Genomic DNA, 72,089 nt, shown 5'->3' on the forward strand with positions numbered 1-72,089 from the left:
TTCAGAAGGCCTTTGACAAGGTGCCACACATGAGGCTACTTAACAAGATAAGAGCCCATGGAATTATGGGAAAGTTATATATGTGGATAGAGCATTGGCTGATTGGCAGGAAACAGAGAGTGGGAATAAAGGGATCCTATTCTGGTTGGCTGCCGGTTAACAGTGGTGTTCCACAGGGATCAGTGTTGGGGCCGCTTTTTTTTACATTGTACATCAACGATTTGGATTATGGAATAGATGGCTTTGAGGCTAAGTTTGCTGACGATACAAAGATAAGTGGAGGGGCCGGTAGTGCTGAGGAAACGGAGGGTCTGCAGAGAGACTTGGATAGATTGGAAGAATGGACAAAGAAGTGGCAAATGAAATACAATGTTGGAAAGTGTATGGTTATGCACTTTGGCAGAAGAAATAAACGGGCAGACTATTATTTAAATAGGGAAAGAATTCAAAGTTCTGAGATGCAATGGGACTTGGGAGTCCTCGTACAGGATACCCTTAAGGTTAACCTTCAGGTTGAGTCGGTAGTGAAGAAGGCGAATGCAATGTTGGCATTCATTTCTAGAGGAATAGAGTATAGGAGCAGGGATGTGATGTTGAGGCTTTATAAGGTGCTAGTGAGACCTCACTTGGATTACTGTGGGCAGTTTTGGTCTCCTTAGTTAAGAAAGGATGTGCTGACGCTGGAGAGGGTACAGAGAAGATTCACTAGAATGATTCCGGGAATGAGAGGGTTAACATATGAGGAACCTTTGTCCACTCTTGGACTGTATTCCTTGGAGTTTAGAAAATTGAGGGGAAACCTCATAGAAACATTTCGAATGTTGAAAGGCATGGACAGAGTGGATGTGGCAAAGTTGTTTCCCATGATGGGGGAAGTCTAGTACGAGTGGGCATGACTTAAGGATTGAAGGGCGCCCATTCAGAACAGAAATGCGAAGAAATTTTTTTAGTCAGAGGGTGGTGAATCTATGGAATTTGTTGCCATGGGCAGCAGTGGAGGCCAAGTCATTGGGTGTATTTAAGGCAGAGATTGATAGGTATCTGAGTAGCCAGGGCATCAAAGGTTATGGTGAGAAGGCGGGGGAATGGGACTAAATGGGAGAATGGATCAGCTCATGATAAAATGGTGGAGCAGACTCGATGGGCCTAATGGCCAACTTCTGCTCCTTTGTCTTATGGTCTTATGGTCTTATGGAGTAAAGGAAATTTCAGTGCTATGAAAGGAGATGGTCAGAGTAAATTGGTAGGAGCTGCTGGCAGGGATGACAGCAGAGCAGCAATGGCATCCGTTTCTGCGAAAATGAGGGAAGTTGAGGATAGATGTATTCCAAAAACAAAGAAATACTCAAATGGCAAAATAAAACAACTGTGGTTGACAATGGAAGTCAAAGTTAATGTAAAAGAAAAAGAGAGGGCACGCAACAAAGCAAAAATTAGTGGGAAGACAGAGGATTTGGAAGCTTTTAAAACCCTTCAGAGAGCAACTAAAAGAGTCATAGGAGGGAAAAGGTGAAATATGAAAGCAAGCCAGCAAACAATATCAAAGTGGATTGTAAAGGCTTTTTCAAGTATGTAAAAAATAAAAGAGACATGAGAGTGGATATAGGACTGCTAGAAAATGAGGCCGGAGAAATAATAATGGGGGACAAAGAGATGGCAAATGAACTAAGTGAGTATTCTGCATCAGTTTTCACTATGGAAGACACTAGCAATTTGCCAGGTGTTGTAGTGTGTGAGGAAAGAGAAGTGGGTACAGTTACTATCTCAAAAAGCTGGAAGACCTAAGTCACCCAGGCCAGATGAACTGCACCCTAGGGTTCTGAAAGAGATAGCGGTAGCGATTGTGGAAGCATTAGTAATGATCTTTCAAAAATGATTGGCATGGTGCCAGAGGACTGGAAAATCGCAAGTATCACTCTGCTCTTTAAGAAAGGATGAAGGCAACAGAAAGGAAATTATAGACCAGTTAGCCTGACCGCAGTGGTTGGTATGATGTTAGAGTCAATTGTTAAGGATGAGGTTATGGAGTACTTGGTGACACAGGACAAGATAGGACAAAGTCAGCATAGTTCCCTTAAGGGAAATTCTTGCCTGACGAACCTGTTGGAATTCTTTGAGGAGATTACAAGTAGGATAGATAAAGGGGATGCAGTAGATGTTGTATATTTCAACTTTCATAAGGCCTTTGACAAGGTGCCACACATGAGGCTGCTTACCAAGTTAAAAGCCCATTGTATCACAAGAAAGTTATTGGCATGGTTAGAGCATTGGCTGATTGGTAGGAGGCAGCAAGTGGGAATAAAATGATCCTTTTCAGGTTGGCCGCCAGTGACAAGTGGTGTTCCGCAGGGGTCAGTGTTGGGCCACCTCTTTTTATGCTGTATATCAATGATTTAGATAATGGAATCGATGGCTTTGTTGCCAAGTTTGCAGATGATATGAAGATTGGTGGAGGGGCAGGTAGTGTTGAGGAAACAAGTAGGATGCAGAAGAATTTAGACAGATTAGGAGAATGGGCAAAAAAGTTGCAAATGAAATACAATGTTGAAAAATGCATGGTCATGCACTTTGGTAGTAGAGATGAATGTGCAGACTATTTTCTAAATGGGGAGAAAATCCAAAAATCTGAGATGCAAAGGAACCTGGGAGTCCTTGTGCAGAAACCCTAAAGGGCATCTTGCAGGTGGAATCAGTGGTGAGGAAGGCAAATGTAATGTTAGCATTCATTTCAAGAGGTCTAGAATACAAGAGCAGGGATGTGATGCTGAGGCTTCACCTTGAGCATTGTGAACAGTTTTCAGCTCATCATCTAAGAAAAGATGTGCTGGCATTGAAGAGGGTCCATAGGAGGTTCACAAGGATGATTCTGGGAATGAAAAGGTTAACATATGGGGAGTGTTTGATGGCTTTGGGTCTGTACTCACTGGAATTTAGAAGAATGAGGGGTGGTCTCATTGAAACCTTTTGAATGTTGAAAGGCCTAGACAGAATAGATGTGGAAAGGATGTTCTCCCTGGTGGGGGAGTCTAGAACAAGAGGGCACAGCCTCAGGAGAGAGGGGCGTCCATTTAAAACAGAGATGCAGAGAAATTTCTTTGGTCAGAGGGTGGCGAATTTGTGGAACTTATTACCACAGGCAGCTGTGGGGGCCAGGTCATTGGCTGTATTTAAGGCGGAGCTTGATATGTTCTTGATTGGACAGGGCATCAAAGGTTACGGGCATAAGGCTGAGGAGTGGGGCTGAGGAGGAGGAGAAAGGATCAGCCATGATTGAATGGTGGAGCAGACTCGATGGGCCAAGTGGCCTAATTCTGCTCCAATGTCTTATAGTCTTATGGTTTGAGAAATCGATGCTCATGCCCTCAGGTTGGAGGCTACCCAAACGGAATATAAGGTATTGTTCCTTCAACCTGACTATGGCCTCATCACGACAGTAGAGGAGGCCATGGATTGAAATATCGAAATGGGAATGGGAAGTATAATTAAAATGGGTGGCCATTGAAGATCCCACTTCTTCTGGCGTACGGAGCGTAGGTGCTTGGTGAAGTGTTCTCCCAATCTACACCAGGTCTCACCGGTATACAGGAGGCCACACTGGGAGCACCAGACACAGTATATCTGTATGACCCCAACAGACTCACAGGTAAAGTATTGCCTCACCTGGAAGGACTGTTTGAGGCCCTGAATGGTAGTGAGGGAGGAGGTGTAGGGGCAAGTGTAGCACCTGTTCCACTTGCCAGGAGGAAGATTAGTGGGAGGGACAAATGGATAAGGGAGTCGTGTAGGAAGTGATCCCTGTGGAAAGTAGAAAGTTGGGGTGGGGGGGGGAAAGACGTGCTTGGTGGTGGGATCCTGTTGGAGGTGACGGAAGTTTCAGAGAATTATGCGTTGGATGCGGAGGCTGATGGGGTGGTAGGTGAAGACAAGAGGTACTTTATCCCTGGCAGATTGGTGGGAGGATGGGATGAGAGCAGACGTGCATGAAATTGACGTAATTGGGGCAGCATTGTTGGTGGAGGAAGAGAAACCCCTTTCTTTGAAGAAGGAGGATATCCCCTTCATTCTGGAATGAAAATCCCAGTTTGGCAAAAGAATAAACCAGGGAAGGTAGTGCACCCGTGACAAGGAAATAAGTGACAAGGGAAATTAGGGATAGTATCAATTCCAAAGAAGAAGCATACAAATTAAAAGTGGCTCGCCTGAGGACTGGGAGAAATTCAGAGTCCAGCAGAGGAGGACAAGGGGCTTAATTAGGAAAGGGAAAAAAGATTATGAGAGAAAAAAGGCAGGGAACATAAAAACTGACTGTAAAAGCTTTTATAGGTATGTGAAAAGAAAAAGATTGGTTAAGACAAATGTAGGTCCCCTACAGACAGAAACAGGTGAATTGATTATGGGGAACAAGGACATGGCAGACCAATTGAATAACTACTTTGGTTCTGTCTTCACTAAGGAGGACATAAATAATCTTCCGGAAATAGTATGGGACAGAGGGTCCAGTGAGATGGAGGAACTGAGGGAAATACATGTTAGTAGGGAAGTGGTGTTAGGTAAATTGAAGGGATTAAAGGCAGATAAATCCCCAGGGCCAGATGGTCTGCATCCCAGAGTGCTTAAGGAAGTAGCCCAAGAAATAGTGGATGCATTAGTGATAACTTTTCAAAACTCGTTAGATTCTGGACTAGTTCCTGAGGATTGGAGGGTGGCTAATGTAACCCCACTTTTTAAAAAAGGAGGGAGAGAGAAACCAGGGAATTATAAACCGGTTAGCCTAACATCAGGTGGTGGGGAAAATGCTGGAGTCAGTTATCAAAGATGTGATAACAGCACATTTGGAAAGTGGTGAAATCATCGGACAAAGTCAGCATGGATTTGTGAAAGGAAAATCATGTCTGACGAATCTCATAGAATTTTTTGAGGATGTAACTAGTAGAGTGGATAGGGGAGAACCAGTGGATGTGGTATATTTGGATTTTCAAAAGGCTTTTGACAAGGTCCCACACAGGAGATTAGTGTGCAAACTTAAAGCACACGGTATTGGGGGTAAGGTATTGATGTGGATAGAGAATTGGTTAGCAGACAGGAAGCAAAGAGTGCGAATAAACGGGACCTTTTCTGAATGGCAGGCAGTGACTAGTGGGGTACCGCAAGGCTCAGTGCTGGGACCCCAGTTGTTTACAATATATATTAATGACTTAGACGAGGGAATTAAAAGCAGCATCTCCAAGTTTGCGGATGACACGAAGCTGGGTGGCAGTGTTACCTGTGAGGAGGATGCTAAGAGGATGCAGGGTGACTTGGATAGGTTGGGTGAGTGGGCAAATTCATGGCAGATGCAATTTAATGTGGATAAATGTGAGGTTATCCACTTTGGTGGCAAAAACAGGAAAACAGATTATTATCTGAATGGTGGCTGATTAGGAAAAGGGAGGGTGGGTGCAACGAGACCTGGGTGTCATTATGCACCAGTCATTGAAAGTGGGCATGCAGGTACAGCAGGCAGTGAAAAAGGCGAATGGTATGCTGGCATTCATAGCAAGAGGATTCAAATACAGGAGTAGGGAGGTACTACTGCAGTTGTACAAGGCCTTGGTGAGACCACACCTGGATATTGTGTGCAGTTTTGGTCCCCTAATCTGAGGAAAGACATCCTTGCCATAGCGGGAGTACAAAGAAGGTTCACCAGATTGATTCCTGGGGTGGCAGGACTTTCATATGATGAAAGACTGGATCGACTAGGCTTATACTCATTGGAATTTAGAAGATTGAGGGGGGATCTGATTGAAACGTATAAAATCCTAAAGGGATTGGACAGGCTAGATGCAGGAAGATTGTTCCCGATGTTGGGGAAGTCCAGAACGAGGGGTTACAGTTTGAGGGTAAAGGGGAAGCCTTTTAGAACCGAGATTAGGAAAAACTTCTTCACACAGAGAGTGGCGAATCTGTGGAATTCTCTGCCACAGTAAACAGTTGAGGCCAGTTCATTGGCTATATTTAAGAGGGAGTTAGATATGGCCCTTGTGGCTAAAGGGATCAGGGGGTATGGAGGGAAGGCTGGTACAGGGTTCTGAGTTGGATGATCAGCTATGATCATACTGAATGGCGGTGCAGGTTCGAAGGGCCAAATGGCCTAATCCTGCACCTATTTTCTATGTTTCTATGAAAAGCCTCATCCTGAGAGCAGATGCAGTGTAGGCTGTTACGTACCCCGTAACTGGGTTGCCAAACCAGCAGAAATGGAATGCTCGTTGGAGTCTGGATTACTAGGAACTCATAAAGTTTTATTAAAGAAATAAGTAATACAGTTCTCTAATCGTAAGGATATAAATGTAACAGGTTAGCAATGATAATACACACATATACACAGAACTAGGGTAATAGGAATCAACCAAGCTCTATCGCAGTCTGGAGGTAAAATGATCAGTCTTAAGTGAAGCAGAGTTCTGTTCAGTTTAGTGCAGTTCGAAGTAATCGCTGTTGTCGTACCGTTGGAGAGAGAGAGTGGGAGATGCAATTGGTTTCAGGCAGACCTATTGATGTCTTCGCAGTTGGTTTCGGGCCGGCCTTTTGATGTCTTCTAATCCCGCTGTGGTCTCTGACTGTGACCCCTCCGTTCCGGATACGATCGTTCTTCCATGGTGAACCCAGCACCCAGGCAAGGGCGGACACATACTCCAGGTTCCCACCAATTGTACCTTTACACACTGTGAGCCTCTGACCAATTCCCACGAACTGGTCCTCCAAACGCCCACCACTTGTGGGGACACACTGCTCTTTCCAAGGTCTCGTGGCATGTGTGTCGTGCCTTAGCAAACCTGCTCTTTTTATCCCCCTGCTGGGGTATCACCTGTCCCTCAAACTTCAAACAGTTCAGGTTCAAAACAACCGGTCTGTCAATATCTGAATTGTGTTTCTTTCTCGTTAATCTCTCCCTTCTCTCTTATTAGCATTTTGAATGTTTCTCCATTGTCTTCCGTTATCTCTCTCATTAGCATCATCCATCCGGTAACTCGGCTTGGCGTCACACATGACAAGGCGAAAGAATTTAGAGAAGGGGGTGGCATTTTTACAAGTAACAGGGTCGGAAGAGTTATAGTCCAGGTAGCTGTGAGAGTTTTTGCGTTTGTAATAGACATCAATAGACAAGCTGTCTCAGAGATAGGGACAGTGATATTGAGAAAAGGGAGGGAGGTGTCAGAAATGGACCAGGTAAATTTGAGGGCAGAGTGGAAGCTGGAGGCAAAGTTGATGAAGTTGACGAGTTACTTTACTTTACTTTGATACTAGAGCGAACGATCATCATAGTGATATTTGGTTCTGCGCCTTGCTCTCTCTGGAGTACAAATCAATAGTAAATATTAAAAATTTAAATTCTAAATCATAAATAGAAAATAGAAAAGGGAAAGTAAGGTAGTGCAAAAAAACCAAGAGGCAGGTCCGGATATTTGGAAGGTACGGCCCAGATCCGGGTCAGGATCCGTTCAGCAGACTTATCTCAGTTGGAAAGAAGCTGTTCCCAAATCTGGCCGTGTGAGTCTTCAAGCTCCTGAGCCTTCTCCTGGAGGGAAGAGGGACAAAAAGTGTGTTGGCTGGGTGGGTCGTGTCCTTGATTACCCTGGCAGCACTGCTCCGACAGCGTGCAGTTTAAAGTGAGTCCAAGGATGGAAGATTGGTTTGTGTGATGTGCTGCGCTGTGTTCACGATCTTCTGCAGCTTCTTTCGGTCTTGGACAGGACAACTTTCATACCAGGTTGTGATGCGCCCTAGAAGAATGCTTTCTACGGTGCATCTATAAAAATTAGTGAGGGTTTTAGGGGACAGTTCAAATTTCTTTAGTTTTCTCAGGAAATAAAGGTGCTGGTGGGCCTTCTTGGCAGTGAACTCTGCTTGGCTTCAGCATGGGTGGAGGATTTAGCAACAATGCAGTCGTCGATGTAGCCTAGGAAAAGGTGGGAGACAGACTTCAAACATAAATTGTTCCATGTAGCTGACAAAAAGGCCTTTTCTATTTCCCTTTGAAATTTATATCCCACATCATGGCTACTGTTCGGAGGCCTGCGTATAACTCCCATCAGGATCTTTTAACCTTTACAGTTTCTTAACTGTACCCACAGGTATTCTCATCATCCAATCCTGTCACCTCTTTCTAAAGATTTGATTTAATTTTTTTTATCTACAGAGCCACCTCACCCTCTCTGCTCTCCTACCTGTCCTTTTGATAGTGTATCCTTGGATGTTGAGCTGCTAATTATGATCTTCTTTCAGCCACGGCCCAGTGATGCCCACAACATCATACCTGCCAATCTCTAACTGTGCTACAAGATCATCTACTTTATTCCATGTACTGTATGCATTCAAATATCACACCTTCAGTCTTGTATTCATCATCCTTTTAAATTTTGCCCCCATGTTACACCTACTGACTGCAATTTTTCCGTCTTTCCTCACAGTCTCACTACACACTGCATCTACTTGTATATCAACTGCCCCATCCTCAGCTATATCACTCCGATTCCCATCCCCCTGCCAACGTAGTTCAAACCCTCCCTAACAGCTCAAGCAAACCTGCCCACAAGGATATTGGTCCTCCTCAGGTTCAGATGCAACCTATCCCTTTTCTACAGGTCATACCTTCCCCAGAAGAGATCCTAATGATGCAGAAATCTGATACACTGCCCCCTGCCCGATTCTTCAGCCACTCATTCATCTATTCCTGCCCTGACTATCATGTGGCACTGGGAGAAATCCAAAGTCCTGCTTTTCAGCCTCTTCGTTAACTCTCTATACTCACTGTGCAGAACCTCTTCCCCTTTTCTATCTATGTCATTTTTGCAATGTGCACCATGATATCTGGCTGCTCACTCTCCATCTTGAGAATCTTCTGCAGCCACTCTGAGAATTCCTGGATCCCAGCACTTGGAAGGCAACACACCAATCTGGAGTCTGCTATCCCTAACTATCACACTTCCTTTTACTATCGCTCTGCCTGACTTTACCCTTCCCAGCTGTGCCTCAGAGCTGGCCATGGTGCCACTGGACTGGCTACTGCTGCTGTGCTCTGATAGGTCATCAACCACCCCCCCAACCCCCTACTCAGTAGTATCCAAAAGGATATACTCGTTGCTGAGGGGAATGGCACAGGGAAACCCTGCACTGACTGCTTACTCTTCATGGTGGTCACCCATCTTCTCTCTGAAGCCTGCACTCTGAGATCAATCACCTCAGTAACTGTCTCATTAATGAAGCTTTTAGCCTTCTGGTTGGTCCTAAGTATCGATGTCCAGCTCCACTTCCTTGACCTTTTCAGGCAGGAGCTGAAGTTGAATGCACTTCCTGTAGATGTAGTCATCAAGGCCACAGGTACTCTGAAATCCCACATCTCACAGGTGGAGCATTCTGCTGCCTGTACTACCATCCTGCCTACACTTATTATACGGCTAACTTCTCAAAATCAAGTTCTAGTCTGCTCCCATTTTTGTCCAAGCCTGCTGAGTCAAAGGCTGACCATTTAACATTGGCCCACTCCAACTATGGCCACTCCACTTAAACTTCTTAAACTCAGACTTCCTGTTTAAGATGGCACTGGTGAAGCACAATGACCACTTTCTGGTAGCAAACAAAGCTGTAAATTACTGTATTAATCACACTTTTTCTTTGGATACGATCACTGCAATCAATAGCTTTAAACTTCACTTACGAAGTTGAGCTTTTGAACCGCCTGTACAACCTGGCATTTTTACAATGTGGACTGAAGTCTGGAACATGCAGGACTATTGCAGCGTAGTGTGTTTGGGCTGAATCGAAGCGGCAGGACCCAGGCCCAAGAGTAGAGAATGAGCCATGATGGAATGGCGGAGCAGACTCAAAGGGCAGAGTGGCCAAATTCAACTCCTATGTCTCATGGTCTAAAATTATTGACCTTGTGAATCTATGTTATACCTTACCTATACCTCTATAAATGTTAAACACTTCTATAAGGTCACCCTTCATTCCCCTACATTCCAAGCAATAAAGATCAAGCCTAGCCAGCCTCTCTCTAGAACTCAGGCCTTCTAGTCCTGCCAATATCCTTGTAAATTTTCTCTGCATTCTTACCAGTTTAACCATGTCTTTTCTATAAAAAGGCAAACAAAATTGTCCTTAGTACTCTAACAGTTTATACAACTGGAATATAATTTCCCAACATTCAACTCAATGACCTGTTGCTGTATACTCAGTGTTGAAGGCTAGCATGTTAAGTGCCTTTTTCACCACCCTGTCTGCTTGCAAAAATGCCAAGAGAAGGTGGGAACATGTACTCCTAGGTACCTCTGTTCTATTACACTCAACAGTGCCTTAGCATTCATATTACAAGTCCTAACCCTACACTGGTTTGACTTTCCAAAATGCATCACCTTACACAAATGAATCAAAATCCATTTGCCACCCCTTGGCTCAGTTCCCAAACTGACCAATGTTCCCCTATAGTCTATAATAACATTCTTCACTATTAACAACACCATCTAATTTCATGTCATCCACAAACTTTATGATTAAGCCTTGTGCATTCACATCCAAATCATTTATACAAATAACAAAGGTCCCAACATCAACCCCCGTGGCACACCACCAGTCATTAGTCTCTATTCCAAGAAACAATGTAATAAACATAAGTGATAACAAATTAGAGATCCAATCATGCACCAGTAAAGCTAGGTGGATATGGCTACCATACTTTGATGAGGCAGACTTAGATCTATCATATTGAAAAGGGACCCCTTTGTGGAACTTCAAGCAATCTATGGGATTGAAGCTAAATTAGAAAATGTGACAGTCTGGATTTAAGTCAGTGACAATTTATGTTGACAGTAGACTCCCTGCAGGCATAGCATGGGTGAACTCCAAATGTCAACTTGTCAACTCAGGCACTAGAGGAACTCAATAAAAGACTCAAGCACAAGGTTGTGATTGTGGGAGATTTTAGGTTTCCACACATAGACTGGGAAGCCCATTCTGTAAAAGGGCTGGATGGTTTGGAGTTTGTCAAATGTGTGCAGGATAGTTTTTTGCAGCAATACGTAGAGGTACCAACTAGAGAAGGGGCAGTGTTGGATCTCCTGTTAGGGAATGAGATAGGGCAGGTGACGGAGGTATGTGTTGGGAAGCACTTCGGGTCCAGTGATCATAATACCAGTACTCCCGATGCAGCCTCCTCTACATTGGTGGTAAATTGGGGGGCCGCTTTGTCGAACACTTCCACTTCATCTGCCAAAAGTGCAACTTCCTGTTGGCCATTCCCGTTCCAACGCGTCAGTCCATGGCCTCCTTGTGCCATGAGGACACCCTCAGGGTGCAGGAGCAACACCTTATATTCCACCTGGGTAGCCTCCAACCTGATGGCATGAACACTGATTTCGCCCTCCAGTAAAAAAAAGTGCCCTCCCCCCCACTCTTCCCTTTCTCCTCTCCTCTCCTATTGGATTCCTTTCTCCCCTGCCCTTTTACTTTTCCTACCCACCTGGCTTCACCCGTCACCTTCTAGCTATCCTGCTTCCAGCTTTTAATTCTAGCATCTTGTCCCTTCCCTTCCAATCCTGTAGAATGGTCTTGGCCTGAAAGGTTGACTGCGTGTTGCTTCATTGGCTTGTTGGGAAGCTTATTCTTCCATAAGTGTTACTACTGACAAGGCAGTGTAGACATCCTAAAAGTGGTAACCCTGTACTCAGTCATGTTTAAGCATTAAACATTAGACACATGGAAGATCATAGGAGTGAAAAATAATTGCAGATTTTAACTGGTAGCATGGTACATCTTAATATTTAAGGAAAGTGGCTCATATGGAGCACATAAAACACAGGCCAATGCAATCCATATTTTAAGACAGTTAAGATACAGACTTCACCCAAAGAGATGGATGCTTTAGATCTTCTGGGGTGGGAAATCTTTAATTTTAGAGAAAGATCATAGCAATAAATGTCAGAATCCAGTTTACACTCGTCAGCCTTCTTCTGCATCTAAATAACATTGCCATTTGTTTTTCCAAATGTCTGAAACAGAAATGCTTCTAGGTATAATTTGTTTTATATTGATGAGCCTGTATTATTGCCATCTACAGATATTACCCTTAGACAATAAGAGGCAGACAAGTGAAATGGAGGACATCAGTTTATTTGCATTCGGTATATACAGACAAATTAGGTTCAGTAGTATATCTGGCTACTGAATACTCCATTAAGACTGATGAACACGAAACGTAATAAGACATTTTGCAGTAAGTTTTACAGAGCAGCAAAGCCACCTGGACAATCAACCCATTTGTCAGCATTTAGAAGTCTGGTCGCTCCTTCTTCAGTTTACTGTAGTCCATGTTCACTGCAAAGAACTATTAACAGAGAAAAAGATTAGTCAAGATGTTTGACTAAAATGTCTATTAATATGAAACACTTCTATTAATTAACATTCAATATCTGAATTGGAACAAAAGCTCCATTTCAATCCTACTGTACCCAAGCCATTATGACATGCCAATGAAACCTGAAAACTGACTATACCAGTAAATCTCTAGAGAATTTTACATTTCATCATTTGGAAAACATTCCCATTTATCGTTACGATCCAAACTAGACTTCTCCCATTTGTTTAGATTAAACTCTATTCGCCAGTTTTGCCCTCTTTTGTTATGATTTTAATTGTTCAATAATACTATTGTTTTGTCTTTATGTACCTGTACATACCTGCACATCTAACATTAACCTCACCACGTGGAGGAAGTGGTGAGGAAGGGGTGGAGAAGGAAATTATTACGAGATGTTATTTCAGCATGCTCAAGTTCTTTTCATATCCAAAACATTGTACAAATATGCCTTGGGAAATAATTGAGCAAATGATTCAAAGTGGCCTTTGGTCCAATTTTATACCTTAACATTTCAAAAATTAAATTATACATACATATTGTACAGGTAACAAGGCAAGAAATTAAAGCATGCTTAATAATCAAATCAGCTCTTCTACGATGAATTAAAAAAATGTTACCTTGTACTGCTCATTAGGTGCAATTTTATTCCATGGTTCAGGGTTGCTCTTGCGATTCCAGCTATGGTAGAAGTGGATTGCATAGTTAGCAATAAATGTTGTATCTCAAAGTTTTTCATTGCACCTGTGTATACTTGCACATATGACAATAAACTTGACTGACTTTTGAAAAATTTGCCTTTAACCAACTCAAATAAAAGCCATTTTTGCAAATTCTTGTTGAAACCTTTCTGTTATAGCCACACACCTGTTTCTCAACATTTCTTTGCACATATTTAAAACAATACTTACTTGATACATCCCTTCCTAAAGCCCAAGTACTGTTCAAGTACAATGTTACATTCCTGAAATCAAAACACTTCAATCTCATTCTAATCAATACATTCTTGACTGAAGTTAAATTAACAACTATTGTCTATGTTAATCTAGACCTTACACCAGGAAATCTGGATTCAGCTATCAATTTATAAATGGTTCAATATGCAATCTTGTCATTAAAAATTATGACATGCAATTTACTGTAAAAACATTCAACAGAAAACTGTACTGTAATAGACAGCGAGTCCTATGTGCAACTGTTTTCACTGTCACAAGATAGTATTTAGAAAGTGAATAACTACAGAGATCAGTGACTTACACACAACCTCAACAAGACAAGTGTTACATTCTCAATCACCTACCTAACATCAGGGTTGCGGAAGGCAAGCCGCATAAGGTAACAGCTTGCTCCAAGACTCCCGGACCCAATGATAACAAACAGTGGAATTAGCTATCAAAGAATGGGGGGGGGGGGGGGAGGGAGGGAGGGAAAGAAAAGTAATTAATGTACAGCAATAAATTCACAACTAGTTCAAATGGAAGATATCAGAAAACTAAGAACTGTGAAATTAATTTGTTCAAGAGTTATAAACATTCACTCTAAAGCAAATCATGATCAGTTATCTGAACTTTCAATTTCACATATTGTCACTTCTATCAGCAGCTACCAGTTTCCACAAGCCTATTTTTTCCAGGGATCCAGCAAAAACAGATTCACAAAAATATCAAAAACAATGTTCAAATATTTAACCTATCATAAGTCATAAAACGACCACCACTCAATAGTTTACCAGTGGAACACTACTAAATAAATAGAAATGCTAAACCTGACTACTTTGCAATTATGAATTTTCTACACTGCTTATCTACTCCTGTGTCAAAAACTATTTCTAAACTGTTGGTTAGGATCTAATTTATCGTGTAACCTCCTTATATTACTTTTAATTAAAAAAATACTATTCTACAATCATTCCTAATATCTGAAGCAAATTAGTGTCAAGGGGAAAGGCTAGTTTACAATTTGAAAAGTAATTTTGAAAAAGTATTAACATTGGTCTAAATGGTCAAATCCCACAGAAGCTGAAAATCACAGATGTCACTCCACGCAACACACATCAAAGTTGCTGGTGAACGCAGCAGGCCAGGCAGCATCTCTAAGAAGAGGTACAGTCGACGTTTCAGGCTGAGACCCTTTGTCAGGACTAACTGAAGGAAGAGTGAGTTAAGGGATTTGAAAGTTGGAGGGGGAGGGGGAGATCCAAACTGATAGGAGAAGACAGGAGGGGGAGGGATGGAGCCAAGAGCTGGACAGGTGATTAGCAAACGGGATATGAGAGGATCATGGGACAGGAGGCCTAGGGAGAAGGAAAAGGGGGAGGGGGAGAAACCAGAGGATGGGCAAGGGCTATAGTGAGAGGAACAGAGGGAGAAAAAGGAGAGAGAAAAAGAATGTGTATATAAATAAATAACAGATGGGGTACGAGGGGGAGGTGGGGCGTTAGTGGAAGTTTGAGAAGTCAATGTTCATGCCATCAGGTTGGAGGATACCCAGACGGAATATAAGGTGTTGTTCCTCCAACCTGAGTGTGGCTTCATCTTTACAGTAGAGGAGGCCATGCTTAATGGGACGTGGAATTAAAATGTGTGGCCACTGGGAGATCCTGCTTTCTCTGGCAGACAGAGCGTAGGTGTTCAGCGAAATGATCTTCAAGTCTGCGTCGGGTCTCGCCAATATATAGAAGACCACATCGGGAGCACCAGACGCAGTGTATCACCCCAGCCGACTCACAGGTGAAGTGTCGCCTCACCTGGAAGGACTGTCTGGGGCCCTGAATGGTGGTAAGGGAGGAAGTGTAAGGGCATGTGTAGCACTTGTTCCGCTTACAAGGATAAGTGCCAGGAGGGAGATCAGTGGGGAGGGATGGGAGGAACGAATGGACAAGGGAGTCGCGTAGGGAGCGATCCCTGCAGAAGGGGGGGGGGAATGTGCTTAGTGGTGGGATCCCATTGGAGGTGGCAAAAGTTACAGAGAATTATATGTTGGACCTGGAGGCTGGTGGGGTGGTAGGTGAGGACAAGGGGAACCCTATTTCTAGTGGGGTGGCGGGAGGATGGAGTGAGAGCAGATGTGCGTGAAATGGGGGAGATGCGTTTGAGAGCAGAGTTGATGGTGGAGGAAGGGAAGCCCCTTTCTTTAAAAAAGGAGGACATCTCCTTCGTCCTGGAATGAAAAGCCTCATCCTGATAGCAGATGTGGCGGAGACGGAGGAATTGCGAGAAGGGGATGGCATTTTTGCAAGAGACAGGGTGAGATGAGGAATAGTCCAGATAGCTGTGAGGGTCAGTAGGCTTATAGTAGACATCAGTAGATAAGCTGTCTCCAGAGATAGAGACAGAAAGATCCAGAAAGGGGAGGGAGGTGTCGGAAATGGACCAGGTAAACTTGAGGGCAGGGTGAAAGTTGGAGGCAAAGTTAATAAAGTCAACGAGTTCTGCATGCGTGCAGGAAGCAGCGCCAATGCAGTCACCGATGTAGCGAAGGAAAAGTGGGGGACAGATACCAGAATAGGTTTGAAACACAGAATGTCACTCCACTCGGGAGGGGAAGAATGGAAAAGACAGGAAATAAAAGGTTCAGCCTGAGTTCAGTGGTTGGCAAGATGTTAAGAGTCCATTATTAAGAACAAGGCATTGGGGTACTTGGAAGCACGTGACAAAGTAGGCATATGATAAAATAGAAAGAAAGATATGTGAAGGGGCAGGTGGTGTTGAGGAAGCAGGGAGTCTGTGGAAGGACTTGGGCAGATTTGGAGAATGGGGGGAAAAGTGGCAGATGGAATAGAGTGTAGGGAAATGTAAAGTCAAGCACTTTGATAAAAGGAATAAAGATGTAGACCTGAAGTTTAACTTGCAGGTTGAACTTTAGTGAATCCTGCACAAGGACTCCCAACTTCCCTTGTATCTAAAATTTCTGAATTGGCTCCCCATTTAGAAAATGGTCTACATCTTTATTCCTTCTATCAACTGGCATTGGGAGAGGGTCCAGAAAAGGTTTACGGTGGCAGTGGAGGTCAAGTCATTTGGTATATTTAAAATGGAGGTTGATAGGTCCTTGATTAGCAAGGGCATCAAAGGTTACAGGGAGATGGCAGGGAATGGACTTGAGAGGAAAAATAAATCAGTCATGATGGAACAGCAGAGTAGACTCAATGGGCCGAATGGCCTAATTCGGCTCCTTTCTCTTATGAACACTTAAGCCAACTTTTTAAGTCAACATGGATTGTAAGAAACTTTATTCTCTGCCCTTCTTTAAAGTACATTTGTATTTGTAATTGTAGTTTATTCCAAGAGTATTGCATCCATTTTACCAAAAAGTCTTAAAAATATACTTAATTGCTCACGTGCAACAGAAATATATCAAAGCAGATAACAGACAGCGTGGCAAGAGGGAAATAATTTGAATTCAGCCCCATCTTCCAACTTTTTTTTAAATATTCAGGTGGATTAAAGCCATCTTTACAAACTGGCCTTGGTAATAATTTAGAAATTTAGCACAGATTGTACCAATTTGGATACATTGCAGAACTCTTGTCCAACTGAGGAAAAATAAACTAACATCACTACTGATGTCAGCATCTTGTCAGTTCATGAAAACATAACCAAATGGGATAATGCTGTCCTGTATAAATATCTAGAAATCAAATGATATTTTAATCTCAACTCAATTACAACCATTATATCATCCACTAAATTGTAATGAATCCAATGGAGTATCTGTATTAATAAGAGAAATCATGCCAATATAATTGACTGAAAACAGCAGCTGTCATCACCAGAGTACTCAGCACGGATAGCATGCTTTTTTTCGTGGATTGAAAACTCTTAAAATCTCCATAATCCAAATCTGCAGTCCCAATTGAAATCAATGTCACCTCATCACAATTCAGATTATCCATATTTTAAACTGGCAAGTCAACAATCAGAAAATCTGGAATTAATAAAAACCAGAGGAAATTTAAAAACATAACTAAATGAGCATTCGAGGGGAAGGAAATTCAAGAGACATAAAATAAAACATTATGCAGTTTAAAAGACAGAAGTACAAAATGGCTGTTGTCAGCATACACATGCTGATCAGCCCTCATGTGCAGCCAGACCTGGCTAAAGTGGGAGCTTATCCTGATATTTTTGATGCATTAAATCGAGAAAATTTTCAACTCAAAGGGGGGAATTACATGGGGCATGCCTGCACCACACTGCATTTCACTTTCACCTCATCTCCCCTGCAAACTACCCAATTTCCCCAACCCTGCCCGCCAATACAACCATCCGACCACATCTCCCCATCCGTCAACCCACACCTTCATCTCCCCGTCCCGTTCCTGCATCCACATTTCTCCTCAACTACCGACCTGCACTCCTACCAAATGAATCCACAGTCCCACCCATGCCTCCACCCTACCACCGCCCTCTCTCTCCCTACCACTAAACCCCTTATTTCTCTCCCGCGCACACCACCCCCAAGCGCTCTTCCAATGCCCTGTTTCCACCTCCCTCCCATCCACCCCAGACATAATGGCCTCCTCACACCGCTCGGAGGGGATAAGAGCACGACCCCCACTCTGCTGCTGGTTCTTACACTAGGGTGGCTCCTAGCCTGACGGAACATCAATCCGAGCATGGTGCTGCTTTCTCCTGCGTCTGCCGCCCGCGCAATGTCACCTTTGGGGCTTGGAACCCTGTGGGCCACACAAATTCCTGAGCGAAAATTCCCTCACGTCAATCCACACTCACAAATATTCCTATCGTTTTTTAAATTTTTTAAAAACCTGATGCATGACAGTGTTTCAATAAAATAAAATTCTTCATTATAAAGCTGAAAATCTGGCAAAAATTGTAGCTACCTAATCAATGCAGGCGATTAAACCCTAGTCTCCGAGGGCCTGCCGCAGTCACTATCACGTGACCTGAGCATTCCGAAGCTGCTTCAACGGTAAGCTGTCACGTGTCAGTCCAACCAGGGAAACTGCATGTGGGCGGGGCTGGGTAAGGATGCGTGTCAACTTAGCTGGACTTGTCCAAACGTTGGTGCGACTGTTTATTTTAATATAAAAGTTACCGATTATTTTACCCCTCCTTTCATAGTCTTTCCAGTAGTGTTTTTAGGCAAAAGATTTACAAGAAACTATTTATTTACAAGAAACCTGAATACCCTTGTGATTGTGATCTGAGGCACCAGAGAAACACTGGAGTTGATGTTGCCAAAGTGTCTATTTATCACACCAAACAGTTTGGAGACCCTCGCGGTAGTCTCCCAAAGTCAAAGTACATCATATTTTATACACTTAAGATCAAGTGTAACTCTAGGTGATTAAATATAATTTCAATAGCAAAATATTTACTTCAATATTTTGATCCTGACAATGATTCATTTGGGTTTTATTTCTACAATGGGTGATTGTTCAGACACCTTTGATGGAACAAAGTAATTCACACAGATCGTCAAAAAGCTACTGAAGATAGAGATCCCAGACACCCAAAATTAATGCTGTATTCTCTTGAATACACAAACTGTTGATTGATCATACCTGTGACCATGGTTGATGGTGACAAGTGCCAAAATGTCTGGTCTGCAAGCTTCCTTGAACTCAGTCACAGTGGTGCAAAATAACTTAGCCATTGTTGCCAGGCCAATTAATATAACCCCGTTGTCTTACATCCATATGAAAACATCTCACGGTCACTATACTCCGCAAATCTTATCTCTTAGCAGCCACCATCCTGCTGTGGGCTAGTAGCCTGTGCTCTGTAGATAGTGCTGTTCGTTGTAAACCTGTCCTTTTAACTTAAAACAGATTATGCTTGCAACTTACACTAAGAACTGAAGTCTGGTTCCTTTTGAATTAATAATAACAATAACTTTATTTTAGAGCACTTTTCATACTGCTAATGTAGTTCAAAGTGCTTTACAGTGGGGTGAAAGTGCAAACAAGGAAACAAAACAAAAAATAAAAGTAAACATGAAAATAAAAGACAAAAGTTGAAAAAATAGATTTTCAACTGGTGTTTAAAAGGGTCAACTGAGTGTGCATCCCTTATAATTTTAGGTATTGAATTCCACAGTTTAGGGGTGTAGTTTAAAAAAGCTGACCTGTCAATTATCTTTTGAAGGGGATTGTTTAAATTTAAGACACTGGCGAAAGAAGACCCGAGAGCTCGAGCAGAATTATAAAATGAAAATGATCCTTCGATGCACTCCAGTCTCGGAACATTGAGAGTTTTAAAAACAAGAGAACGTTAACATCAATTCAGGAAGTGAATGCAGAGTAGCTATTACAAGAATTATATGTTCCCTAAACCTGGTTTGGTTTAAAGGCCAGCAGTGACATTCTGAATGAGTTGTAGTTTTGTCAATAGATTGTGTTGGAAAGCCAGTAAAAAGTGTATTGTAATAATCTAGTCTATTTGATATAAAGGCACAAATTAATTTTTCAGCATCATTATGTGACAGAAACAGGCGTGCCTTTGCATTATTTCTGTAAGTGTAGAAATGCTGCTCTGGTCACGTATTTATATGGGATTTAAAGTTCAAATCTGAATCGAGGATAACACTCAGGCTAGTTAGTGCTGATTTTACAAGAGGAACCAAGTTCCCACATTTATCTCTTTCTTTGGCTTTTTGGACCAACCAAAAAGTTTTCAGTTTTACCTTCATGTAGTTTTCAGAAATTATTGCTCATCCATTTGTTTATTGCAGCCAGACCAGAAGTTAGAGAAGATAGGGTGTTATCATCATCAGGCTCAACTTGGGTATATAATTGTGTGTTACCTGCATAACTGTGAAAATCAAGTTCATACTCTGTTGAGGGAGCATGTATATGGAGAAGAGTAGGGGACCAAGACAGCTTCCCTGGGCAACACTAAAAGGTACATCATATCCCTCAGAAAATTGATCTCCAAGACAGACAAAAATGTCTCCAAAATCTCCAAACTCCAAAATCCTTCACACCCTTATGTCAAGGCTGATATGAAACTCTGTCCTGTAAATTATCCCCCACATACTTGTGTTCCCATACATTCACACTTTCTCTAAAATTGGAGACACAACTGCTTCATTTGAGCTTACCTCAAATGAGACTTTGCAGTGGAGTACAACAGTGAAGACACAAGAGACTGCAGATGCTGGAATACAACACAACACAAGGAGCATTCGTAACAAGGTGGATGAATTGAAAGTGCAGATGGTTATTAATGATTATGATATAGTTGGGATCACAGAGACATGGCTCCAGGGTGACCAAGGATGGGAGCTCAACGTTCAGGGATATTCAATATTCAGGAGGGATAGACATGAAAGAAAAGGAGGTGGGGTGGCGTTGCTGGTTAAAGAGGAGATTAACACAATAGAAAGGAAGGACATAAGCCGGGAAGATGTGGAATCGATATGGGTAGAGCTGCGTAACACTAAGGGGCAGAAAACGCTGGTGGGAGTTGTGTACAGGCCACCTAACAGTAGTAGTGAGGTCGGGGATGGTATTAAACAGGAAATTAGAAATGTGTGCAATAAAGGAACAGCAGTTATAATGGGTGACTTCAATCTACATGTAGATTGGGTGAACCAAATTGGTAAAGGTGCTGAGGAAGAGGATTTCTTGGAACGTATGTGGGATGGTTTTTTGAACCAACATGTCGAGGAACCAACTAGAGAGCAGGCTATTCTAGACTGGGTTTTGTGCAATGAGGAAGGGTTAATTAGCAATCTTGTCGTGAGAGGCCCCTTGGGTAAGAGTGACCATAATATGGTGGAATTCTTCATTAAGATGGAGAGTGACATAGTTAATTCAGAAACAAAGGTTCTGAACTTAAAGAGGGGTAACTTTGAAGGTATGAGACATGAATTAGCTAAGATAGACTGGCAAATGACACTTAAAGGATTGACGGTGGATATGCAATGGCAAGCATTTAAAGATTGCATGGATGAACTACAACAATTGTTCATCCCAGTTTGGCAAAAGAATAAATCAAGGAAGGTAGTGCACCCGTGGCTGACAAGAGAAATTAGGGATAGTATCAATTCCAAAGAAGAAACATACAAATTAGCCAGAAAAAGTGCCTCACCTGAGGACTGGGAGAAATTCAGGGTCCAGCACAGGAGAACAAAGAGCTTAATTAGGAAGGGGAAAAAAGATTATGAGAGAAAACTGGCAAGGAACGTAAAAACTGACTGTAAAAGCTTTTATAGATATGTAAAAAGGAAAAGACTGGTAAAGACAAATGTAGGTCCCCTACAGACAGAAACAGGTGAATTGATTATGGGGAGCAAGGACATGGCAGACCAATTGAATAATTACTTTGGTTCTGGCTTCACTAAGGAGGACATAAATAATCTTCCAGAAATAGTAGGGGACAGAAGGTCCAGTGAGATGGAGGAACTGAGCGAAATACATGTTAGTAGGGAAGTGGTGTTAGGTAAATTGAAGGGGTTAAAGGCAGATAAATCCCCAGGGCCAGATGGTCTGCATCCCAGAGTGCTTAAGGAAGTAGCCCAAGAAATAGTGGATGCATTAGTGATAACTTTTCAAAACTCGTTAGATTCTGGACTAGTTCCTGAGGATTGGAGGGTGGCTAATGTAACCCCACTTTTTAAAAAAGGAGGGAGAGAGAAACCAGGGAATTATAGACCGGTTAGCCTAACATCGGTGGTGGGGAAACAGCTGGAGTCAGTTATCAAAGATGTGATAACAGCACATTTGGAAAGCGGTGAAATCATCGGACAAAGTCAGCATGGATTTGTGAAAGGAAAATCATGTCTGACGAATCTCATAGAATTTTTTGAGGATGTAACTAGTAGAGTGGATAGGGGAGAACCAGTGGATGTGGTATATTTGGATTTTCAAAAGGCTTTTGACAAGGTCCCACACAGGAGATTAGTGTGCAAACTTAAAGCACACGGTATTGGGGGTAAGGTATTGATGTGGATAGAGAATTGGTTAGCAGACAGGAAGCAAAGAGTGGGAATAAACGGGACCTTTTCAGAATGGCAGGCAGTGACTAGTGGGGTACCGCAAGGCTCAGTGCTGGGACCCCAGTTGTTTACAATATATATTAATGACTAGGATGAGGGAATTAAATGCAGCATCTCCAAGTTTGCGGATGACACGAAGCTGGGCGGCAGTGTTAGCTGTGAGGAGGATGCTAAGAGGATGCAGGGTGACTTGGATAGGTTGGGTGAGTGGGCAAATTCATGGCAGATGCAATTTATTGGATAAATGTGAAGTTATCCACTTTGGTGGCAAAAATAGGAAAACAGATTATTATCTGAATGGTGGCCGATTAGGAAAAGGGGAGGTGCAACGAGACCTAGGTGTCATTATACACCAGTCATTGAAAGTGGGCATGCAGGTACAGCAGGCGGTGAAAAAGGCGAATGGTATGCTGGCATTTATAGCGAGAGGATTTGAGTACAGGAGCAGGGAGGTACTACTGCAGTTGTACAAGGCCTTGGTGAGACCACACCTGGAGCATTGTGTGCAGTTTTGGTCCCCTAATCTGAGGAAAGACATCCTTGCCATAGAGGGAGTACAAAGAAGGTTCACCAGATTGATTCCTGGGATGGCAAGACTTTCATATGAAGAAAGACTGGATGAACTAGGCTTGTACTCATTGGAATTTAGAAGATTGAGGGGGGATCTGATTGAAACGTATAAAATCCTAAAGGGATTGGACAGCCTAGATGCAGGAAAATTGTTCCCAATGTTGGGGAAGTCCAGAACGAGGGGTCACGGTTTGAGGATAAAGACGAAGCCTTTTAGGACTGAGATTAGGAAAAACTTCTTCACACAGAGAGTGGTGAATCTGTGGAATTCTCTGCCACAGGATACAGTTGAGGCCGGTTCATTGGCTATATTTAAGAGGGAGTTAGATATGGCTCTTGTGGCTAGGGGGATCAGAGCATATGGAGGGAAGGCTGGTGCAGGGTTCTGAGTTGGATGATCAGCCATGAGTATAATAAATGGCGGTGCAGGCTCGAAGGGCCGAATGGCCTACTCCTGCACCTATTTTCTATGTTTCTATGTTACAACAGTCAATCTGCTGGAGGAACCTAGCAGTAAAGTAGCATCTGTAGGAGGAAAGGAATTGTCGGCACTTAGAGTTGAAAACCTTCATCAGGATTCATGCATGTTTTTGACCCAAAATTTCAATAATTCCTTTCCTTTCATCACCCTAAGGGGATAGTCCTCCATGTGACATCCTGGTCCTGCCTTAATTTCTCTCAACACTCTCCCTACAGTTCCCTGTCGTGAGAGGTGTAGATAGGTTGGATAGTAAACATCTTTTGCAGTGTTGTTGGAGTGGCCAGGCTTTGGCTCAACAGGCTTGGGCGAGAACAGGCACAGGCTAGAACTTAAGCTTGAGAAGTTAGAGATATAATAAGCGTAGGCAGGTTGGTAGTTCAGGCAGTGGAATGCTCCTCCTGTGAGATGCAAGATTTCAGGGTACCTATTGTCTCCCTGATGAATACATCTGGAGGAAGTGCACTCAACTTCAGCTCCTGACTGACGAGGTCAAGGAACTGGACCTAGAATTTGATGTACTCAGGACCATCAGGAAATCCGAACATCTCATAGATGAGACTTTACAGAAGTGGTTGCATGCAGACTTTAGGCTTCTGATAGTAGAAAGATGATCACCAGGAGAAGTAAGGGGAGTAAGCAGTTAGTGCAACAAATATACGCCTTTGGATACAGCTGGGGGTGGTGGGGGGGGGAGGAATGGTCTATCAGGACACAGCAGCAGCAGCCAGGCTGGTGGCACTGTGGTCAGCTCTGAGGCTCAGCAAGGAAAAGTAATGTCAGGCAGAGTGATAGTGACAGGAGACTCAGTAGTTAGGAGGACCGACAGGAGATTCTGTGGCTCCGATAGAGAAGCCAGGATGATGTGCTGCCTCTCAGGTGCTAGGGTCTAGGATGTCTCAGAGCAGCTGCAGAAGATTCTCAAGAAGGAGGGTGAGCAGACAAATTTCATGGTGCACATTGGCACCAATGACATGGGTAGAAAGGGGGATAAAAGCCCTGTGCAGTCAGTATAGGGAGTTAGGGAAGAGGTGGAAGAGAAAGGCTTCTAAGATAGTAATCTTTGGATTACTCCCACTACCGCCAGTTAGGGCAGGAATAGGATGATAGTACAGATGAATGAGTATCTGAAGCAGAGGTGCAGGGAACAACATTTGGGATCTCTTCTGGAGAAGGTACAACCTGTTAAAAAAGGGCAGGTTACATCTCAACCTGAGATGGACCAATATCGTTGTGGACAGGTTTGCTAGAGCTGCTGAAGATGGTTTGAAGTAATTTGGCAGGGGATGAGAACTGGAGTGATAGGGCTGAAGATGGGGCAGTTGGTATACAATAAGATGCAGTGTGTAGTGAAACTGTGAGGAAGGACAGGCAGATTACAGGGCAATATTGCAGTCAGTGAGATGAGTTGAAGTGTAACATGGCAAAATTAAAAAGGGTGATGAATACAGAACTGTAGGTGTTTTATTTGAATGCACACAGTATACTGAATAAAGTAGATAAACTTATAGCACAGTTAGAGATTGGCAGATATGAGGTTGTGGATCACTGATTCTTGAAACTTCAGCGAAAACATGTCCCACTAAGAAAAGTGCTAATTCCGTTGAAAATGAATAATATTTTCTTATTTAAAATAATCAGGGTTGATCATCTGAGGGTCTTTTGCACAAATGCAGCATTTTTTCATATGTTTGTTTTTAATTTTATAAATTATATGATTATATGATAGCCCAGAACCCACAAAATCAGTTGTCCTCAGACAAGAGATTATCATTTCAATTTGATAAAAGAACTGTGAACAAATCATTTAAAATGTACAATATATATGCTAGATGAAAGAGTAGAGTGAAAAACCTCTAAAACTAAAAGCAGTGAATTTTCTACAATATTTATCTTATTTTGTGGTTGCTCAAAATGTGTCCCAAGTTTTTGTCGGCACCGTCAGATATTTATTTAAAAAAAACAATAAAATCAGGCAACCACATGGTCAACTATATTCCTGAGGACCCCCTTTACACCCTCCACATCTGTTAAATGCAACAAGGTCAAACAAGTTTCTGTAAGTTTGCTATTTTTTTCAATAATTTTTACATATTTATTGATGTTGCTACTGTCACAATCATGATGTGTCAACACTTCCTCTTTTGTATAGAAAGAACTATTTTAAATTATGACATAAATGTATGCATTTTCAGTAGAGGCCAGAGACAGCTAGCAACAGAGGGAAAGCAAGATGGCTCCTGTATACAACTCATATATGTCATGTAAAAAAAAAGTGTGTTTTCGTCACTACTGTCGGGCGTCAACGCCGTCAGGTAACACATGGTTTGACGGTGTTGACAAAAACATCCAAATCATCCTCAATGGAGGCTTGAATATAATTTATGATCACAATAAATAGTAATATAGCTTGTAATGTTTCATTAACCCTTTTATTTATAATATATACACACATAGGTCTACAATATTTCCTTACTATATGTATCCCCAGTGACTAAAACCATAAATGAATTCAGTTGCACCATTTCATAATCATTTTATAAAATTTCACCAAATTAAACATAATTAAATTCATAGTAATTTTGCACAATTTCATAGTAATTCCATTAAATTCTGACCTTCCTTTTATGTATTTTAGGAAGTTATAGCTAGGCAGCAGCTATCAGTGGAGGAGCAAAGGCGAAGAAACAGGGAATACCAAAGAAAGCGGAGAGAGAAAATATATAGTGAGCCAGAATTAAAGGAGGAATACCTGAGAAAGGAAAGGCAAAGATGGAAGAAGAGAGTAGAGGATGGGAAGATAAAAACTATCAGTGATTTGAATGAAAGGGAAAAGAGGAGGAAGAGAAAGGCGTGGAGACTCAGACAGCAAGAGTCAAGAGAGCGTAAGAGAAAGGGCTCAGCACACCCAGAAAGTCCACCAGGTAGTGCATTGGATCAGACTATACAGAAGCCAGCTCACAGAAGGCAGTCTAGCAGGGGAAAGGGAAAGAAAGAAAACAAGAGCAAGATACTTGACAGGGATGAAGGCTTTGAAAAATAAACTTCAAGAGATAATAAAAGATAGGAACAAACTGTAAAAGGTTTGGCGACAAGAGCAAACTATAACCATATAACAATTACAGCATGGAAACAGGCCATCTCGGCCCTTCTGGTCCGTGCTGAACTCCTCTCACCTAGTCCCACCGACCTGCACTCAGTCCATAACCCTCCATTCCTTTCCTGTCCATATATCTATCCAATTTCACTTTAAACGACAACATGGAACCTGCCCCAACCACTTCTGCTGGAAGCTCGTTCCACACAGCTACCACTCTGAGTAAAGAAATTCCCCCTCATGTTACCCCTAAACTTTTGTGCTTTAACTCTCAACTCATGTCCTCTTGTTTGAATCTCCCCCACTCTCAATGGAAAAAGCCTATCTACATCAACTCTATCAATCCCCCCCATTATTTTAAATACCTCTATCAAGTCCCCCCTCAACCTTCTACGCTCCAAAGAATAAAGACCTAACTTGTTCAACCTTTCTCTGTAACTTAGGAGATGAAACCCAGGAAACATTTTAGTAATCTCCTCTGTACTCTCTCAATTTTATTGACACCTTCCCTATAATTCGGTGACCAGAACTGTACACAATACTCCAAATTTGGCCTTACCAATGCCTTATACAATTTCAACATTACATCCCAACTCCTATACTCAATGCTCTGATTTATGAAGGCCAGCATACCAAAAGCTTTCTTCGCCACCCTATCCACATGAGATTCCACCTTCAGGGAACTATGCACCATTATTCCTAGATCCCTCTGTTCTACTGCATTCTTCAATGCCCTACCATTTATCATGTATGTCCTATTTTGATTTGTCGTACCAAAATGTAGCACCTCAAACTAGAAATAAAAAAACACAAATCACTAAGAGAAAGAAGAGCAGATGCAACAGGGAAGCAAAATCTTCCATGAGATGGTTGGGAGAAGCCTTTGCAGTACTCATCTCTATCATATTGCTGAAGGTGACATGCAGACATATGATGCACTCCTTTCTCAACCACTAAAACCTGTACCAGCAACGAGGAAAATCCATCAGGTCATACCTTACGGAAACAGCAACCATTGCAGATCATTGTCATGTATCTGCAGTGAGCCACAGATGTGCCAGTGTTACAGCCCAACAACATTTCAGTTGACTGAAAATACACATGCCAGGGTACAGGCTGAGGAGAATGATGACCCTACCACAATGGGAAAGAACAGAGGCTCTTTGGCAATGCTGATGGAGGAAATGGAGCAGGAACCCCAGAGTGGTCCTGAGGAGACTACGACAGATATATCTGCTGGTGTCATTAATTGTGGAGATTAGCTTGCAGTCACTTATGACCAAATTTGGTGGTTAGCAAAGGCTGTCACTGTGGATGCTCATCATCAAGATGTTGAAGTGGAGTTTTTCCACCCTCGTGGGCCCAACACGCGCTTCCATCCAAAACCAGGTGGAAAGGATATGTGCTTCGTACCAGTTGAAGATATTCTGGTCAAACTGATGGAGCCATCATCACCGGGTCGTGCAAGCAGGACGAGGGAGATTACCACCTGTTTGCTGAAGTCATGAACTTCATAGATGGGGAGCATATTAATTGTCTACTTCCTGATAAAGCTGACTGAACGTTTTCGAAGATTTTCAAGCCCAGAAATGGATAGAATTTTTTTTAAGTTCCTGGTGTGTTTTCTGATGTTTATGCTTAAACATTGCAGTTGTACTGTAGTTTTCATTTTGCTGTTTACAGTTGTTGTTAATATTTACAGCAGGATAAAATGTACATGACAAATTGTTATTTGTTGTACCAGATTGTTAAATAAAGTTGTTAAGCAAGGAAGCATTGACTTGAGTGGTGGAAAGGTTGGAATTGTTTGTTGTAATTAGGCCACTGCCACCACATTTGTTTTAAATTAATATGCTTACAATCTGTTCCTCCAAAACAGTTGATTTATTAAAGTAATTGTCTCTTTAAAATTAAAAGTGTGTTTTTATGTCCAAAATTGTTATTTTGTATACTTAATGCTAATGTTAAAGTTGCATGATGTAAGAGTTTTTAAAGGAGTACACGTGAAATAGCATAAAAAATGAACAAAAGTGAATATTCAACATTTAACAGCATATATGTGTACCTATGGTGTAGACACAATGATTTAAAAGCTCTAAATCTATATAAGACTAAATAAATAGGAATAATTAGCTTTTTATTGTGTCTGGCTGTGTTGACAAAAACTAAGTAATGACAGGAAAAACACATATTTTATGAAAAAATTACAAAATCAGGAGGTTGCATCAAAATATTGCTTGATTGCCGAGACCTTGTTCTATAAACATATACGTTTAGATTTTTTAACATTTAAAAATTTTTCTTTTCAAAATTAAAACCTGTTTGATCCAAATTCTCAAGAATCAGTGGGATATCACTGAGTCATGACTGAAAGTAGATCATAGTTGGGAGCTTAACATCCAAGGATACACCTTGTTTTGAAAGGAGAGGCAGGTAGGCAGAGGGGGTGGTGTGGCTTTGTTGGTCAAAAATGAAATCAAATCCTAACAAAAAAGTGGCATAGGATCAAAAGATGTAGAATCCTTGTGGATTTTAGATTTTATTATTGGGCAATTAATATTCGATACTTAAAATTTTGGTTACGAGATTTGGATGCAACTTCAAGTCCACATTAGGTAAATCTTGAATGTAATTCAGATTGATTCCTGGGATGGCAGGACTTTCATATGATGAAAGACTGGATTGGCTAGGCTTATACTCTCTGGAATTTAGAAGATTGAGGGGGGATCTGATTGAAACGTATAAAATTCTAAAGGGATTGGACAGGCTAGATGTAGAAAGATTGTTCCCGATGTTGGGGAAGTCCAGAACGAGGGGTCATAGTTTGAGGATAAAGGGGAAGCCTTTTAGGATCGAGATGAGGAAAAACTTCTTCACACAGAGAGTGGTAAATCTGTGGAATTCCCTGCTATATTTAAGAGGGAGTTAGATATGGCCCTTGTGGCTAAAGGGATCGGGGGTATGGAGGGAAAGCATGATCATACTGAATGGCGGTGCAGGCTCGAAGGGCCAAATGGCCTACTCCTGCACCTATTTTCTATGTTTCTATTACAAGGGTTTTCTTTGGGTTCGGTTTTAGGAACTTCGTTTCCTTTCACTTTTTCTAAACTGTATAAACAAATGAATAATCCAATAGTTAAGCATACTTTACGCATATGGTTTCAATTCCGAAAATGTTTTGGGTTGAATCAATTTATTTTAGCAAGTCCTATTATATCTAATTTCCTTTTTCAACCTTCCACTATGGATCAAGCTTACTTTGATTGGAAAATCAAAGGTATAGTACAATTTCATGATTTATTTTTGGATAACTGTTTTATGTCTTTTGATCAACTTTCTAATAAATATAATTTACCCAGATCTCACTTTTTTAGATACCTACAGGTTAGAAACTTTTTAATTACTGTTTCTCCTAATTTTCCACACTTATATCCAATGGATATTTTGGAAAAAAATTTAGATTTAAATCTCTCTCAGAAAAATGTTATAGCAATTATTTATAATATAATTATGAATTTATGTCCTGATGTATCTAATAAAATTAAAACTGATTGGGAAAGAGAACTTAAGATTATTATACTGATTGAAAAATGAGAAAAAATTCTTCAATTAGTTAATTTATCCTCTATATGTGCTAAACATGTGTTGAGACAGTTTAAAGTAGTGCACAGGGCTCATATGTCCAAAGATAAACTATCTCGTTATTACTCTTATATAAATCCTATATGTGATAGATGTCACTCCGAGATAGCTTCTTTGACTCACATGTTTTGATCATGTCCTTTGTTGGAAAAATATTGGGAAGATATTTTTCATATTATTTCAACGGTTTTGAATATAGACTTACAACCTCACCCAATTACTGCTATTTTTGGGCTACCAATGATAGAATCAAATTATTTAACCTCTTCAGCTCGTCGGATGATTGCATTTCTTACTTTAATGGCTAGAAGATCCATTTTGCTGAATTGGAAAGAGATTAACCCTCCTACTATATTTCACTGGTTTTCACAAACTATGTTGTGTTTAAATTTGGAAAAAATTAGAAGTGTTGTTTATGACCCCTCCATTAAATTCGAAAAGACTTGGAGACCATTTATTCAGCATTTTCATATGATGTAATTTGACCATTTCCAAACTTGTTTTACTTTTCTGTAGTGTTGGTTGAGAGGAACAGAGTCGTCAACACTAAGGTTTTCTTCTCTCCCATTTCTTATGATGTTAAAACAACCCAGGTCTTTTTTTAGTTTTGTTGATTAATTCTGTTTAGATTAGTTTTTTTTTGAGGGTTTTTTTTGTTTTTTTTTCTTTTTTCATGATTTTTGTCCAGATTTTTTTTGTTCTGTATTATTCATCGGTATCCTATATGATTGGGAGTTTTGTTAATTAAGTACTATTTGGTTCAATAATTACTCATGTTAAGTACAACAATGTATTTCCAATAACTTTGTACTATTATTATGTTATGTTTATATTTTATGAAACTAATAAAAAGATTGAAAATGAAAAAGACAGGGAAGTCAAAGGTAACATAAAAGCAAAAGAGAGTATATAATATAGCAAATATGAGTGTGAAGTTAGTGGATTGGGAAGCTTTTGAAAACAAACAGAAGGCAATTTAAAAAAACCATTAGGAGAGAAAAGGTGAAATATGAAGGTAAGCTAGCCAATAATATAAAGGAGGATACTAAATTTTTTTTAGATATATAACGAGTAAAAGAGAGAGAAAGTAGATATTGGACCACTGGAAAATGTCTTTGGAGAAGTAGTAATGGGGGATAAGGAATTGGCAGGCAAGCTCAAAAACTATTTTGCATTAGTCTTCACTTTGAAAGGTACTAGCAGTATGCCAGAATGCTGAGAGTGTCAGGGTGTAGAAGTGAGTGTACTGTAGTTGTTATTACTAAGGAGAAGATGCTTGGGAAGCTGAAAGTTCTGAAGGTAGGTAAGTCACCTGGACCAAATGGACTATACCCCAGGGATCTGAAAAAGGTTGTTGAGCAGATTATGGAGACATTAGTAATGATCTTTCAAGTATCAGTAGATTCTGGAATGGTTCTGGAAGACTGGAAAATTGTAAATGTCATTCCACTCTTCAAGAAGAGGGGGAGGCAGGAAAAAAGGAAATTATAGGATAGTTTTCAGTGTTTAGGAAGATGGTCGAGCCCATTATTAAGGATGAGATTTCGGGATACTTGGAGGTGTATAATAAAATAGGCCAAAATCAGCATGACTTCCTTAAGGGGAAATCTAGCCTGACAAATCTATGGAATTATTTGAGGAAATATCTGGCAAGAAAGACAAAGGAGAGTCAGTGGATGTTGTTTACTTGGATTTTCATAAGGCCCTTGACAAGGTGCCATACATGAGGCTGCATTACAAGATAAGAGCCCATGGTATTACAGAAATGATACCAGCATGGATAGAAGATTGGCTGTCTGGCAGGAAGAAAAGAGTGGTAATAAAGGGGGCCCTGCCTTATGTAGCTAGATCCTGGACTTCCTGTCAGATCGCCAGCAGGTGGTAAGAGTGAGCTCCCTCACCTCCACCCCTCTGACTCTCAATACAGGAGCCCCTCAGGGCTGTGTACTGAGTCCCCTCCTTTACTTCCTGTATACCCATGACTGTATCGCCACCCACAGCTCCAATCTACTAATTAAGTTTACCGACGACACTCCATTGATTGGCCTTATCTCAAACAATAACGAAGTGCCTACAAGGAAGAAGTCATCTCTCTGACACAGTGGTGTCAAGAAAACAACTTCTCCCTCAATGTTGCAAAAACAAAGGAGCTGGTTGTGGATTACAGGAGGAATGGAGACGGGCCCCCTATTGACATCAATGGATCTGGGGTTGAGAGGGCAAACAGCTTTAAGTTCCTTGGCATCCACATCACCAAGAACCTCACGTGGTCTGTGCACACCAGCTGTGTGGTGAAAAAGGCACAACAGCACCTCTTTCACCTCAGACAGTTGAGGAAGTTTGGTTTGGGCCCCCAAATCCTAAGAACTTTTTACAGGGGCACAACTGAGAGCATCCTGACTGGCTGTATCACTGCCTGGTATGGGAACTGTACTTCCCTCAATCGCAGGATTCTGCAGAGAGTGGTGCAGACAGCCTAGCGCATCTATAGATGTGAACTTCCCATGATTCAGGACATTTACAAGGACAGGTGAGTGAAAAGGGCCCATAGGATCATTGGGAACCCAAGCCATCCCAACCACAATCTGTTCCAGCTGCTACCATCCGAGAAGTGGTACCACAGCATAAAAGCCAGGAGCAACAGGCTCTGGGACAGCTTTTTCCACCAGGCCATCAGACTGATTAATTCACACTGACTTGAGTGTACTCTATATTACATTGACTGTTCTATTTATTATAAATTATTATAAATCACTATGTCTACACATTTCACATTTTGATGGAGACAGAACATAACGATTTTTACTCCTCATGTATGTGAAGGATGTAAGAAATAAAGTCAATTCAATTCAATACTAGAAAACCAAGATTGCACTGTTCACTCATTTGTAGCCTCTCTCTATTTAGATAATAATCTACCTTTTGATTCCTTTTATTGAAGGGCAGGACTTTGCACTTCCCCACAGTAAACACCATTTGTCAGGTTTTCACCATGTTCCATGGCAGGATCTCACAACACTTAGGAGACATCTGGACAGAATAACCAATGCACGGTAGGCCATAGATCTAATGCAGGTACATGGGATTAGTGTAGCCGGGAAGAATAGGTAGCAAGGACATAGTAGACTGAAAGGCCTGTTACTAGGCTGTCTGACTCTATGACTCTATAAATTTACTTCTTAAATTTAGTTTACTGAAGTTCTGTATTTCTCTACATTGAGGAGTTCACTTCAAATTGTGACCACTTTGAAGGTCGTCTCTGTTCAGTGTGATCCTGAGATTCTGATTGCCTGCTCTTCCACTTCTGCCCTGACTTCCTCTACTGCTCTAATGAAGCTCAATAGTAACCCAAACATCTTGAAAATTTCTGTTCAGCAATTTACAGCTTTCTGCAATCAACACTGAGTTTAACCCCAACATAATAACCGCCACTGTTTTTTTATTCAAACAATTGCTGTTTTATGAGGATTCACACTCACATCTGTTCTTCCTCTAGATGCATTTAGTATGGGGTGTAGTGTGCAGTTGCTAGTGCAGCTGCCTCACATCTCCAGCAATCTCGGCTCAATCCTGAATGTGTGGAGTTTGCATGTTTTCCCTCAGACCACATGGGCTTTCCCCAGGTGTTTTACTTTTCCTCCCACATCCCATCTTAAACAGTTATTGTAAATTATCTCTAACGTGGGTGGATGACAAGTGAGAGAGAGAATGGGTTCTAGGGAAATCGGGGAGAATGGAATTGATTAATATGCCCAGAGAGCCAGCACAGACAATGGGCTGAAAGGCTTTCTTCCATAACATGTGATGGTATCGGGTTTGCTGACCACAAAATTCTAAATTCAAATGAAGATCTTAAGCACTATCCGTTATAGATAGTTACGGGTCTCCTCACTGAAGGGAAGTTATGCTGTAACTACCTACTTTTCAAAGACTAGCTCACTTCCCTGTTTATCCTCCACGATGAGTTTAGCTTCCAATACCCACTATTTGAGTGGGGGGTCCCCCTTCTCTACCAAGGAGGAGATACTTCCTGCTAACAAATGTAGTTTTAAACATAGTTCATCTATTTTAGTGATACACATTTATAATCCAGACAACATTCTTAACACACGTCTAAAACTCACAGAGGATTTCTATCTTCCAAATTACAAAAGATTTCTAAAACACAAAGGATTTCCAAAACACAGGCGCAATTCCTATAAGCTAAAAAGGCATACAGTACCAACAAGTTTCAGACAAATGAGGAATATACTCTAATCATCCTGTCTTTCTGTCATACTTCTTGCTGTTCTTTACTATTCTTAACAAGCCTGAATGCTCTCTACATTTATACTGCTTTTTTTCTGCCACTTGAGCGACTTCACACGCATGTGATATTTTTTCAGATACCTCTTTACACAAACAATTTAAAACCTTCTGGAGACGGAGTTCCCAGATTCCCACAATTAATGCTGTGAAGTTGACACTTTCAGCACACAAACCTTCCAACTATCAACAGATCAGCTATTGATGTGCTAAGTGATAGTATCAAACTGGTCTGCAAGCTTCCTTGAATCAGAATCAGGTTTATTATCACCAGCATGTGACGTGAAATTTGTTAACTTAGCAGCAGCAGTTCAATGCAGTATATAATCTAGCAGAGAGAGAGAAAAAAATAAATAAAATACAACATAATAAATAAACAGGTTAATCAGTTACATATATTGAATAGATTTTTTAAAAATGTGCAAAAACAGAAATACTGTATATTTTTAAAAAATGAGGTTGTGTCCAAAGCTTCAATGTCCATTTAGGAATCGGATAGCAGAGGGGAAGAAGCTGTTCCTGAATCGCTGAGTGTGTGCCTTCAGGCTTCTGTATCTCCTACCTGATGGTAACAGTGAGAAAAGGGCATGCCCTGGGTACTGGAGGTCCTTAATAATGGGCGCTGCCTTTCTGAGACACTGCTCTCTAAAGATGTCCTGGGTACTTTGTAAGCTAGTGCCCAGGATGGAGCTGATTAGATTTACAACCTTCTGCAGCTTCTTTCGGTCCTGTGCAGTAGCCCCTCCATACCAGACAGTGATGCAGCCTGTCAGAATGCTCTCCACGGTACAACTATAGAAGTTTTTGAGTGTATTTGTTGACATGCAAAGTCTCTATAAAATCCTAATAAAGTATAGTTATTGTCTTGCCTTCTTTATAACTACATCAATATCTTGGGACCAGGTTAGATCCTCAGAGATCTTGACGCCCAGAAACTTGAAGCTGCTCACTCTCTCCACTTCTGATCCCTCTATGAGGATTGGTATGTGTTCCTTCATCTTACCCTTCCTGAAGTCCACAATCAGCTCCTTTGTCGTACTGATGTTGAGTGCTAGGTTGTTGCTGTGACACCACTCCACTAGTTGGCATATCTCACTCCTGTATGCCCTCTCACCACCTGAGATTCTACCAACAATAGTTGTATCGTCAGCAAATTTATAGATGGTATTTGAGCTATGCCTAGCCACGCAGTCATGTGTATATAGAGAGTAGAGCAGTGGGCTAAGCACACACCCCTGAGGTGCACCAGTGTTGATCGTCAGCGAGGAGGATATGTTATCACCAATCTGCACAGACCATGGTCTGGTTAGGAAGTCGAGGATCCAATTACAGAGGGAGGTACAGAGGCCCAGGTCCTGCAACTTCTCAATCAGGATTGTGGAAATGATGGTATTAAATGCTGAGCAGCATCTTGACGTAGGTGTTTGTGTTGTCTAGGTGGTCTAAAGCCGTGTGGAGAGCTATTGAGTTTGTGGCAATAGGCAAACTCCAGTGGGTCCAGGTCCTCGCTGAGGCAGGAGTTCAGTCTAGTCATAACCAACTTCTCATGGCATTTTATCAATGTTGATGTGAGTGCTACCGAGCGATAGTTCACATGATTGAACCAAATAACTTAGCCGGCTTCTCTAATTCAAAACAGGCCAATTAACATAACCCTATTGTCTTACACTGCACTTGAGCAGTCAGCTCAGGTACTGTGGGCCAACATCCTGTGTTCTATGGGCAGTGCTGTTTGTTTGCAAAGCTGCTCTTTTAACTTCAGAATGATTATTGCTTTCTATTTGCATTAAGAACTGAAGACCGGCTCCCATTTATGAGAATAAAGTACAGTGCCTCTAAAAAGTATTCAAACCCCCCTCCCCTTGGAAATTTTCATGTTTTATTGAAAATTTTTTATTGAAAAGTTTATTTACAATATTGAATCACAGTGGATTTAATATTTTTTTACACTGATCAATCGAAAAAGACTCTTTCATGTCAAAGACCTCTACAAAGTGATCTAAATTAATTACAAATATAAAACACTAAATAATTGATTGCATAAGTATTCACCCCCTTCAAGTCAGTATTTAGTAGATGCACCTTTGGCAGCAATTACAGTCTTTAGTCTGTATGAATAGGTCTCTGTCAGCTTTGCACATCTGGACACTGCAATTTTTCCCTATTCTTCTTTACAAATTGCTCAAACTCTGTCAGATTGCATGGGGATCGTGAGTGAACAGCCCTTTTCAAGTACAGCCACAAATTCTCCCTACTCCAAGGGAAATTAACCCTATTCCAAGTGATATTCAGTAATTTGGAAATTTTCTTATATCCATCTCCTGATTTGTGCTTTTCAATAACCTTTTTGTGAAGTTCCTTGAGTGTTCTTTTGTCTTCATAGTGTAGATTTTGCCAGGATACTAACTCATCAGCAGTTGGACCTTCCAGATACATCAACACGAGGAATTCTGCAGATACAGAGGTATTTTTACTACAATCAATTGAAACACTTTGACTGCACATGGTGATCTCCATTTAACTAATTATGTGACTTCTAATATCAGTTGGCTGCACCAGTGATGATTTGGTGCGTCATATTAAAGGGGGTGACTACCATTTCTCTGTGATTTAACTTCTGTCTTCTGCAATGTAATGTGTGTAATATTGGTGTTCTAAATGGGAAATTATTGCTTTTATGCTACCACTTTAAATACAACATTAGAGTCATAGAGAGAGATATAGCACAGAAAGAGGCCTTTCAGCCCATAAATTCAGTACCTATCATCAACATTCATTTACATGAATTCTACATTTATTCTCGTCACATTCTCATCAACTCTTACTAGATTCCACCACTTAGTCATACACTGGGGGCAATTTACAGGGAGCAACTAACCCAGCAACCTGCACCTTTGTGAGAAACCCAGAGCACAATGTGGAAAAGCACATTGTTACAGGAAGAATATGCAAACGCCACACAGCCAGCACCCAAGGTAAGGATTGAACACCATTAGGTGTTTGACTATTCTTTGGATTGCAACATTATTTATAGTAGCTACCAGGGTCCGGCTGGAGGTGCTGTGAGAATAAAGAAATATGCTTGTTGAAGATCCTGAGATTTTGTGAGTATGTTCAACATTTCACACCATATTCAAACAGGGAACCCAAGTACAAAATTCCAGAGAACCTAGGTTCTAGATATTCAGCACATTTTTCTTGCAGACAGTATTGAATCTCTAGAATTCTCTAAACAAAGCATTGTGGATGCTGGACCATTGTTTTTTTTTAAAAGGAGAGGAGACGAGCCTTAGGCAAATCATCCCTGATCATATTGAACGGTGAGACAGGTTTGAAGGGCTAAGTGGCCAATTGCTGTTTCTGTTTTTTCATTTTTTTGTTTTGTCACTACATGCATAAACATTGAGTTCAATTTGTCTTCTCCTATTTCCCTGTAGTTGCTTATAGATTGTAATATCTCTAATTTTTTCCAATCTTGATGTAAGGTTACTATTACTATTGGGATGTAGTAAATAGTGAATTTGCATATATACATACATCACCAGGTGATTTATTTTCTTGGTATTGACAAAGAGATAAAGGTTGACCAAGACATGAGCTTGCTCCTTTTCTTTGTAGTGTAATCCTTTATGTCCAACTGGGAGAACAGATGAGGTCTTGATTTAACAACTCTTTCAAAGGACAGTGCTTCTGACAGTATGGTATTACCCTGGAGTACCAACCCCAGTTTGCGTCTTTGAGTGGAACTTAAACTCATGACTTTCTGACCCACAATGTAACAGTGTGACCAACTAAACATCAGCTGAGGCAGCCCTGTAAAAAAGAATATATTACCTACTGGTGGTATTAATTGCAGGTGGACAGGTGAGCTATGGTTTGTTACAGAGACAGTGAACACATACCAGCATAATACCTGGCCTATTCAACACATAACATCTTGTACTTTATGTGTTTGTTTTAATGAGCAGCAGATTGTTGCATTAAGACATTAATGGCTCTCATTATCGAGATCATTTTGTTTGAGTTATTATTTGTGAGATTTATATGGAAAATCTCAGTTCAAATGAATTCTACAAACCTCTACAAAATGCAAATTCTACATATCATGTGCACCTTCTAAGGCAACCAATAATTACAATAATACATTTTACATAATCATTAATGAACTAAAATATTCCAAAATTCTTTACAAGATTATTATTAAATCAAATTTTCACACCTGTACATTAAAAGGGCGTAATAGGACTGGTGACTGAAGGATGTAGACTTTAATAGCACCTTAGACAGACAGAGAGGGGTTTGCAGAACTTTGGGTTGATAGCTTTCGGCATTAACCTGTATGGTGGGGTGATGAGAGTAAGAAATACACATGTGATATGTGATGCAGAGTTTTGTATATATACACACAAGGTGGAAAGATAGGAAGCTAACCAGTAGGTTATTGGAGCAGTCCATAAGACCATAAGATATAGAAGCTGAATTAGGCCATTCAACCCATCAAATCTGCTCTGCATTCCATCATGGCTGATCCCGAATCCCACTCAACCCCATACACCTGCCTTCTCGCCATATCCTTTGATGCCCTGACCAATCAGGAACCAATCAACCTCCACCATCTTAAATATACCCACGGTTTTGGACTCTACCACAGTCTGTGGCAGAACATTCCACAGATTAACTACTCTTTGGCTAAAAAAATTCCTCCTTGCCTCTGTTCTAAATGGTTGCCCTCTAGTTCTGGATAGGCCCACCATAGGAAACATCCCCTGCACATCGACCCTATCTAGTCCTTTCAACATTCAGTAGGTTTCAATGAGATCCCACTCCCCCCCCCCCGCATTCTTCTAAATTCTAGTGAGTACAGGCCCGAAGCTGCCAAACTCTACTCACATTTTAGCCCCTTTACAGAAACCATGCTGACTTTGACTTATTTTATCATTAGTCTCCGAGTACCCTGAAACCTCCTCCTTAATAATAGATTTCAACACTTTCGCAACCACCGAGGTCAGGCTAAGTGGCCTATAATTTCCTTTTTTTTTTGCCTTCCTTCCTTCTTAAAGAGTGGAGTGACATTTGCAATTTTCCAGTCCTCAGGGATCATGCTAAAATCAAGTGTTTCTTGAAAGATCATGACCAATGTATCTGTTATCTCTACAGTAATCTCTCTCAGGACTCTGAGATGTAGTCCACCTGGTCCAGGTGACTTATGTACCTTAAGATCTTTCAGTTTGCCTAGCACTTTTTCCTTTGTAATAGCAATAGCACTCACTCTTGCTCCTGGACACTCACAGACCTCTGGTACACTGCCAGTGTCTTCCACAGTGAAGACTGATGCAAAGTACACATTCAGTTCATCTGCCATTTCTTTGCTCCCCCCCCCTCCTAATTACTACCTCACCAGTGTTATTTTCCAGTGGTTCAATGTCAACTCTCAACTCCCTTTTGCTCTTTATATAACTGAAAAAAACTTTTAGTATCCTGCTTTATATTATTGCCCTCATATTTAATCTTTTCCCTTCTTATAGTTTTTCAGTTGCCTTTTTTCAGATTTTAAAAGCTTCCCAACTATCCAACTTACCACTCACTTTTGCTACCTTATATGACCCTCCCTTGTCTCTTATGACGTCCTTAACTTCCCCTGTCATTGGAGAACTTCTTCTGTGGGACATATCTATCCTGCACCTTGTGAACAATTCCCAGAAACTTCAGCCACCTCTGCTCTGCCGTCATCCCAGCAAGAACATATTGAATAATACCATGAATGCGACTGTTGACAAGAGATAAACTGTGGCAGAGCCCAAGTTAGTCACTGAAATAGATCAAGTGGAAAAAAGAAATGGAGTGAATGCAATGAAAAATGGAATGAAATCAAACAAGTTAAAAGGAGATATTTAAGACAAGTTCTTCACACAGAGAGTGGTAGGTGGCTGAAATGGGTTGCTTGGGGCAGGTGGTAGAAGCAGTTATGATACTGGCAATTATGAGGCTTTTAGATAGACACATGAATATGCATGGAATGGAGAAGTATGAACAGAAGAAATTTACTTTAATTTAAGATAATGTTTGCACAGATATCATGGGCCAGAGGGCCTGTTCTTATATTGCATTAATCTATTTTCAAAAGAAATCTCAGACTTTTATTCCATAGGACCATAAGACAAAGGAGCAGAAGTTGGCCATTCGGCCCATCGAGTCTGCTCCGCCATTTTATCATGAGCTGATCCATTCTCCCATTTAGTTCCACTCCCCCGCCTTCTCACCATAACCTTTGATGCCCTGGCTACTCAGATACCTATCAATCTCTGCCTTAAATACACCCAGTGACTTGGCCTCCACTACCGCCCACGGCAACAAACTCCATAGATTCACCACCCTCTGGCTAAAAACATTTCTTCGCATCTCTGTTCTGAATGGGCGCCATTTAATCCTTAAGTCATGCCCTCTCGTACTAGACTCCCCCATCATGGGAAACAACTTTGCCACATCCACTCTGTCCATGCCTTTCAACTTTCGAAATGTTTCTATGAGGTCTCCCCTCATTCTTCTAAACTCCAAGGAATACAGTCCAAGAGTGGACAAACGTTCCTCATATGTTAACCCTCTCATTCCTGGAATCATTCTAGTGAATCTTCTCTGTACCCTCTCCAACGTCAGCACATCCTTTCTTAAATAAGGAGACCAAAACTGCCCACAGTACTCCAAGTGAGGTCTCACCAGCGCCTTATAGAGCCTCAACATCACATCCCTGCTCCTATACTCTATTCCTCTAGAAATGAATGCCAACATTGCATTCGCCTTCTTCACTACCGACTCAACCTGGAGGTTAACCTTAAGGGTATCCTGTACGAGGACTCCCAAGTCCTGTTGCATCTCAGAACTTTGAATTCTCTCCCTATTTAAATAATAGTCTGCCCATTTATTTCTTCTGCCAAAGTGCATAACCATACACTTTCCAACATTGTGTTTCATTTGCCACATCTTTGCCCATTCTCCCAATCTATCCAAGTCTCTCTGCAGGCTCTCTGTTTCCTCAGCACTACCGGCCCCTCCACCTATCTTCGTATCATCAGCAAACTTAGCTACAAAGCCATCTATTCCATAATCTGAATCGTTGATGTACAATGTAAAAAGAAGCGGCCCCAACACTGATCCCTGTGGAACACCACTGGTAACCGGCAGCCAACCAGAATAGGATCCCTTTATTCCCACTCTTTGTTTCCTGCCAATCAGCCAACGCTCTATCCACGTATGTAACTTTCCCATAATTCCATGGGCTCTTATCTTGTTAAGTAGCCTCATGTGTGGTACCTTGTCAAAGGTCTTCTGAAAATCCAAATATACAACATCCACTGCACCTCCCTTGTCTAGCCTACTGGTAGTTTCCTCAAAAAATTGTAATAGGTTTGTCAGGCAGGATCTTCCTTTAAGGAATCCATGCTGAGTTCTGCCTATCTTGTCATATGCCTCCAGGTACTCTGTAACCTCATCCTTGACAATCGACTCCAACAACTTTCCAACCACTGATATCAAGCGAACAGGTCTATAATTTCCTTTTTGCTTCCTTGCCCCCTTCTTAAGTAGCGGAGTGACATTTGCAATCTTCCAGTCCTCCGGAACCATGCCAGAATCTATCGAGTTTTGAAAGATCATCGTTAATGCCTCCGCAATCTCCACAGCTACTTCCTTCAGAACACGAGGGGGCATTCCATCTGGTCTAGGAGATTTATCTATCTTTAGACTATTCAGCTTCCTGAGTACTTTCTCTGTCGTAATTGTGACTGCGCACACTTCTTTTCCCTGCCACCTTGAGTGTCCGGTATACTGCTGATGTCTTCCTCCGTGAAGACTGATGCAAAATACTCATTCAGTTCCTCCGCCATCTCCTTATCTCCCGTTACAATTTCCCCAGCATCATTTTCTATCGGTCCTATATCTACTCTCACCTGTCTTTTACTCTTTATATACTTGAAAAAGCTTTTAGTATCCTCTTTGATATTATTTGCTAGCTTCCTTTCATAGTTAATCTTTTCCCTCTTAATGACCTTCTTAGTTTTCTTTTGTAAGCTTTTAAAAACTTCCCATTCCTCTGTCTTCCCACTAATTTTTGCTTCCTTGTTTGCCCTCTCCTTTGCTTTAACCTTGGCTTTGACTTCTCTTGTCAGCCACGATTGCATCCTTTTTCCATTCGAAATTTCTTCTTTTTTGGAATATACCTGCCTTGTACCTTCCTCACTTCTCACATAAACTCCAACCACTGCTGCTCTGCCGTCTTTCCCGCCAGTGTCCCTTTCCAGTCAATTTTGGCCAGTTCCTCTCTCATGCCACTATAATTTCCTTTACTCCACTGAAATACCGACACATCAGATTTCAGCTTCTCTTTTTCAAATTTCACAGTGAACTCAGTCATGTTATGATCACTGACTCCTAAGGGTTCCTTCACCTCAATCTCTCCAATCACCTCCGGTTCATTACACAATACCCAATCCAGTACAGCCGATCCCCTAGTGGGCTCAACAACAAGTTGCTCTAAAAAGCCATCTCCCAGACATTCTACAAATTCTCTCTCTTGAGATCCAGTGCTGACCTGATTTTCCCAATCCACTCGCATGTTAAAATCCCCCACAATTATCATAACACTGCCCTTCTGACAAGCCTTTTCTGTTTCCTGTTGTAATTTGTAGTCCACATCCCTGCAGCTGTTTGGAGGCCTATAAATAACTGCCATCAGGGTCCTTTTACCCCTGCGATTTCTTAGCTCAACCCATAAAGATTCTGCACCTTCCGATCCTATATCACCTCTTTCTGATGATTTAATATCATTTTTTACCAATAAAGCCACGCCTCCCCCTCTGCCTACCTTCCTGTCCTTCCGATACACTGTGTATCCTTGGACGTTCAGCTCCCAGAGACATGCATCCTTTAGCCACGTCTCAGTGATGACCACAATCTATTAGCATCCTCAGTTTTTTTATGCTTCTCATTCCTTCCCTCCTGAAGGTACAACATTGTGTTTCCCCCGCTGCCATTTCCTATCCAATACTCTATCCCAGGCTACCACCATAACCCCTGCCTTCTCACCATAACCTTTGATGCCCTGGCTACTCAGATACCTATCAATCTCTGCCTTAAATACACTCAATGACTTGGCCTCCACTGCCACCCGTGGCAACAAATTCCACAGATTCACCACCGTCTGGCTGAAAAAATTTCTTCACATCTCTGTTCTGAATGGGCGCCCTTCAATCCTTAAGTCATGCCCTCTCGTACTAGACTCCCCCATCATGGGAAACAACTTTGCCACGTCCACTCTGTCCATGCCTTTCAACATTTGAAATGTTTCTATGAGGTCTCCCCTCATTCTTCTAAACTCCAAGGAATACAGTCCAATAGCGGACAAATGTTCCTCATATGTTAGCCCTCTCATTCCCGGAATCATTCTAGTGAATCTTCTCTGAACCCTCTCCAACATCAGCACATCCTTTATTAAATAAGGAGCCCAAAACTGCCCGCAGTAATCCAACTGAGGTCTTACCAGTGCCTTATAAAGCCTCAACATCACATCCCTGCTCCTATACTCTATTCCTCTAGAAACGAATGCCAACATTGCATTCGCCTTCTTCTCCACTGACTCAACCTGGAGGTTAACCTTAAGGGTATCTTGCACGAGGACTCCCAAGTCCCGTTGCATCTCAGAACTTTGAATTCTCTCCCCATTTAAATAACAGTCTGCCCGTTTATTTCTTCTGCTAAAGTGCATAACCATACACTTTCCAACATTGTATTTCATTTGCCACTTCTTTGCCCATTCTCCCAATCTAGCCAAGTCTCTCTGCAGACTCTCTGTTTCCTCAGCACTACCAGCCCCTCCACCCATCTTCGTATCATCAGCAAACTTAGCCACAAAGCCATCTATTCCATTATCCAAATCGTTGATATACAATGTAAAAAGAAACGGCCCCAACACGGACCCCTGTGGGACACCACTGGTGACTGGCAGCCAACCAGAATAGGATCCCTTTATTCCTACTCTCTGTTTCCTGCCAATCAGCCAATGCTCTATCCACGTATGTAACTTTCCCGTAATTCCACGGGCTCTTATTTTGTTTAGCAGCCTCATGTGTGGCACCTTGTCAAAGGCCTTCTGAAAATCCAAATATACAACATCTACTACATCTCCCTTGTCTAGCCTACTGGTAATTTCCTCAAAAAATTGCATAGGTTCAGCTGAATTTCTAGTGGGCACAGGCCCACAGTTCAAAGCTGTCTACAATGTGGAATTTATTTGACAGCATCAGACAGGCTACACCTAGGTTTTAGCAGATGTGCAAAGTGGAAATGTTACCCAATTAAAGTTGGAAATGTTCTCCTGCAGTTGGGGGTGATGTGCAGTATTGGAAGTACGATACAGTGTATCAGATTTATGTTCCGTTAGACCTCAAAAACAACCTATTCTAATACAGCAAAACCTGCTCCCATCACCATATCTCATTTTCATTAAAAAAGTATAGTCTTGTTAACTTAAATGCTGAGTATTCTGCTCTTCCCTGCTAACATGCTCTTTTGTGTGGAAAACTGTGAAAGTCACTGTTTCCTCTCGTTCTATCCTTTACTCTTGTATAATTACAGATGTCTTTTTCAGGAGACAGAATCTGCTACTGTCTGGTCCAGGTTCTAAACGGGCCAATATTGTTGACTCAAAATCGGCTCGGAAACCTATTTGTACGACAACTCCTACATTGAAACTGAGAAAGAAGTAGACCAACACACATCAAAGTTGCTGGTGAACGCAGCAGGCTAGGCATCATCTCTAGGAAGCGGTACAGTCGACGTATCGGGCCGAGACCCTTCATCAGGACTAACTGAAAGAAGAGCAATAAGAGATTTGAAAGTGGGAGGGGGAGGGGGAGATCCAAAATGATAGGAGAAGACAGGAGGGGGAGGAATGGAGCCAAGAGCTGGACAGGTGATTGGCAAAAGGGATATGAGAGGATCATGGGACAGGAGGCCCAGGGAGAAGGAAAAAGGGGAGAGGGGGAAAAACCCAGAGGATGGGCAAGGGGTATAGTCAGAGGGACAGAGGGAGAAAAAGGAGAGAGAGAGAAACAATGTGTGTATATAAATAAATAATGGATGGGGTACTCTGCCTCTGCTTTCCGCAGGGATCGCTCCCTATGCAACTCCCTTGTCCATTCATTCCCCCCCATATCCCTCCCCACTGATCTCCCTCTTGGCACTTATCCTTGTAAGCGGAACAAGTGCTACACATGCCCTTACACTTCCTCCCTTACCACCATTCAGGGCCCCAGATATAGAAACATAGAAACATAGAAAATAGGTGCAGGAATAGGCCATTCGGCCCTTCGAGCCTGCACTGCCATTCAGTATGATTATGGCTGATCATCCAACTCAGAACCCTGTATCAGCCTTCCCTCCATACCCCCGATCCCTTTAGCCACAAGGCCCTAACTCCCTCAGTGAACTGGCCTCAACTGTTTCCTGTGGCAGAGAATTCCACAGATTCACCACTCTCTGTGTGAAGAAGTTTTTCCTAATCTCGGTCCTAAAAGGCTTCCCCTTTATCCTCAAACTGTGACCCCTCGTTCTGGACTTCCCCAACATCGCGAACAATCTTCCTGCATCTAGCCTGTCCAATCCCTTTAGGATTTTATACGTCTATCAGCATTTTCATTTGATGTAATTTGATCATTTCCAATCTTGTTTTATTTCTCTGTACTGCTGGTTGAGAGGAATGGAGTCGTCGACACTAAGGTTTTCTTCTTTCCCATTTTTAAGTTGTTAGTATTGCCCAAGTCTTTTAGTTTAGTTGACTAATCCTGTTTAGTTTTTTTTGGGGGGATGGGGTTTGTTTTTTTTCTATTTTTTTTTCTTTTTCATGATTTTTTCCAGTTTTTTTTTTGCTTTGTATTATTCATTGCTATTTTTACACGATTGGGAGCTTTGTTAATTTACACTATTTGGTCTTACAATTACTTATCTTAAGTGTAACAATATATCTCGTACTATTTGTATCATTGCTATATTTTGTTTCTATGTTATGAAATTAATAAAAAGATTGAAAAAGAAAGGATTTTATACGTTTCAATAAAATCCCCCTCAATCTCCTAAATTCCAACGGATATAAGCCTCGTAGATCCAGTCTTTCATCATATGAAAGTCCTGCCATCCCAGGAATCAATCTGGTGAACCTTCTTTGTACTCCCTCTATGGCAAGAATGTCTTTCCTCAGATTAGGGGACCAAAACTGCACACAATACTCCAGGTGTGGTCTCACCAAGGCCTTGTACAACTGCAGTAGTACCTCCCTGCTCCTGTACTCAAATCCTCTTGCTATAGATGCCAGCATACCATTCGCCTTTTTCACCGCCTACTGTACCTGCATGCCCACTTTCAATGACTGGTGTATAATGACACCTAGGTCTCATTGTACCTCCCCTTTTCCTAGTCGGTCACCATTCAGATAATAATCTGTTTTCCTGTTTTTGCCACCAAAGTGGATAACCTCACACTTATCCACATTAAATTGCATCTGCCATGAATTTGCCCACTCACCCAACCTATCCAAGTCACCCTGCATCCTCTTAGCATCCTCCTCACAGGTAACACTGCCGCCCAGCTTCGTGTCATCCGCAAACTTGGAGATGCTGCATTTAATTCCCTCGTCTAAGTCATTAATATAGATTGTAAACAACTGGGGTTCCAGCACTGAGCCTTGCGGTACCCTACTAGTCACTGCCTGCCATTCTGAAAAGGTCCCGTTTATTCCCACCCTTTGCTTCCTGTCTGCCAACCAATTCTCTATCCACATCAATACCTTACCCCCAATACCGTGTGCCTTAAGTTTGCACACTAATCTCTTGTGTGGGACCTTGTCAAAAGCCTTTCGAAAATCTAAATATACCACATCCACTGGTTCTCCCCTATCCACTCTACTAGTTACATCCTCAAAAAATTCTATAAGATTCGTCAGACATGATTTTCCTTTCACAAATCCATGCTGACTTTGTCCGATGATTTCACCACTTTCCAAATGTGCTGTTATCACATCTTTGATAACTGACTCTAGCAAACAGTCCTTCCAGGTGAGGCAACACTTCACCTATGAGTCGGCGGGGGTGATATACTGTGTCTGGTGCTGCCGATGTGGCCTTCTATATATTGGCAAGACCCGACACAGACTGGGAGAACGTTTTGCTGAACACCTACGCTCTGTCTGCCAGAGAAAGCAGGATCTCCCAGTGGCCACACATTTTAATTCCACATCCCATTCCCATTCTGGTATGTCTATCCATGGCCTCCTCTACTGTAAAGATGAAACCACACTCAGGTTGGAGGAACAACACCTTATATTCCGTCTGGGTAGCCTCCAACCTGATGGCATGAACATTAACTTCTCAAACTTCCACTAATGCCCCACCTCCCCCTCATACCCCATCCGTTACTTATTTATATACACACATTCTTTCTCTCTCTCTCTTTTTTCTCCCTCTGTCCCTCTCACTATACCCCTTGCTCATCCTCTAGGTTTTCCCCCCCCTCCCCCTTTTCCTTCTCCCTGGGTCTCCTGTCCCATGATCCTCTCATATCCCTTTTGCCAATCACCTGTCCAGCTCTTGGCTCCATCCCTCCCCCTCCTGTCTTCTATCATTTTGGATCTCCCCCTCCCCCTCCCACTTTCAAATCTCTTACTAGCTCTTCTTTCAGTTAGTCCTGACGAAGGGTCTCGGCCCGAAACGTCGACTGTACCTCTTCCTAGAGATGCTGCCTGGCCTGCTGCGTTCACCAGCAACTTTGATGTGTGTTGCTTGAATTTCCAGCATCTGCAGAATTCCTCTTGTTTGCGGAAAGAATTAGACCATGTGGGACAACCAAATTTGGTCGTGCAAGGATTCTTCCACCCACCCCAGTTACCACTACAAATTCTTCTTCAGAAACTTCTGAGGACTGGTGTTTACATTGAAAATACTTTCCTACAGACTATCAGGCAATACTTGATGTATTAGTGCACATAGAATCATGCCTCATGGAAAACATGCTAGGTTCCTTCATCACAGTACCTGGGTATGCGCTGACCTAGCAACAGGACAGACTGCACAGAGCAGGCAACGGTGGTAGAAAGGCAAGAGGAAGCATCCAAATTCCCAGTATTGTTTGGTGAGAAGTGCAGAAGAGGATGATAGGAGCAGAAACATGTGTACGTAAGAATGAGGTGTCATCTTGTGAATTTGCATGATGCTAAGCAGCATGCAATACATAGGGCTGAGTGATCTCAGATACAAAGGATTGGATTAAGCTTTGTAGTCCTACCACATCTAGGGGTGAATGTTGCTGTAATATTAAACAGCTAACAGGAGGATAGGACACTGCTAGAACATGACAGTGTGGCCCAGCATGTGAAGGCTAAAGGCAAGGCTGAAGCATTCACAAACATCTTCACCCAGAAGGGTCATGAGAACAATCCATCTAGGTATCTGCTGGATATTTCTACCTCCAGTCTTCAGTCATTTTGATTCATTCCATGTGATATCAAGAAATGGCTGATAGCACTGGATACAACAAAGGCTATGGGACCAAACAAGATCCCAGATGTAGTACTGAAAGCCTACCTAGAAAAAACTATGCCAACTGGCAAGCTGTTCCAGTTCAGTTCCAACAATGAATCTACTCCACAATGTGGAAAACTGACCAGCTATAGTATGTCTTGTTAACAAAAAGCAGGACAAACCTAACATGGACAGTTACCATCCAATCAGTTTACTCTCAACTATCTGTAAATTGATGGAAGGTACTATTGATAGTGGTATCAAATGGAAATAAACAATAAACTGCTTACCAATACTCAGTATGGGTTTTAACAGGATTACTAGACTCCAGACCACATAACTGTGTCGTCACCTATTAATTGGCGTCTGAAAACTTGCACTCATTCCTCAATTACTCTTTATTTTATTTATGCACAAGGAGAACTGCATGGCCCCTGTTACCCAGACTATTCTTAAATCTGAACAAAGAAATGCCATTTTTACACAGAATTGACTAGCAGTTACGGATATTAACTATTTGATAAACAGTGTACATTTGAATTCATTACTTGCAAGGTCAATCACTATTCATAATGCAGGTGTTAAAAGTTAATAGCAACCACATGCTAACAACTGATGATACTTTGAAGCAATTGTCCCTTAGTTGGTGTGTGTGACCTTACATTCTTTTCTTGTCCATAGTAAGCCCAAATTGCTCTTGGAATCTGCAGTGCAAAGGAAAGCTATGCTCTTCAAAGACCTTTCTTACCTGGGCCTCTGCACTTCACCTGCAATCTATTCTTGCCTGGACATCATGTTAACCCTTGCCTTACTGCAACTTCCACAATGGTCTTCAACAATGGTGGTAGCTGCTTTCTTGACCATCATAATATAACTATTTCTCCTCAGAATCTCTTGCAATGTTCCAACTTCCTTCCATATCTTGATAAGAAAAGTTGCAGCCCTAAATCCAATATCTTTTGGGGGCAGAAATTCATTCTCCACAATAATTCTGTTTCTGACTTAAAATGAAATGTTCAGGATATCAGTAAAGCATTGATTACTATTTCACACATCTACAGACAGGCAGAGAATTTATTTCTACTGCTAAAATAAAATTATAAAACTATAGAAAGTTTAGAGCACAGGTGGGGACCATTTGACCCATCATGTCCATGCAAGCTCTCTTTAAGAACAACTCATTAGTTCCACCTCCAAGTCTTTTCTCCACAAGTCTGGTAATTTTTTTTTGTCAGCATAAGACATAGGAGCAGAATTAGGCCATTCAGCCTATAGAGTCTGATCCGCCATTCACTCATGGCTGAGTTTCTTTCCCCCTCAGCCCTATTTCCCTGTCCCATAACCTTTGACACCCTTACTAATCAAGAACCTATCAACCTCTGCTTTAAATTTACCCAATGACATGGCTGTCTGTAGCAGTGAAGTCCACAGGTTCACCACCTTCTGGCTAAAGAAATTGCTCCTCATCTCTGTTCATAGAGATATCCTGTGCCCTCTGGTCCTAGACTTCCCCATGAATAGAAACATCCTTTTCACATCCATTCTATCACAGACTTTGAATAGTCAGTAGGTTTCAATGAGATTGCCCGTCATTCTTCTATCCGGTTCCCTATCAGGGCTAAAAAGCAACGTGCCTCTACCAGGTCTCCAGATACTACATACATACCAAATTCCAACCATATACTGCATAAAAAATGTTTTCCACATGACACTCTTGATTCTCCCCACTTTTAGTCATTAACCCCCTCTACCAATAAGAACAGCCCAGTATCCACTTTGTCCAGACTCCTCTCCCCTCAGGTTTCTCTTCCCTTCAGAAAAAAAAACTTTCACTTATTGATCCTTGCAACCATCATTGTGCACCTTTTCGGAGCTCTCTATAATACCTTCACATCCTTCCTATTATTAAGTTAACAGGATTGAAAGCACTACTCCATTTGAGGCTGAACCTGTGTTTTATAAAGATTAAATGACTCTATTAATAAAATCCAGTTTGTGAATGCCTTACTTTAAAAGGGTGGTATTAATTTAGTTCTAGGTTACTGCTTTTGAGCCACAATGTTAGTTTGTAATTAGCTGCCCTGTAGGCCTAGAATTTATTCTCAAACAAGAGAAAATCTGCAGATGCTGGAAATCCAAGCAGCACACACAAAATGCTGGAGGAACTCAGCAGGCCAGGTAGCATCTATGGAGAAGAACGTAGCTGGCGTTTCAGCCAAGACTCTCCTTCAGGAATCCTGATGAAGGGCCTGGGCCCGAAAAGTGGACTATATGCTTCCATAGATGCTGCCTGACCTGCTGAGTTCCTCCAGCATTTTGTGTGTTGCTGGTATTTCTTCTTTTCCTTTGTTTTGTCTCAGTGAACTGTCCATTAAATTCAATTCAAGTTTAATTGTCATTCAACCATATGTGAATAGTCATGAATACAGCCAAACAAAACAGCGTTACTCTGAGGTCAAGGTGCAAAACACTGTACCAACAGTCACACACTGCACAAAGCACACATGAGATAGCAAGCACTAATGGTATCACAATCACACAATAAAAGAGACCAAAACACAAGCCATCAATCCACAGTTGACCACAATAATGCCCATAAAACAGCAAGCAAACACCAGAGGGGGGCAGCAATGACTCCAGCCTGGACACCGCACCACATTGTCCCCAGTGCTGCACAACTGCCCTGATGTCACCCCCATCCCAGGCAAAATTGCTGTTTGAGGCGTTGTCCTTGCACACACAAGACAATGAGCACACACTGAATATCAGTAAACTAAAATACAACCACGCCCATGTCTGTATTTCTCCCTTTACACTTGGGCTATCACTGAACTCCTGTCACTAGTGGGTCAGGAATGAGGTCGCAGAATGTGTGCGGCAAATGGAAGGGGTCAGTGCTGTGTGGAGCGGGAGCACCTAAAAGATGTAGCATTCTTACCTTCATATCTTAGAGTCCCAACCCACTGTTGTGCAAAGGAGTCCTATTTGTCATAGGAGTGCCCAACAGTGGTCATTGCAAGGACAGCTTGGTTTAATTTCTCTTCTTGTGTACGATTAGCACATTAAACACAACAAACTATAAGCATGGTTGCTGTTAAGAAGTTTCCAGACAATTTTTAAGAATAGAGTATTTCATCCCAGAAATAGTTACTATTATATTCCTGTCCAGACAAATAAAAAACTGTTTTCAGATTCCTGGCAATGGACAACAAAAAGATCATTCAGGCTCAAATTTCTAACCCACTATGTGCTGTCAGTTTTATTTCCTAACTAATTGTGCCAATTGGTATCTGAAGAAATGGAATTTGGAGAAAACTTTGTCCACACTTCCTCACATTCTGACAATAACACAATGAGACCATATCAAAAGGAAAAAGTGAAAAAATGACTTTAAAAGTTAAGCATAAAATTATTTTAAAGAGTTTGTACTTTTGTCGGATTGTCAAGCTTAATGTTTTTGACCTCTTATTCCCTCTGAATCTAAACCTGTGCGATCCTTTTTAGAAATCAGGCTTATTGGCTAATTAAATTAGGCTAATTCTTTTTGATTAGGATTTCCACCAGTAACCTATACTAAATATTTTTTCACCCAATCCCCTGTGAGGATTCTATGATGCAAAATCACTTCTACTGTACTGAGTGGTATGGCACCAGTTGTGAAACCGAATGGTATTTTTAGTCCTAAAGATAACCTTGAGATTCAAATAATGACTCTTGACAAGTTGCTATTTAAGAAAAATACCACAGGCTACAACTGAAAATTAAGGTCATGTGGATATTAAAAGCTTCAAAAGAGCCTTTCAACTGGCAGCAAGAAATTCTGCAGATGCTGGAAATTCAAAGCAACACACACAAAATGCTGGAGGAATTCAGCAGGTCAGGCAGCATCTATGGAAAAGAATTAACAGTCAACATTTTGTTCTGAGAACCTCCTTCAGGACTGGAAAGGAACGGGGAAGATGCCAGAATGAAAAGTTGGGAAGGAAGATATTTAGAAGGTGATAGGGAAAGCCAGGTTGCTGGGAAAGGTAAAAGGCTGGAGAAGAAGGAATCTGATAGGAGAGGAGAGAAGAGTGGCCCATAGGAAAAAGAGAAGGAGGAGGTGAGAAGAGGTAAGAGGCCAGAGTGGGGAATAGAAGAAAAGGAAAGGGGAGGGAAAATATTTTACCAGATGGAGAAATTGATGTTCATGCCATCAGGTTGGAAGCTACCCAGGCAGAATATGAGGTATTGCTCCTCCACCCTGAGAGTGGCACAAGAGGAGGCCATGGACATGTCAGAATGGGAATAAGAATACAAATTAAGATGTTTGGCCACCAGGAAATTCTGTTTTTGGCAAAGGTACCTGACAAAATGGTTTTACGCTACATCTATAAGGCAGAAAGAAAACCAGCTCATTTAACCAGAATTCTCTGCTAAAATACGGGAAATAATTGATCAAATTTGGTTTTACAAGAACCATTTCAATCTTAAGGATCAACTTGTAGAGCTAATTATTTATTCTCAAACTTGATTTTGTTATTTTTGGGAGTTAAATCAGTGTTCGTACAGTTTGTATTGCACTCCAAAAACTACAGAATTGTTGTATCCTATAATCCATATTTCTTTGATATAGAAGGAGGCTATTTAGCCCATCTTTCATGCATGTTCACAGAGCAATCTATGCCCCTATTAATTTTCCCACATACCATAAGACATAGGAGCAGAATTAAGTCATTCAGCCCACCAAGTATGCTCTGCCGTTCAATCATGGCTGATTTATTTTCCATCTCAATCACACTTTCCTGCCTTCTCCCTGTAACTTTTGATGCCTTTGCTAATCAAGAACCTATCAACCTCCATGTTAAATACACACAATGGCTCAGCCTCCACAGATTCACCACCTTCTTACTAAAAAAATTCCTCCTCATCTCTGTTCATAGGGACGTCATTCTATTCTGAGACTCTTTCCTCTGGTCCTAGACTATCCTCCTTGCATCTACTCTTCTAGACCTCTCAATATTTGATAGGTTTCAATGAGATCCCCCTCACTTTTCTAAACTCTAGCAAGTACAGGCCCAGAGCTGTCACACTCCTCATACATTAATCCATTCGTTCCCAGGATCATTCTCATGAACCTCCTCTGGACCGTCTCCAATACCAGCACATCCTGTCATGGTCTGGTCCGTGAAGTCCACATTCCAGTTCACGGTCTGGTCCATCGACCCTTATTCCAGGTTTTCCAGTTTTCCCTTGTCTTGTTGTGTGCCTTAATTAAGGCACATGATTCTCATTTTGGGCTGGCTACATAAACAGCTCCTGGGTTCAGCTTCAGTTGCTGGACTGTTCCCTTTCCTTCTGTAGCCCTTGCCTGCGTCCTCACCTATCCTCACTGTCAAGGTCTACTGCCGCAGCAAGACCGGAGCCTTGCTGTGTTTAGATAAGGAACTGTCTATTGTTGTTGGGAACTGTCTCTCTGTGTTTTGTGTACGAGTCCTGACCCTATGTCCTGCTCCCAAGGAGGGGTCTCGGCTCTGTGTTCCTGTCTCTCTAGACTAAGGCTCTGTGTTCTGTGTTCCTGTCTCCCAAGACCATGTCACGCCTTCGCCTAGTTCCTCGCCCAAGTCAAGGCTTTGTGTTCTCGTCCTGCCCATGTTCCTCGCCCTGTGCAGTAGTTCCACATCCTGTTCTGTAGCCACGTCCTGTCCTTGCCAAGATCCTAGTCCCGAGTCCGAGCTTAGACCCGGGTTCTGGTTCCAAGTCAAGACCCAGGTTCCAAGTCCCAACCAAGACCCAGGTTCTGGGTCCTTGTCCAGGCTCCGGTTCCGGAGTTCTGTGTCACTAGTCAAGGCTCCTTGTTCCTAGTTCCTTGTCCGGGTTCCGTGTTCCTTGTCCATGTCCTAGCCCAGGGCCTGCATCCTAGTGTCAACCAGGGCCTGTGTCAATGTCCAGCGTCCTTTCTTCCCCACTTACCTTGCTTGCTTAACTCCAGTCCTAGTCCTGTTCCTCGTACTTCAGTGTCTGTGTCTCGCATTTGGGTCCGCTCCCAGCGCGCCCTCGTACAACACATCCTTTCTTTGATATGGGGCCCAAAGCTGCTCATAGTACTCAAAATGCACTCTGTTGAATGCTTTATAAAGCAACATCTTTGGTTTTATATTCTAGTCCTTTGGAAATTAATGCTAACGTTTCATTTGCCTTCCTTACTACTGACTCAACCTGCAAGTTAAACTTTAGGGAATCCTGCACTAGGACTCCCAAGTCCCTTTGCACTTCTGATTTCTGAATTGGCTCCCCATTTAGAAAATAGTCTCAATCTTTATTCCTTTTATTGAAGTGCATGAACTCCCTACGCTCCATTCCATTTGCAACTTCTCTGCCCATTCTTCTAATCTGTCCAAGTCCTCCTACAGACTCCTTGCTTGCCCCTCCACCTATCTTTGTATCATCTGCAAATTTGACCAAAAAGCCATCAATTCCATCATCCAAATCACTGACAGATAATGTGAGAAGAAGCAGTCCCAACACAGACCCCTATGGAACATCACTAGTCTCCAGCAGCCAACCAGAAAAGGCTCCCTTTATTCCCGCTCTTTGCCTCCTGCTAGTCAGCCAATTTTCTGTTCATGCTAGTGTCTTTCCTGTAATACCCTGGGCTCTTATCTTGTTAAGCAGCCTCATGTGCACTTTGTCAAAGGCCTTCTAAAAACCCAAGTAAACAACATCCATTGACTCTCCTTTGTCTATCCTGTCTGTTATTTCCTCAAAGAATTCTAACAGATTTGTCAGGCAAGATTTCCCCTTAAGAAAACTGTTGACTTCTGCCTATTTTATTCTGTACCTCTAAGTACTCACAAATAATGGACTCTAACATCTTGCCAACCATTGTAGTCAGGCTAACTGGCCTATAATTTCTTGTCTTTTGCCTCCCTCCCTTCTTGAAGAGTGGAGTGACATTTGCAATTTTCCAGTTCTCTGGAACCATTCCAGAATTGAGTGATTCCTGAAGGATCACAACTAATGCCTCCACAATCACTTCATCTATCTCTTTTAGAACTCTGTGTAGTCCATCTGGTCCAGGTGATTTATCTACTTTCAGATCTTTCAGCTTCCCAAGCAGCTTCTTCTTAGTAATAGCAACTACACTCACTTCTCCCAGATGACACTCTCACATTTCTGTCAAACTGCTAGTGTCTTTCATAGTGAAGCAAAATATTTGTTCAGTTTGTCTACTATTTCTTTGTTCCCCATTACTACCTCTCTGGCATGATTTTCCAGCAGTCAAATATCTACTCGCACCTCTCTTTTACTCTTTACAGAGGGTATATCTAAATAAAAATAGCAGTTCTACTGTTGACCTACAATTGAGAAGCAATTTGCTGCAGCCTATTATCCCAGCAACTTACAGGTCCTTAGGATGTGAGGGAGAAACAGAGGACCTTGAGGAAATAATATGATTGCAGGAAGAACATGCAAACTCCACACAAACAGCAGTAGAGGTCAGGATTGAACCTGGAACTGCAAAGAAGTAACTCTACCAGCTGAGCCATTGTGCCATCCTATTTTTATTACTCATACAGAGTTAACCACAGCATCTTAACCTTGCTGCTGGTTTTGAATTTTCTGTCATTTATGTCTGTAACTCGAACATCTTGGAAATGCTTATACAGAAATTATTTATGATTTACTGTTGGCTAAGCTGACAATCGATACATGAAAAATTTATTGTTGATTTAAGAATCCGCAAAGGAAGTTAGGAGTATGGACTATTGTAGTTTCAATATTTATGAAAGATTATGAAAACTATCACATCTTATATAATTTGTATGCAATTGAAAAGAGAATTTTTGCTGCTTAAAATTATTCAAATAATATCTTGGTAATACTTTAAAATCTTAGAAAAGATATTATATATCTAATCAATCAGAATTTTAAAGGCATGTACAAACAATAAGCAGGGCCAGGTTAGTATGTGAAAGATAAAGGTAGGTTAAGATTTTGAAGGAAATCTTAATCAGAATTTTGATGAAAGATTGTACTTAAATTGCTGTTTTTTTTTTCAAATCTGGGGTAAAACTTACCTGCCATGCATAATCAGTATTTTCTGGTTTTCTTTCATTATTGTAAGTCTGTCTTAATACATTAGCAGGTGCTTGCCTTGAAAGCAAAGACTTAGTTCTATGCCAGGCTTGGACAGTTACAGGTGAGCTATAAAGTTAGCCTCAGCACCTTGGTTTAGAAAGCAGGAGTTGATCAAGATGCAGCAGTTGTTATTGGAAACAGGAAGTACCTGAGCTATGATTCTTCAAGTAGCCTCATTGAAAGTTGGAGTTCATGGGACAACATCCTATCCAGGAATTAACATTGCCTCAATAGGAAGGGAGAGGAGGAAATTAGTTCAAAAATGTTTTATTTGACTTCAATTGCCAGTTATATAACCACACTTGCATTTTGCTCTTCATGGATACTTTCTGGCTTGTTTTCCTCTCCACTTCTCTGTCTCCTTTTCCCTGTCACCATTTTTTACTTCTAACAACACTCATTTATTTTTTTCTCAAATTGTGTATTAGTCTCCAGTCAAAAATGGAAATTGGAGCCTATTCCTGGGCATTTGCAGTCTTGAGATACCTGCTTGAAGGGGGAAGGCTGCAGATTATGTTGGCAGCCTTGTAACAGTACTCCAGCAGTCTCATTAAGTTTGGCTAAAGAACCCACTATGTGGGGAGTCAATACAAGAATCAGAACTCCGTCAATTTACTGAAAACATATTTACTTATCAGTACTCATAGCATAACTGGCTGGTGGCGCAGTGACATCAGCGCCGGACTCCGGAGCGAAGGTTCCCCAGTTCGAATCCAGTCGGGCCGCTCCTGGGCACACTTTCCATATGTGCCAGGTTGAGTGTCAAGCTCGCAATTCGGCCTCAAAAAAAATTTAAAAAACTGCACTGTGAAAAGGATGTGGGGGACCACTCACAGAATCTTTCCTCCAAGATAACCACTTGAAAAAGTGGTCACCAAAGCTCTGACAGAGTATGGCACACAAAAAAAACTTGTAGTTTAAGCAAAACTACAGAGGAAAAGAACTTGAATTAATCAACACAAAATAAAGTTTATTTAGTTAAAAAGCACACATTTTGCCATTTTGAAACATTTTACTTAAAACAAAGTTCTGTTTATGAATTCATTTTCTGTAGAAGATATGTCTTTTTCTCCTGATCTGATGTGGCATATTGGCAAAGGAGAAAATGAATGAACTTCATGCATAACTTGCATGAAATCAACCTTAAAAAGGAAACGGAGGAAGCTGGCAGTCCAAAGGGAGATAATAGTCCCATCTGTTGAGTTTAGAAGCCAACCTGCAAACAGATGGAACACAAAATACATCTGTCTGAATATGCTTTAATGTGCAAAGTTTGATCTTCTGAGAATTTCAGTGTTGGACTTAAAAGAGCTCATTATAGTAATTAAAATATTCTGTGGCTCTAAAAGTACAGGTTTCATGAGTGAGAAATGTAGAATGCATAAAAAGGAACAAACAACTTAAAATAGTCTTCAAGCTAGATAACAGGCTTCAAGCAAACTTAGGTTACTTTTTAGCTAAATTTTTAGCTTAATATTTTGAAGCATGTTAAGTCTCTGTATATAGACTTTATTATATGGTGAGCAGTAAATTGCTTTTATTACTCCTTTAAACTGAGATGGAATATAAAACAAGATATACAAAATATTCTAATAATGTTGCAATATACTGTACTCTGTTTAAATAAAACTTTCCTCTCTGGTGAACATACCAGAACAGGAAATTTAAGAAATGAAAATGGAAATGATGACAACAGCCAATCTAACAGCATTCTTAAGGGGCAAAAAAGCTTGTTTCCGTGGCACCTTTGTCAGAATAAAAATAACATTTATTATGATCATTTGTAAACTCAAAATTCCGCATTAAGTGATTTCTTACAAAATAATATATGCACACCAGGAACATTATGCATCATCATTATCAGAAATACTTTGAACAGATTAATCTAAGATGTTATCCAGTGATGCTAATTTAAGATTGTCACAATAAATCTTCACATTGTGAAGGGAGATTTAATGAAGTTTGAGCGTGCAGTAAGTAGACCTTACTTAGTTAACTAGATCAACATGATTAATTAAATGGCAGTTTAATGAAGAAATTTTCTAAAGAGCATATGAGCATAAGTGTCAGTAAATAATGAGGTCACATTACTGTGCGCAAGTGTGAATTGAGTTTACATTATGCACCCAACCTGTACTCCACTGCATTTCTGGAAAGTGTTGGATTCAAGACTATTTTCCTGCAAATCTTGGATTATACCAGTGAAAGGTTTACTATCACACAAGCCTGCATTCCAGTTAACTGATTAACAATGGTAGCAATTATATATGTTGTTAATTTAATCAAAGGGTTCAATGAAATTGTTTTTATTGTTCACTGCTTACTCAGTGAAGTGTGTTTTCTTTTCAGGTTTTCTGCTGTTCCATAGATTGCAGACTCTGAACTCAGTTTGACAATTTCTGAAGTGGATTTGTAGACAGAGTTTCTACCACCAGTGGAACTTCTTCTTAAACCCATCACTACTATTGGCGCTACGCCACCAATAGCAGTTCACCAGAGTCCTCTGTCCTGCGCCAGTCTTTCAAAGGTCTCTGGTGTAGCTCATCTTCTTGGTATCAGGGTTGAAGTATTTGGATCTTCTGTTGGTGTTTCTGTAGTCTGGGTTTTTATGGGATGGGGTTGTCAGCCTCCTCCTTTCGCAGCCAAGTTTGGAGTCATCCATGGCGGAGAAACCAGTGGAACTGTTGGACTGCTTTACCCTGGATCTCCAGCATCTGCAGAATCTCTTGTCTTTGCGACTTGCTGCTCCGCTGTGAAGACTCCTCAAGGTATGCCTACCCTTAAATCTCTTCTTTGATAGGCATCCAGTGAGACCCTCCCTCACTGCCCCTCCTCTGTGGTTCACGTATCACCTGCCAGTTAATACACCTTCTTCCACCCTGCCCGCCCCCCCATTTCTTATTCTAAGACCACAAGACATAGGAGCAGAATTAGGCCATTTGGCCCATTAAGCCTGCTCCACTGTTCAATCATGGTTGGTTTATTATCCCTCTCAACCCCATTCTCCTGCATTCTCCCCGTGACCTTATCAACCTCCACTTTAAATATACCCAATGACTTGGCCTCCACAGTCATCTATGGCAATGAAATCCACAGCCTCACTACCTTCTGGCTAAAGAAATTACTCTTCATCTCTGTTCTAACAGGACATCCTTATTGTATATTCTGAAGCTGTGCTTTTTGGACCTATACTCCGCCACTATAGGGAACGTCCTCTTCACGTCCATTCTATCTAGACCTTTCAATACTCAATGGGTTTCAATGAGATCTCCCCTCATTCTTCCAAAATCCAGTGTGTACAGGCCCAGGGCCATCAAATGCTCCTCACTCCCTTCCTTTCCAGCCCTGATGATAAGTCTTGGCCTGAAATGTTGACTGTTTATCCCTCTCCACAGATGCAGCCTGACCTGCTGAGTTCCTTTAGCATTTTGCATGTGTTGCTCTGGATTTCCAGCATCTGCAGAATCTCTTTTGTTTATGTCTTGCCTTTATTTATTAGCCAGGTTTGCAGTGTTGTGGTTGGCTTTTAATCCCTGTGACTTGGCATGACTCCAAGCATTCCTTCTGCCTTAGTGCCAGTTCTCCATTTGTATCTTGATTTCTCATATAAATATGTTTTGGGCTACCTTAGTTAGACCATAAGACCATAAGACAAAGGAGCAGAAGTCGGCCATTCGGCCCATCGAGTCTGCTCCGCCATTTTATCATGAGCTGATCCATTCTCCTATTTAGTCCCACTCCCCCGCCATCTCACCTTAACCTGAGTGCCCTGGCTACTCAGATACCTATCAATCTCTGCCTTAAATACACCCAATGACTTGGCCTCCACTGCTGCCTGTGGCAATAAATTCCATAGATTCACCACCCTCTGACTAAATAAATTTCTTCGTATTTCTGTTCTGAATGGGCGCCCTTCAATCCTTAAGTCATGTCCTCTCGTACTAGACTCCCCCAACATGGGAAACAACTTTGCCACATCCACTCTGTCCATGCCTTTTAACATTCGAAACGTTTCTATGAGGTCTCCCCTCATTCTTCTAAACTCCAAGGAATACAGTCCAAGAGCGGACAAACGTTCCTCATATGTTAACCCTCTCATTCCCGGAATCATTCTGGTGAATCTTCTCTGTACCCTCTCCAACGTCAGCACATCCTTTCTTAAATAAGGAGCCCAAAACTGCCCACAGTACTCCAAGTGAGGTCTCACCAGCATCTTATAGAGCCTCAACATCACATCCCTGCTCCTATACTCTATTCCTCTAGAAATGAATGCCAACATTGCATTTGCCTTCTTCACTACTGACTCAACCTGGAGGTTAACTTTAAGGGTATCCTGTATGAGGACTCCCAAGTCCCGTTGCATCTCAGAACTTTGAATTCTTTCCCTATTTAAATAATAGTCTGCCCGTTTATTTTTTCTGCCAAAGTGCATAACCATACACTTTCCAACATTGTACTTCATTTGCCACTTTTCTGCCCATTCTTCCAATCTATCCAAGTCTCTCTGCAGACTCTCTGTTTCCTCAGCACTATCGCCCCTCCACCTATCTTCGTATCGTCAGCAAACTTAGCCACAAAGCCATCTATTCCATAATCCAAATCATTGATGTACAATGTAAAAAGGAGCGGCCCCAACACGGACCCCCGTGGAACACCACTGGTAACCGGCAGCCAACCAGAGTAGGATCCCTTTATTCCCACTCTCTGTTTCCTGCCAATCAGCCAACGCTCTATCCACGTATGTAACTTTCCCGTAATTCCATGGGCTCTTATCTTGTTAAGTAGCTTCATGTGTGGCACCTTGTCAAAGGCCTTCTGAAAATCCAAATATACAACATTCACTGCATCTCCCTTGTCTAGCCTACTGGTAATTTCCTCAAAAAATTGTAATAGGTTTGTCAGGCAGGATTTTCCTTTAAGGAATCCATGCTGAGTTCTGCCTATCTTGTCATATGCCTCAAGTACTCTGTAACCTCATCCTTGACAATCGACTCCAACAATTTCCCAACCACTGATGTTAAGCTAACAGGTCTATAATTTCCTTTTTGCTTCCTTGCCCCCTTCTTAAATAGCGGAGTGACATTTGCAATCTTCCAGTCCTCCGGAACCATGCCAGAATCTATCGAGTTTTGAAAGATCATCGTTAATGCCTCCGCAATCTCCACAGCTACTTCCTTCAGAACACGAGGGGGCATTCCATCTGGTCCGGGAGATTTATCTACCTTTAGACTATTCAGCTTCCTGAGTACTTTCTCTGTCGTAATTGTGACTGCGCACACTTCTCTTCCCTGCCACCTTGAGTGTCCGGTATACTGCTGATGTCTTCCTCCGTGAAGACTGATGCAAAATACTCATTCAGTTCCTCTGCCATCTCCTTAACTCCCATTACAATTTCCCCAGCATCATTTTCTATCGGTCCTATATCTACTCTCACCTGTCTTTTACTCTTTATATACTTGAAACAGCTTTTAGTATCCCCTTTGATATTATTTGCTAGCTTCCTTTCAGAGTTAATCTTTCCTCTCTTAATGACCTTCTTAGTTTCCTTTTGTAAGGTTTTAAAAACTTCCCAATCCTGTCTTCCCACTAATTTTTGCTTCCTTGTATGCCCCCTCTTTTGCTTTAACTTTGGCTTTGACTTCTCTTGTCAACCAGGGTTGCATCCTTTTTGCATTCGAAAATTTCTTCTTCTTTGGAATATACCTGTCTTGCACCTTCCTCATTTCTCGCATAAACTCCAGCCACTGCTGCTCTGCTGTCTTTCCTGCCAGTATCCCTTTCCAGTCAACTTTGGCCAGTTCCTCTCTCATGCCACTGTAATTTCCTTTACTCCACTGAAATACCAACACATCAGATTTCGGCTTCTCTATTTCTAATTTCACAGTGAATTCAGTCATGTTATGATCACTGCCTCCTAAGGGTTCCTTCACCTCAATCTCTCCAATCACCTCCGGTTCATTACACAATATCCAATCGAGTACAGCCGATCCCCTAGTGGGCTCAACAACAAACTGTTCTAAAAAGCCATCTAGCAGACATTCTACAAATTCTCTCTCTTGAGATCCGGTGCTGACCTGATTTATCCCAATCTACTCGCATGTTAAAATCCCCCACAATTATCATAACACTGCCCTTCTGACAAGCCTTTTCTATTTCCAGTTGTAATTTGTAGTCCACATCCCTGCAGCTGTTTGGGGGCCTATAAATAACTGCCATCAGGGTCCTTTTCCCCCTGCTATTTCTGAGCTCAACTCCTAAAGATTCTGCACCTTCTGATCCTATATCACCTCTTTCTAATGATTTAATATCATTTCTTACCAATAAAGCCACACCTCCCCTTCTGCCTACCTTCCTATCCTTCCGATACTCCGTGTATCCTTGGACGTTCAGCTCCCAGAGACATGCGTCCTTTAGCCAGTTCTCAGTGATGGCCACAATATCATACCTGCCAATCTGTAGCTGTACAACAAGATCATCCACCTTATTCCTTATGCTGCGTGCATTTAAGTACAACACCTTAAGACCGGTATTTGGTACTTTTCGCTTTGATTTCACTGCAACTTTATTGCACTGCAACTCATCCCAATGGCTACAAATTTGCCCCATCACCTGCCTGTCTTTCCTGACATCTTTACGGCTCACTATCTTAGATTTATTTCTGTTTTCCCCCTCCTCCGCTCTATCATTCCAGTTCCCATCCCCCTGCCAAATTAGTTTAAACCCTCCCTAACAGCTCTATTAAACTTTCCCACCAGGATATTGGTCCCCTTCGGGTTCAGGTGTAACCTGTCCTTTTTGAACAGGTCATACTTCCCTCAGAAGAGATCCCAATGATCCAAGAATCTGAAGCCCTGCCCCCTGCACCAGACTGTCAGCCATGCATTCATCTGCCTGATCCTACTATTCTTGCCCTCGCTAGCATGTGGCACAGGTAGCAATCCCAAGATTACTACCCTGGAGGTCCTGCTTCTCAGCTTCCTTCCTAACTCCCAGTAATCTCTCTTCAGGACCTCCTCCTTTGTCCTATCTATGTCATTGGTACCAACATGTACCAAGACAACTGGCTGCTCACCCTCCCCCTTCAGAATATTCTGGACCCGATCCGAGACATCCCGTACCCTGGCACCTGGGAGGCAACACACCATGCAGGTATCTCTATCCGGCTCAGAGAATCTCCTGTCCGTTCCCCTGACTATGGAATCCCCCACGACAACTGAATTTCTCTTCTCCCTCCTTCTCTCCTGCACAACAGCGCCAGGCTCAGTGCCAGAGACCCGGTCACCATAGGCATCCCCCGTCAGGTCATCCCCCTCAACAGCATCCAGAACAAGATATTTGTTGCTGAGGGGGACAGCCACAGGTGTGCTCTCCACTATCCGGGCATTTCCCTTCCCTCTCTTGACAGTGACCCAGTTTTCTGACCCCTGTAGCCTAGGGATGACTACCTCTCTGTAGCTCCCCTCTATCACCTCTTCACTTTCCCTGATAAGCAGTAGGTCATCAAGCTGCAGCTCCAGATCCCTAACACGGTCTCTGAGGAGCTGCATCTCGGTGCACCTGGCGCAGATGTGGCCATCAGGGAGGCTGGAGGTCTCCCAGGGTTTCCACATCTGACACCCTGAACAAAGCACTAACCCTGCAGGCATGCTATCTAATTCTACAGGAATGAAACAGGAAAAGTACGTCTACTCACCCACTTACCTCGCCAAACAAACTTTTTAAACCGTTAGCTCGTACCGTTAGCTGTGAGAGCCCTGCTGTTCCTGTCTGTCCGGGCCGATTCGCGAAAGGCGGGGCGGGGGGGGAGAAAAAAAAGAGTTGGCGCTTCGCTCTCGCCTCTTCCCGTTTACCGCCGAAGCCCATTGAAGCCAAAGCCCTACAGTCTGCTACCACTCACTCCGCTGCCCACTCCGACAGCTGCCCGCTGTATAGGGTGGTCTCCTTTTTAAACTCTCCGCGCGGTCCTGTTGACATCACGCGCCTGCGCAGTCTCGCCCTTCTTGCACTCGAAGAAGTTTTTAAAAAAACTTCCTTCCTTCAGAATTCTGCTCCCACGACGCTCTGTACTCCCGATCCAAAAGATCCAATAGTTCATCCATACACAAAAGATGCATGTAAGCAGTAGGAACCTATACAATTGTACTCTCCACTAACAGCTGCTTTCGCATCATAGGGATGGATGTTAGGTTTTATTTCACTGAAAAAGTGCTCCATTTTGTGTAGTGTGGAAGATCGGTGATGATTTTGGAATCCTGTGCAGCAGACTGAGAATATGTTATTCTATTACCTGAAGGATGTGGCTTGGTTTAGGTCTATAATCAGGGCTCTTTCTGAGTTATTCAGCCCCAGAAATTTGGAGGTTGGGATGTGTGGTTTTTATACCCAGTACTGTAGTAGTTCGTGCGACTCCATTACAGCTTGGGGCGTTGGAGTTCAGAGTTCAATTTCGATGTCATCTGTAAGGAGTCTGTACATCCTTCTGTGGAATGTGTAGGTTTTCTCTGGGTGCTCAGGTTTCCTCCCACAGTCCATAGACGTACCAGTTAGGTTCACTGGCCATTGTAAATTTTCCCATGATTAGATTTGGGTTAACTTGAGGTTGTCAGGCTCTGCTGGGGCATCGCAGCTTGAAGGGCCTGCTCCACATTGTATCTCAAAATAAATGTCAGAAGATGACATGGATAACATCCATTTTCTATTCATTTAAACGATGTGCACTTAACAGGCTGAGCAAATACTTAATTTCCCATCCCCAGTTGTCCTTGAGAAGTGACGGTGAACTGCCTTCTTAAGCCACTGCTGTCCTTGACGTGTGGGTATATCCATATTGCTGTAAGTGAGTGTATTCCAGGATTTTGACCCAGTCACACTGAATGACTAGTGTGTGATGGGAGTCCTTGACAAGGATGACTTGGACCCAAATGCTGGATTACCTGAGGCTGAGATCATGACATGGTCTCAAACAGGATTGAGAAACTGAGTACAAAACAAACGCTAGACAAAATAAATCTAGGGGTCAGTAACTCTACTGGGTGTTTTTTATAGACCACCCAATAGTAACAGGGACATCGGGGGGCAGATAGAGAGACAGGTTCTGGAAAGGAGTAATAATAACAGGATTGTAGCGGTGGGAGATTTTATTTCCCAAATATTGATTGGCGTCTCCCTAGAGTGAGGGGTTTAGATGGGGTAGAGTTTGTTAGATGTATTCAGGAAGATTTCTTGACACAACATGTAGATAAGCCTACAAGAAGAGAAGCTGTACTTGATCTGGTATTGGGAAATGAACCTGGTCAGGTATCAGATCTCTCAGTGGGAGAGCATTTTGGAGATAGTGATCACAATTCTATCTCCTTTACAATAGCATTGGAGAGGGATAGGAACAGACAAGTTCGGGAAATTGGGGTAAGGGGAAATATGAGGCAAGAACTTGAAAGCATAAATTGGGAACAGATGTTCTCAGGGAAACATACGGAAGAAATGTGGCAAATGTTCAGGGAATATTTGCGTGGGTTCTGAGTAGGTATATGCCAATGAGACATGGAAAGGATAGCAGGTTAGGGGAACTGTGGTGTAAATCGAGTCAAGAAGAAAAGGAGAGCTTATGAAAGATTCAAAAAAAAACTATGTAATGATAGGAATCTAGAAGATTATAAGGCTAGCAGGAAGGAGCTTAAGAATGAAAGTAGGAGAGCCAAAAGGGGCCATGAGAAGGCCTTGGCGGACCCCAAGGAAAACCCCAAGGCATTCGATAAGTATGTAAAGAGCAAGAGGACAAGACGTGAGAGAATAGGACTAATCAAGTGTGACAGTGGAAAAGTGTGTGTGGAACCAGAGGAGATAGCAGAGGTACTTAATGAATACTCTGCTTCAGTATTCACTATGGAGAAGGATATTGGCGATTGCAGGGATGACTTGCAGTGGACTGAAAAGCTTGAGGATATAGATATTAAGGAAGAGGATGTGCTGGAGCTTTTGGAAAGCAACAAGTTGGATAAGTCACCAGTACCAGATGAGATGTACCCCAGGCTACTGTGGGAGGCGATGGAGGAGATTGCTGAGCCTCTGGCGATGATCTTTGCATCATCAATGGGGACGGGAGAGGTTCCGGAGGATTAGAGGGTTGCGGATGTTGTTCCATTATTCAAGAAAGAGAGTAGGGATAGCCCAGGAAATTATAGACCAGTGAGTCTTACTTCAGTGGTTGGTAAGTTGATGGAGAAGATCCTGAGAGGCAGGATTTATGAACATTTGGAGAGGCATAATATGATTAAGAATAGTCAGCATGGCTTTGTCAAAGGCAGGTCATGCCTTACCAGCCTGATTGAATTTTTCGAGGATGTGATTAAACACATTGATGAAGGTAGAGCAGTCGATGTAGTGCATATGGATTTTAGCAAGGCATTTGATAAGCTACCCCATGCAAGGCTTATTGAGAAAGTAAGGAGGCATGGGATCCAAGGGGACATTGCTTTGTGGATCCAGAACTGGCTTGTCCACAGAAGGCAAAGAGTGGTTTTAGACATGTCATATTCTGCATGGAGGCTGGTGACCAGCGGTGTGCCTCAGGGATCTGTTTTGGGACCCCTACTCTTTGTGATTTTTATAAGTGACCTGGAAGAGGAAGTGGAGGGATGAGTTATTAAATTTGCTGATGACACAAAGGTTGGGGGTGTTGTGGTTAGTGTGGAGGGCTGTCAGAGGTTACAGCAGGACATCAATAGGATGCAAAACTGGGCTGAGAAGTGGCAGATGGAGTTCAACCCAGATAAGTGTGAGGTGGTTCATTTTGGTAGGTCAAATATTATGGCAGAATATAGTATTAATGGTAAGACTCTTGGCAGTGTGGAGGATCAGAGGGATCTTGGGGTCTGAGTCCATAGGACGGTCAAAGCAGCTGCGCAGGTTGACTCTGTGGTTAAGAAGGCATACGGTGCATTGGCCTTCATCAATCATGGGATTGAGTTTGAGCTGAGAGGTAATGTTGCAACTATATAGGAACCTGGTCAGACCCCACTTGGAGAACTGTGCTCAGTTCTGGTCACCTCACTACAGGAAGGATGTGGAAACCATAGAAATGGTGCAGAGGAGATTTACAAGGATGTTGCCTGAACTGGGGAGCATGCCTTATGAGAATAGGTTGAGTGAACTTGGCCTTTTCTCCTTGGAGCGACGGAGGATGAGAGGTGACTTGATAGAGGTGTACAAGATAATGAGAGGCATTGATCATGTGGATAGTCAGAGGCTTTTTCCCAGGGCTGAAATGGCTAGCACGAGAGGGCAGAGTTTTAAGGTGCTTGGAAGCAGGTACAGAGGAGAAGTTGGGTAGTTTTTTTACGCAGAGAGTGGTGAGTGCGTGGAATGGGCTGCCGGCAGCGGTGGTGGAGGTGGAAACGATAGGGTCTTTTAAGAGACTCCTGGATGGCTACATGGAGCTTAGAAAAATAGAGAGCTATGGGTAAAGCCTAGGTTAGTGGTCGCCAACCCATCGATCGCGATCAACCGGTCGATCTTTGAGACTTCCCAGTAGATCCCGAAAAAAATCAATAATAAATACACAAATATTGTTGTAATGTGAGCATTATAAAAATAAGTAATACTAATTAGGATAATCGTAATATAGTAATACCTTCGCTACTGAAAGCTGTTTGTAAAGAGAGCAAGGTGACCAATTAGATTAGATAAGAGTACAGACTGTCGCAAACATCAATATATTGCAGTGGTCCCCAACCTCTGAGCCGCGGACCGATACATTGCCATGAAGAATGCAGCGGTGCAGTGGTAGTCGGAACAAACCCAGCACATCTTTAAGAAAAAAAGCCAAAATAAACAAGCTAATTAATTAGGTGCTGCCCAACACGTAAATGTCGGCCCAGATCAAAGGCGACGCACTCAGCAATCGCTTCTGATCTGGGCTGACATATATGTGCCAGGTGGCACCTAATTAATTAGCTTGTTTATTTCGGCTTTTTTCTTAAAGATGTGCTGGGTGCATCCCGGCCACTGCTGCACTGCTGCATTCTTTGCAGCAATGTACCTGTCCGCGGCCCGGAGGTTGGGGACCACTGACATATGGCACTCGCTCGTGATATCTTGATAGCATAGCGGAGGCTCCACGAAAGAAGGCGAAAACATACAAATTCCATCCAGAATGGGAAGAGGAATTTCTGTTTACCTTGGTGAAAGACAAGTGTGTATGTATGTTGTGCCACCAAACACAAACACTGACTGAAAGAGGGAATCTGGAGTGGCACCACAACACCAAACACCAGAAATTTAAAGACACCTACCCCCCAAAGAGCACAATTCGTGCCTGGAAAGTTGAGGAGCTGAAATCGGTGTTGAAGGCCCAGCAATCATTTTTCACAAAACATACTGCTCAAAATAAGGCCGCTATTGAAGCATCATTTCGTGTAAGTCACCTTTTGGTTAAACACAAGAAGCCTTTTACAGATGGCGATTTATTCAAGGAGGCAATGGCCATTACCGCAGAGACTGTTTTAATAACTTTAAAAACAAAAACAACATCACAACCGCAATACATAATATACCGCTTGGCCCTGCGACAGTGACAGGGAGGGTAGAGTCACTGTCAGAGGACGTGGATTGACAAGTGTTAAAGGACTTGTCACTCTGTGAATATTTTTCACTACAGTTCGATGAATCCCTGGATGCAAACAGCTCAGCTTGTTGTATTTGTCAGAATGGCTTTCCAAGATTTTACAACAAAGGAGGACTTCCTCACTCTTTTGCAATTAAAGGAGAGAACGTGCGGTGAGGATATTTACCATCAGTTTAAAAAACAGGTCTGTGAAAATGACATCCCCATTCATAAACTGGTGGCAATTACTACTGATGGGGCCCCAGCAATGTGTGGTGTGTGCGTTGGTTTTGTAGCACTAAATGTCAGTGCCTACTTTGGGTCAACCTATCTATGTGAAATTGCATTTTCACAGATGAAAATTATTAAACCTAAGTACAGGAGTTGATTTACTGACAGATGCCTCACAGACTGTCTCAGACTGGCTGTCTGTAGTTATGAGCCAAATTTCAGGGAACTAGCAGAAAGTATTCAGCCCCAGTCATCACACTGAGTGCAACAGTCAATTTTTATTCATTTATTTTTCATGTTGAAATAAAATTAAATAATGAAACTTAGAATTAAAGGTGTGAAGTATTGTAATATTCTTAAAGAAAGACAGCTATGGCCTGTTTGATATGCTAGTTACAGTGTTTTCTTGTTTGAATTAATTTGAAAGTTTGACAGAAGTATTTTGTGTAATTCAAATACAATTCACCCAAATAAAAGGCCTCAAATTGGAAGTACAATCTGAGCTGTTTTTTCTCTAAACGATTTAGTAGGTAGATCTTACCTTTCACTAAGGTCGAGGTAGGGGATCTTGGGCTTAAAAAAGTTGGTGACCACTAGCCTAGGTAGTTCTAAGGTAGGGACATGTTCGGCACAGCTTTGTGGGCCGAAGGGCCTGTATTGTGCTGTAGGTTTTCTATGTTTTCATAAAATCACAGGACGGCTTAACCTATGTTAACCTATGAGCTCTGAACCTATGTTCAGGTGTTCCTTAAGTACCCAATTCTTGGCATACAAATCATAATTGTCAATTAACAGGAATGTCCTAAGCTCTTAAAGAGGCCGTGCCAGCTATCGGTACTCCGGAGAGTTTGAGTGTTTAAATCTCAGAAGCTGGCATGGTTGGGAGTGTCTTGTAACATGGTGATATAGTTCCAAGATGGGATAGTGCATAGCATGGAGGGCAACTTCTAGGTGTCCCCATGCTTTTGCTGTACTTATCCTAGCTGGTAGAGGTTGTAGATTTGTAAGATGCTGTATAAGGACCCTTGGCGAGATACTGCAGTACATCCTGTAGCACTGACTATTCTGTGTCAGTGGTGGAGTGAGTGAATATTTGTGGATGGGGTGCCAATTAAGAGGGTTGCTTTATTCTGTATGGTGTTGCGCTTCTTTAATTTTTTTTGAAGCTGCATTCCTCAGGCAACTGGAGAGTAACCCATCACAGTCCTGAGTTGAGCCTTGTAGATGTTGGACAAACTTTGGGGAATTGGGAAGTGAGTGGGATTCCTGTCCTCTGACCTACACAGTGTATATGGCTGCTCCAGTTGCAACAAACAGACTAAAATTAAGCACAAAGGAGGATGCTTTTGTGAGATAAGGTTTTAGAACCAAGGCAAATGGGAGGAGATAAGGAACAAATGAACCATGGTACTACTGAATAGTGCAATAAACCCGAAGGGAAAATAAGCACTTGCTATTGTTTAGTGGGTAGTGCTCAATTTACAGTTGAATATGATGCCAAGGGTATGAAGAATCTGGTTCAATCTGAGGCATTGATCACAGAGAATAATAGAATTTGTGACTAATTTAAGAAGCTTGTGCCAGGAGTGAAATGTGATTTCACATTATATAAATATAGATGCATGTCAAGAAGTGCTGTCTAATTAGTGGAGTAATATGATTCAAAATACTTCTCAAAATGACAGAGAAACCAAGTTTATTTGTTCTTTTGGCATTATGCTCATAAGTAAGCATGCTGTTCCTCCAGCAAGTCTCAACTAATGAAGGCAGTGCAATCAGTTAAAGCAAAGCAATTAGCCACATCAGAAGACCCTTTTTCAACATGTGGACTACAGTGATCTAGTAGATGAACAAGTAGACAACATCTTAGGAATTTTTTTTTGCTCCAATTCAGTTTCAAACCTCGCCAACTACAAATGTAACTAAATTGCCACCAACAGCATAGTAAATATTGTAATACAAAGATATCTGAAGCAAATCCTAGTGACAAATTTAATCATAACTTTCAAATGAAGAAGTTAGTGAAGTGGGAATGTATTGGTGCTCCAGTGTTAAAAGGGCAACACTGATATTCAAATACATTAAATTTGCTTTACATTCACTCATCAACTGAAATGTCATTGGCTTCA

At 41.9% G+C, this 72,089-nt stretch overlaps 1 protein-coding gene and 1 long non-coding RNA gene across 2 annotated transcripts; one reads left to right on the plus strand and one right to left on the minus strand.

Moving 5' to 3' along the window:
- Positions 1 to 12,131: 12,131 nt before the first annotated feature.
- On the minus strand, positions 12,132 to 18,065 carry LOC140191711 (cytochrome c oxidase subunit NDUFA4-like). Its single transcript, XM_072249372.1, has 4 exons — positions 17,969 to 18,065; positions 13,692 to 13,780; positions 13,012 to 13,072; positions 12,132 to 12,361 (listed from the first exon to the last, which is right to left on the minus strand). Exons 1-4 carry the CDS (start codon positions 18,008 to 18,010, stop codon positions 12,305 to 12,307), a joined length of 249 nt encoding a protein of 82 aa, XP_072105473.1. The 5' UTR covers positions 18,011 to 18,065; the 3' UTR covers positions 12,132 to 12,304.
- A 7,340-nt stretch (positions 18,066 to 25,405) lies between these two features.
- Positions 25,406 to 45,332, plus strand: LOC140191769 (uncharacterized). The gene is made up of 3 exons (XR_011883916.1): positions 25,406 to 25,461; positions 36,830 to 36,910; positions 45,086 to 45,332. It is a non-coding gene; the product is annotated as an uncharacterized lncRNA (long non-coding RNA).
- Positions 45,333 to 72,089: the final 26,757 nt, after the last annotated feature.

Source organism: Mobula birostris, chromosome X (assembly GCF_030028105.1).
Source record: "Mobula birostris isolate sMobBir1 chromosome X, sMobBir1.hap1, whole genome shotgun sequence".
Classification (NCBI taxonomy): Eukaryota; Metazoa; Chordata; class Chondrichthyes; order Myliobatiformes; family Myliobatidae; genus Mobula; species Mobula birostris.

What these genes read in the sequence shown, in the direction of transcription:
- LOC140191711 (XM_072249372.1), bottom strand. Translation starts at nt 18,010, where the DNA reads ATGCTCGGATTGATGTTCCGTCAGGCTAGGAGCCACCCTAGT. An exon ending in AGGCTAGGAGCCACCCTAGT is followed by an intron (nt 13,781 to 17,968) that starts GTAAGAACCAGC and finishes ATTCTTTGATAG; the next exon opens with CTAATTCCACTGTTTGTTAT. An exon ending in TTCCGCAACCCTGATGTTAG is followed by an intron (nt 13,073 to 13,691) that starts GTAGGTGATTGA and finishes CTTCTACCATAG; the next exon opens with CTGGAATCGCAAGAGCAACC.